Source organism: Acinonyx jubatus, chromosome D3 (assembly GCF_027475565.1).
Source record: "Acinonyx jubatus isolate Ajub_Pintada_27869175 chromosome D3, VMU_Ajub_asm_v1.0, whole genome shotgun sequence".
NCBI lineage: Eukaryota > Metazoa > Chordata > Mammalia > Carnivora > Felidae > Acinonyx > Acinonyx jubatus.
In genome coordinates, this window is record NC_069392.1 from 89,758,592 (window position 1) to 89,820,357 (window position 61,766).

The window sequence follows — 61,766 nt, forward strand, 5'->3', positions numbered from 1 at the left end:
GAATGAAAGACCTACAAGCCACGATGCATCACCATCAAACGTCCCCGTAAGGGGGTTCATATCGCTAAGTGGTAATAGCATTTCATTTTTTCTATCAAAGAATGAAATAATGGCATAATTAGTTTCCATTTAAGAGAGAGTGATTTCCTACGACATGTCTGAAAGCATATTAACTAAATGTGACACTTAGTAACCACGTAAAAACATAAATATTATTAAAAAATCAGTTGGTTTTTAAAAGAACAATATGCAAGAATTCCAAATAGACCATAACTGTGCTTTTTGTCTGTTTTTGTTACTATAACACGAAGCTAATTGCCCATCTATATTTTAGTGCGTTTGATGAGCCAAAACCAAACAGGATATGGTATTTCATTTAAAAACGTGTTTGTCAACAAAACATGCTTTTATCAGATAATCATTTTGAAATGAATTAAATGGGGAACGTCACTTTCTCCATGGGGACAGCTGAAGTGTGTCTTCAGATGTTGTACGAACGATGATCATTTGTGTCAAAATGAATGTTCGAGTGCAATCGCTAATGACATACTGATCAAAAACCACTTTTTAAAGTTAAAATTGCTTCTTCATTATGCATCATACAACAGGGATGGTATGATTAAAAAGGAAAAAAAAAAAAAAACCTCTCCCAGGATTGAGATTAGACATCACTGTGCAAGAGGTTTGCAAGGCCGACCAAGGTCGGGAAATTGCGCCCATCCCCTGACCACCTTCTTCCCTCTAGATGGTGGTGAACTTTCTGGTCTTGGCCTTCCTGGTGGGGTAGGGGTGAGGCCATGCATTTCTCCATGCATTTGGACGGCATAGGTCCGTGACTGTGTCAAAGTACTCTGTCCTGCTTAGGGGGTCCCTGTGGCCAGAGAGGGAGGGCCAGGATCTTCTTGGGACTTTTGCACCTGTGCCCGTTGGCATTCCTGGGTTGCTGGCTTCTCCAGGATGTGGTTCAAGGTATATGAACTCACCACCACATCTGGCAGTAATAGGCTCCTTGGTTTGTCCCCAGCCACAATGTGCCCTCCCTTCTCCAGTTCCTTGCCGTGGGATGGGATATGGCTCGGCGAAGAGAGCTCTCCATTTAAACTGAGATGCTCTCTTTGGGTCCCAGGTCACTTCCTTTCCAGCCTGGTATTCACACCAACCTGAGAAAACAGTGGTGACAACGAGCTACGGGACTGGGGAGGAGGATGTGGAGACAGGAGGGGGCAGTGAAAGCCGCGGTTTGGAGAAGCATGTGTGTCTGAGGGCAGAAAACACAGGGTTCCCAGATACGGACCTGACTGGGCTCAAGGTGGCGTGAGTGTTTGGAGCGAGGGGAGCTCAGGGGACCGTCGGTGTTGACTCTGCGTGCATGCACGCTGGCCTGTCTGGACTCGTGCACGGGCGCGGGAGGCTCTTGTTCACACTCACGCAGATATGTTTCATTTCACTTTGTGTCAGCGTCATAAGCTGCCCGAGCGAAGTCAATTAGCCATCCCGGTCGTCTGTTCTGGGTGAGCGATGTTTCCTGTTTGTGCACCACCTAACACCAGTACTTGCCTTCATCCTGGGAGCAGAAAACGAGTCTGTCTCTACGGAGTCCTGAGCACAGTGGCCGCCGTGTGGCACGTGGGAGGGCGATACCCCAGACACAGGTGCAGCCATCTCTTGACACATCAGGATCCAGGGGAGTCTGACGTGGCCGAGAGTTCTCTGCAGGTTTAGTTGTTCCATTCACTTGAACCTTGGACGTCCTGCTCCCCTGCCCGCCTTTCATTTTACTCTCCCACAAACTGAGCGTCATGAGAAAAGCCCAGAAGACGCCTGGGGGAGAAGAAGCCCCCAAACCGGGGCTGTGGGAGGATAAAGCTGGCACTTGGCAAAGAGCGTGGGTCACAGGCTGCCGGGAGACACGCGTGTGGACCCTCGGCCCCAGTGTGAGCCCCCAGGAGCCCCCGGGGAGCAGAAGGTGCCCCTCGGAGCCCAGGGCTCCTGCCCTCACAGTGGGGCTCCCTGGGGATCTGCCAGCCCCTCCAGGTACCCGCGAGCAGGGAACCGCAGGCCCCGGGCCCTGGCCTCCCGGTGTCGTGGGGCAGATGGCGGAAGGATAGACAGCTTCTGCCTTCGTCCACCTCTGCATATTCTGGAAAGGGGCTGTCAGCTCCTCAGGCTCCTCTCCAGACAAAGCAACCCTCCCTGGATGTTTTCGAGCCGCCCTCCTCACTAAACCTCAGCGAAACAGGGAAATGATGAGCTGTGATTCTTTGTCAGCTTGAGGCTTTGTCCGGATTTTCAACTCCTCTAGCCTTTGAATGTCATTATAAATTTTGTTCACCATCAGGATTTCCAATTACGAAAAGGTTAATGCTAAAAGCAGGGTCGGGTGGGGACAGGGCGGGGACCACCCTCTGTAGAAATGCTGTGTGTTCAAAGGAACGTTTCCCACTAGTTTTGCCAAAATTCCCTCCGATGCCGTGGCCTCTCCTCATTACTTGGAATGGTTCTGGAAGCGGAATGGGGTTTCCACGGCTTTCTTCCCACCCCTATCCCCTGGGGAAGGGGCGGGGACATCTCCTCAAGCTTCCAGTGAGCTTGGAACTGCGCGTTTGTATCACTAAGCTCTCAACTGAAATGTAAAATCTTTTTGTTAGCTTTGAAAACATATGCTACTTACATTTTTGAAAAATATCCAAGTAATCCAAGGTGAAAGAAAAACCATCATCCTGCCAAGGCCTAAATTAGAGTGTGTCTCCTACAGGCAGGACCATCCAGAAACGAGCCCCCGCCCCCACCAGGGTCTCTGTGGCTATTTGCATGTGCAAGTTCATGGCCTCACAGAGCCATGTCTGGGGAGTCCGCAGGTTTGAAACAGCTGATCCTTGAGAGGCCGTTGAAAGGGTGAAAACGCATTTATTTGCTTGCTCAGGGGAAGTTAATTCTAAAGAGCACTTTTGCTTGTCTTTACGACTTGAAGGCGCGGAAGTCACGGGGGCTCCCCTCCGTGGAAACGCTGTGAGTGACTCATCATCTTTGGTTGTCTTCCCAGGCTACAGAGAACCACGGCGGCTGCGAGGAGTCACATGGAGAAGTCTCGCCCAAGGCCCCAGGTGTGAGAGCCCCGGCCCCCTGGGCTCCTGTGTGTATATGCATGTGGGTGCATGTGAGTGTGTGTGCATGTGTGTGCATGTGTGTGCGTGTATGAATTTCTCTCTTCTTACAGGGATACTAGTCACTGGATCAGGGCCCACCCTACTCCAGCATGACTTTCTCTTACCTTGATTACATCTGCAGGGACCCTATTTCCAAGTCATACACACAAGCACCGGGGTTAAGACATGAACACTGTTTGCTGGGGGCGTAATACGCCCCACAATACTGTCCCCTGAGCTCCTTATCTATAAAGATGGTGAGCTGGGCTTTTATAGCAGCCAATAGGACAGCTCCATAAGATCACCTGACCCTCCTAAAGCAAAGAGGAAATCCAGAGAAGGTCAGGACTGCCCACAGCCCTGTGCCCCTCTCTGAGCAGCAGGCCTCTCCGGGCCCCTGACACAAGTGCCCAGAGTCCTGTAAGTTATCACAATGTGCTCACAGCCACCACCCACACCACCAAAAGACAGGACAGGCCGTTCATTACATAAACAAGACAGACAAGACTAAGCAAATTTGCCAAGGGTCCGAGGGCGTGGTGAGGGCCTAAGAACACCAGAGAAACAATTTAATATATGGAAATATGACTGGGTGTCTTCTGGGAAACACAGAGCCCTCTCTAAGCTCTCCCCTCCAAGACGAGCCTTGCCCTTCCGCACCTGGCAGGGCTCCCCAGCAGCCAGCGGGGGACTTGACCTGTAAGACCAGTGACCACTGGCAAGGCTGCAAACGTGGTCAGGAGGAAGCGCGTTTCTTCAGGAGGCCGAGAGAGGCCGGCGGGCACCTGAGAGAGAGCTCGGCAACTCACCCCCAGACCCAATCCCTGCTGTGGGCGCTGAGCTGGGGACGAGGCCGGGTCCTGGCCTGAAGGCCCGCACTGGCCTCTCCAGTGCCTGGAACGGTGTCTGGATATGAAGGCGGGGCGCACAGACAGATGACCTGAGGGAGAGCTCGCAGTGGGGCTCATGCACATCAGCTCTCGGCAGTTCCGTTCTCGTAGTTCTCTCGTAAGATACAGCTGCCAGCACACGCAGCCTCGGGCCCGGTCTCCCAGGACAACAGGTGCCACAGCCCCACCGCCCCACCCGGACCAGCCTCCCTGCCAGAGGCATGTCTTTGGATGGAATGTGCAGCGGACATGTGTTGACTGGGGCCACCCAACGTCACCTGCCTGCTGCCGACAACTGCCCCTGATGCCACGCGGGGAATTCATCCTCCCGGCCCTGTTCTGGTAGAACTGGGCCCCAGGCTCCGGCGCAGACCCAACCTGGGCATTTCATTCCCGACCAGGGACGGGTCCACCTGCGGGGCAGACGCAAAACTCAGACAAGCCAGGGATGGTCAGGAGACTCATTCTGATGAGTCATTACTACTGTAAGAGTTATTCGGTGAGCAGGTAAATAATAACAATGACAGTGATGGTGACAATGACAACAGCAGCTGAAGTACTGAGCGCTCCTGTATCCCAGACACTGTCCCAAGAAACTCATGTACCCTAGTTCATTTAGTTCTAAAGCCAGCCCCATGATGCAGGCCCACGTCCTTCCGGGTACAGGGGTGGGGATGGTGACGGAGTGGATAGCGTTGCTCAGAAACAAGCATTCTATTCCCATGCCCTGGAGTTTTGTGGTTGGAACAGGGGATCCCACAGTTTGTCTTCTTGGGCAACTCATCTATGAGTTGTATGTGACCAAATGTTCTTTTCACCATAAATAGTTCAAAGAAGCAATTTGTGGGAATGTGACTCTTACATAATGGAGATATTTTCCTCTCTCAATTTTTACAATTAGTATCCAAATTACTAAAAGTTAAAGAAAATTTTGCGCTCATGAAATTTGAAAGCAGGGGATCTTTGCTACCTGATATCTAAAATATTCACAGTTACTATATCCACCTACCCATCAGTACCCATTTAACCATGTCAATATCATAGTCCCACAGTGCCCTAAATTTCCTAGTTTAGGATAATTTAAAAAGGGCTGTCAGTATAGTAGCATACTTTTTATAACTGGGTGAGGATAAGAAGTCAGCAGAGAAAGGTGGAAGAAACAAAGGAATCTGTCATTTAAGGTTCATACCTCAGGAAGGCTGTTCACACCTCATGATGACTATTCACACCTCAGGATGACTGTTCATACTTCAGGAAGACTGTTCACACCTCAGGATGGCTGTTCACATCTCAGGAAGACTGTTCACACCTCAGGAGGGCTGTTCATACCTCAGGATGGCTATTCACATCTCAGGGTGACTCTTCATACCTCAGGAAGACTGTTCATACCTCGGAAGGACTGTTCATACCTCAAGATGGCTGTTCGTACCTCAGAATGGCTGTTCACATCTCAGGACGACTGTTCATACCTCAGGAAAACTGTTTATACCTCAGGAGGGCTGTTCATACCTCAGGAGGGAGGGCTGTTCACATCTCAGGATGGCTGTTAATACCTCAGGATGGCTGTTAACATCTCAAGATGACTGTTCATACCTCAGGGTGACTACTCATACCTCAGGAAGGCTGTTCACACCTCAGGATGGCTGTTCAGACCTCACGATGGCTGTTTATACCTCGGGATGACAATTCATGCCTCAGGAAGACTGTTCACACCTCAGGAAGACTGTTCACAATTTAGGATGGCTGTTCATACCTCAGGAAAACTGTTTACACCTCAGGAGGGCTGTTCATACCTCAGGAGGGAGGGCTGTTCACATCTCAGGATGGCTGTTAATACCTCAGGATGGCTGTTAACATCTCAAGATGACTGTTCATACCTCAGGGTGACTATTCATACCTCAGGAAGGCTGTTCACATCTCAGGATGGCTGTTCAGACCTCAGGATGACTATTCATGCCTCAGGAAGGCTGTTCACACCTCAGGATGACTTTGAGCAAGACTGTTTTGGAAACTAGAAATACTTTTCCATTCTAACAATAGCAGAAATTGCTGTCTGAACTTGTAAAAAAAGGGGGAAAAAACCTAAATTGCCAGAGTCCCAGATCTAATTATTTTGATAATTATCAGAAAAATGACATGGAAATATCTTGAATGTAGTGATTCTGAGCTCTTTGTGGGTAAGAATTGTGTGTGTTTAACAGCTTCCTTGACTTATAATGCACATTCCATTGAATTCTCCCACTTAAAGTATACAATTCAGTGGTTTTTAATATATTCACAGGATTGTGCAAACATCCTCTGTATCTAATTTTAGGACATTTTTGTCCCTTCTAAAAGAAACCCTCTTCCTGTCTGCACCAGGCCCATTGCATCACCCCAACCCAGCCCCCACTCACCCATTCTCTCTCTCTCTCTCTCTCTCTCTCTCTCTCTGGACTCACTTGTTCAGGACCTTTCATGTAAGTGTAATCCTCCAACATATGGTCACTCAGCGCAATGTTTTCGAGGTTCATACACAGTGTTGCATGTGTCATACTTCAAGCCTTTGTATTGCCAAATAATAGCCCATTGTACAGATATAACACAGTTTGCTTATCCATTCATCCATTGACAGACATTTGGGTTGTTTCCACTTTTGGGCTATTATGACTAATGCTCCCGTGAACATTTGTGTACAAGTCCTTTTGGGACACACGTCTGTCTTCGTTTCCCTTGGATATATACCTAGGAGTAAAGAATCGTAATTAGTGAGGAAAACTTCATCTAGACAGTCATGCAAACTTGTATGTTAGCAATAAGCAGTCTTTGTTTCTTCAGACAATTCTTATTTCTTTATAGGAGAAATAGGAAAAATAAATAGGCATTCGGGCATTGAACAGAGATCTCAGAGAACATATGTTCTTTAGTTGAAACACCACAAATGGATTCCTCTCTGCTCTCAAACAAATGCATATATTTACAGAGGTGCTATTAAGTAATTCTTAATTTATCTGACATTGTCAAGAAGCATTCTAAGAATACATTTTTCAGATAAACTGAAATATTCACCTTTTAAAAATTTTATGTTTTTTTTCAAAAAATAATAGATGCTTATATTCTAGAGGCACATAGCCTCTAATGATTTTTAGTGACTTATGATTATGATCACCATAGCTGTTTATCATATTATATCCATACATTTATATCCCCAGAACTACTGTAGACTTGTTTTAGGATGTGCCCTGTTGAGGGATGTCTCCTCTCTCTACATCAGACCATATTTGGATTACTTTCATTTGTTCACTTTTTCAAGACTTCCTGGGCCTAGGGCTTGTCAAGGGGTCTCACACATCTTGTATTCCCAGTAAAACTCCTTCATTACTGAAACTGTTACCAGCCTTCTGCACAGAGGTAGGAATCCTCCATTGTCCAAAAGGTCCTGGGCTCTGTAGTTCACTGGCCCAGCCCTCTTGGGTGACGAACAAATGCAGCTGGGTTGGCCATGCAACCAAGTGCCTTTTTAACTTCTTCCCAAAGCAGAAAAGGTTTTGTTTCCTTTATTTATTTGCCTGACTTGGAAGACAGATGGGTCAGCCGTCAACAGGCCTACGGAGGTGAGCCTTAAGACACTTTGGGTTGTAAAGAGAACCCAAATGGAGCTAGCAAAATGGGAAGGGGGCCAACTGCACCTCTGGTGCGGCTATGGTGGGCACTGGGCGCGTTGAAGACCACCCTCATGGGGTGTCTGGGAGTCTAGCGGCTGGCTCCAGCCCAACCAACAACTATCAGTTCCCAGGCTGACTTGCCCCTGGTGCTTCCTTGCCCTCACCTGAGGATGACGGAGCTGTTTCCTCCCACGCTGGCTGTGCTCTGGTTGGCTGAACACACCTGAGAAGCAGGAAGTCAGTGGAACTGGATGGATCTCCAAAGTAAAAGCGGGGAGCAGGCGGGAAGGAGGGACAAAGGGGATGGGTAAAGGGTGGTTGTACTGGATCACATGGTATGCCCCAAATCCACTCCACCCAGAACCTCAGCGTGTGCAGATAGGATCTTTGCAGACTCAGTGGTTATGATGAAGTCATACTGGAGGACAGTGGGCCCTACTCTAGTGTCTAGTGTCCTTATGAGAAGGAGGACATCTGGACACAGAGGTAATGCCATGTGAAGAAGGAGGTAGGGACTGGAGTGAAGCATGTGCAAGCCAAGGAAAGCCAAGGGACACCAGGAACCACTGGAGGCTGTGGGCGGGGAAGGGTCCTCCCAGAGCCTTCAGAGGGAGGGAGGTCCAGCAGACACCTTGATTTTGGACTTGCAGCTCCAGACCAGGGGAGAGTAAATTCCCATTGTTTTCAGCCACCCAGTTGATCACACTTGTTACAGTGGCTGCTAGGAAACTCATACGATGGGGAAACAGCAATTCCCAGCTCCTTACACATGGGGTCCCAGAAGTAGAACTAATCTCAGCGCTCATCTTTCCCCTCAGCCTGTCCTCCAGAGACAGGCACAGATAGGTAGGAATACCCTCCAGAGGAGCAAATGTCCTTAATCTCTGTCAGAAAAGGAAATTTCATTCCATTATGGGACCAAACATTTCAGGCACCATTTTGGATTTTCTCTTGGACCCCTCACACTAGGTACATGATATTATTTGCCCGTGGCTGCAAAGCTGTTTTAATATTTTATTCCCATGCAATGCCTCATGCCCCTCCTTTGCTGTCAGGGCCCCAGTGCTGTCTTCACCTGCCTCAGCCAGCCCCCTGTCCTCCTCCTCTGAGCTTTCTTCAATTTCTGATAGACCATGAGCTGAGAAATCACGTAGCCAGGCTTGCCTGAATTATCTGTATGAGTGAGTAGGTTGTAAGTGAGAGCCCAAGGGCTCTATTATCAGCAAAAAGCACAAGATTTAGTGCATTAACTTTGTAATATTTAATTTGACTGCCCAGAAACCTCTACAACATTGCTTCCTGATTCTGGATCCTGGCCCTGCTGAACACAGTTGCCCAATGAGCTATCCCTGGTTACGAGAACCGTCCCCCTGCCTTGGGCTGTCACAGCAGACTCCAGCCTCCACTCCTGTGGGCCCACCATGCTTGAAACCCCAGGAATTGCCTTCCTCGGGTTCCACCCGCCACCCAGAACACCTGCCACTGTGCAGGTGTAGTCTGGGGTCTGGGGACCCCACCTCCAAATCTCTCACTGTGTTTGCCTGAAATTCTGTCTCTTCCTTTGAGTCAGTGGTTTCCAATGGTCATAAATTTCTGGAACCAGTTCTGACGTGAACCCCGAGGGTGCTGCATAAGTAGTGCCGAATAAGCAGGGACGCGAGTCCTGAGGGTCTAGTTCGGGACACGCCGACGCCACCCGAGAATGTCTCCAGCACACGTGAGGTTGGAAAGCCTCAGTTTTTCTGCCTGCCCCCCCCCCCCCCCGAGGTGGTTCGTGTCACTGTCCAGGCCAATTCTCTCTTTTTGACCCTGGGTCTCACCTTTCATCATTTCCTCCCTTGGAGTGGGTGGGAGTCCCACATGCCACCTGCTGTGGTAAATCAGCAAGGAGCCCACCCTTCCAGCCCCTAAAGGGAGCACGCACAGCCCAGCGCAGCAGAGAATAACTCCGGCGCTTGCTTCCTTATCACGATAAAACTCGTAGAACATAAAAGCCACCATTGAGCCATTTCTCAGGGTCCAGTTCAGGGATGGTAAACACATTCACAGCATTGTGCAGCCGTCCCCACCATCCGTCTCCAGAACCTTTTCACCTTGTAAAACCGAAACTCTGTCCCCACCGACCACTGACTCTCTGTCCCCCTCCCAGCCCCGCTTTGTGTCTCTCTGAACCTGACGGCTCTGGGTACCTCCTGTCAGTGGAATCACACAAAATGTGCCCTCTTGTGTCTGGCTTATCTCACTGAGCATAATGTCCCCCAGGCCCATCCATGCTGTAGCAGGTATGAAAATGTCTCTCGTTTTGAAGGTTGAATAACAGTCCATTGTTCAGTTGATTCCTTTTTTAAAATAGTTTTTTAAGCTTATTTATTTATTTTGAAAGAGAGAGTGCACATGCAGGGGAGGGGCAGAGAAGGAAAGAGAATCCCAGGCAGGCTCTGCACTGTCAGCACAGAGTGTGATGCGGGGCTCGACCCGCCGTGAGATCATGACCTGAGCCAAAACCAGGAGTTGGATGCTCAACCGACTGAGCCCCCCGGGCGCCGCTCCGTTGTTCAGTTGACTCGTACACTGGAAGGTCTGCAACCCTCTGGGCACTACTGTGCCCGGTCCCCCCTTTGCTCCTCTCCACCACCAGGGAGCTGCCAGGCTCCCCGCACAACATGAGGAGGACTCTCCCTGTTTTCACTTCTCACCGCTCTTCGCGATGGTCATGACTGGTCCTAGTGTCTCCATTTGACAAAAGAGGAGACACAGTGGAAATGTCCAGTGACGTCCCCAAAATCAACCGGGTGCTCAGTGTGTTTCTGAGTGCCCTGCCAGACGGTGAGACGCTGTGAGCAGACCCAGCTCATCCTTTCCCCGGCTTTGCGCTCCTGGCACCTGCACAAAGCCCGCCCCAGGGGAGGGGTTTGACACATGTGTGCGTGGGGCGTGGGGACCTCAGAAGAAGTCTGGATCCTGTTGAGCTGGGTCACCTGCCAGGGACCATTAGTCCCCACTGAGTCCTGGTTTCCTTACCTCTGATATTGGTAAAACGGTAGTATTTACTCCATAGGATTGATTTGACAATTAAAACCAGATAATCTATATATAATGCTGAACACGGTGTTTAGAAATAGCAAGGGCTCCATGAGTAGGAGCCAATATTAATATTATTAGAATTGTAATTTAAGAGAGGAAAATGTAAAATGTAGTTCATCCTTATATTTCAGTTTTATGCTGCCATTAAAAAATCGTGTTTACATTTTGTTTACAAAATTGTTTGATGCATGAGGAAATTGTTATGCTATGTTAAGCCTTCTTAAGTTTTCAAAACTGTATCTACTGTGTGATTTCAACTGTGCTTAAAAAACAGTAACAAAGACCCAGGAGGAAAGGACAAAACGTTAATAGGTGTATCTGGGTAATAAGACTGTAACTACTTTTCTGCTTGCTCATACTTCACAATACTTCCCATTAAGCAGCTAACTTGCTCCATATTTATAGATACAAAGCAGCCAAAACATAAGGAAATGCAAGCACGCACTAATCAAGCTTTAAGCTTTGTTTCCACGTGGTGGCTGGGCACCACCATCAGGGAAGACCACTGGAGTCTTTGTGTCCAGCGTCCGGGCACAGCCAGCCGCGTCGCTAGCAGCAGCCAAGACGGGGACCGTTTACGTCACAGCCTTGGTTTTGGCGGTCCACAGGACGGGCCGTCTTGTACTGAATCCTGAAGGGGCTCATGAGCGTCCTCTGTCGACAAACAGGGTCATTGTCACTTTCAGGTCCCAAGTAGAGATCAGCCGGCTCCGGGATGGAGCCCTCGTGGATGTGGATGATCGGGCCCCGGATAAGCCAGAAGGCATCTGAGCACTCCGTCGCCTCTTCATCCCGGTCCTAGCCCGTTTCACGGACCCCTTCACTGCCACCCGGGCTCTCTCAGAGAAGCAGCAAGAGCGAGTGAGAGCCTGGAGGCTGGAAGACGCTGCCGGGAAGTTCTCGGCCAGCTGGCGTGATGGGCACTCGGAGGCCTGGGGCTCTCAGGAGGAGCAGGAGTCCGAGCCCGGGGTCACTTGTGACCGGCCAGGGAGAGGAGGACGTTCTCGAAGACGTTCTTGCTCGGAGTCGGATCCCATAACGAGCCTTTGGGAGTACCCGCGACCACAGGCTGTCCCCGGAGAGGCCCTACGTGACCTCACGTGTCCACCTGTCCGGCACCACCGTGCTCTTCCGGCTGTGTGTCTGCGTGCTGTCCCTGACGCTGTTCACCGCCTCCCGTGTCTTTCCCATCTGTCACCTCCCATTTCCTTTCCCATCCTTGACCCACAGTTACACTCCTGTCTTAGGCAATGTGATGCGGGCAAGTGTTGTATTTGGTGACTGCTACTCACAGGTCAGCTTTATGGCTTTCCTGAGAGGGTCCCCTGAGATGCATCGGGGACCCCTCGGTGCTCCCTGCTCGGGGCCTGTATGGATGCACCTCTCTCGCCCACCCTCCAAGCCTCCTGGCTGCTCCCACGGGTCCGGTCATATCCCGATGGCGATGAGGCGTGGGTCTGCGGAGGCCTCCTTGTAGGGGGACCCAAGCAGCCTGCCGGGAAGGACAACGGACGAGACCATGGGGACCGAACGCCATATTATCTAGTGAGTCCCCCTGGCATCTTTCCCTGTGTCCCTGTGCCCCATGACCCCATCGCCCTGTCTCCCCGTGTCTCATGCCCCCCTCCCTCCCCGGGAGGCCTTAGGACAGGGCAGACTTACCTGGAAATGGTGTTTTCTTCTCTGTCCGATTGGTACCTACTAAACAGTGAGTGGTTGGTCGACTAAGCAGAGTGGTCCCCACTGCTCCTTTGGAGCTCTGTGTTGCCTCCAATCCGCCTTCCTCCTACGACACGGGAGCTCTCGGAGGGCTGACCTCCATCCTCCCAGAGCTCCGTGAGACGGGCAAGAAGCCGCTTCCTGAGAGTTCACACCCGCCGAGTGTGCCGTCCTGCGCCCTCCCCTCTGTGCCTGCCCTGCTGTCCCTCCAGGGACCACGAGCACACGTCACAGAGGGCGAGGAGGAGGAGAACGTGCATCTGCACGCCAACTGATAGCAGGCCACCCCGTATCAGTTCTCGACTCCGTAAGTGCCAAGCACCGCATTTGGCTGAATCACTCACATCCAGGGAGCGCATTAGCTCTGTGTCGACCAGACAGCGATTTACAGAGTCTGTCTCTCTCCTTCTGATGTTGTGCTTTTAAACATAATTTACACATGAGTGACGTGTGCCGAATTGGCAGGCCTTTCTTCTTCTGTCGAGCCAGTGGGGTTTTGCCAGGACTCTTCAGACATTCTGAGGAAGTGAGTACCGGCCCGGCTGCCCTGTACGTGCCTGTCTGGTCCCACAATTGCGGGCCATCCCAGCCCTCGACTCCCCGCGGCTCCTCTAGGCACGTCACCCACAAAACACCCACTGTGGTCACCGGACAAATGGCATGGCCGCCTTCACACTGCCGTGGGTCCCCCCACGTGGCGACCTTCACACCGCCGTGGGTCCCCCCCCATGGACCTTACCGGCCTGATGCTCCCAGGACTGCCGTGACCATAGGCCTCTGGTAGGGGACAGAGACCCAGCTCTGGGTTTTCAGGGTTAGACCAGGCTGGGGTTCTAGAACACCACAACCAGCTGTAAATGTGGATGCTCAACATTGGACTGTCTTCTCTATTAAAAATAAAACTTGGAGACAGTAAGATTTCAACGCCCATGTGATTTCACTCATTTTCCAAGAGGTTTGTGTTGAGAGAGGAGAGAGGTGGAACGGAGAGCCCCGGGCCCCCCCACCCCGGTGAGGGTGCCACGCTTGCTCCAAGGAGAGACGTGCAGCAGCCTCAGCTCTGCCACATCCCTGCAGGCGCCTTGCAGCTGGTGCCTCAGCTGCATGAACCCTGTGCGCAAGCCGGGCTTCAGGCTGGTGCAGCCGCAGGACCAGCCGCGCGCCCCACAGTTCTGTGACTCTTGCTGGCAGATCGCCGTCTTGTGGTTTAGTCTTTGTACCTTTGCACGTGTGCCTTGCACACATGGTCCTTTCCCAACCACCATCTGACACACAGCTGGGACAGGGCAGAGCGTGCGCGCCCTTTGCGAGCCTGCAGGACACGTGAGCCTTGCCTTCCCCACAACTGTGCTGGCAGGTCAGGCGCAGTGGCTTCCCAAGCACGTCAGGTGTCTAAACACAGGGAGCCTTGCTTTTCTTTTTCTTTCTTCTTTTTCTTTCTTTCTTTCTCTTCCTTTCTTTCTCTAAGTTTATTTATTTTTGAGAAGGAGAGAACGAGTGGGAAGGGGCAGCGGGAGGTGGGGACAGAGGATCTGAAGCAGGCTCAAAGCCGTCGGCACAGAGCCTGACTTGGGGCTTGAACCCACGAACCGTGAGATCACGACCTGAGCCAAAGTCGGACGCTTAACCGACTGAGCCACCCAGGTGCCTTTGCAGTTTTATTATTTTTTTTAATCTGGTCCTTTGGGTTATTGGTTTTGTTTGTTCTTATGGTGGCAAACAAGGCTCATATGATCCCCAATATGTTTCCAACCCTGAAAAGACTGTGCCGATCCCCACAGGTATGTGTCTTTAATCACACGTTGCTCTCTGGCCACGCGGCGTGCTCCTGTTTCGAGCGCTGTGCTCTGACACTTCAGGCCGACGACCGTCCTTGCTGCCCTCAAGCCCGGCATTGAACGACACACTATGTCAAGAAAAGACGTAGGTTAGCAAGCATGTCTTACTTCCGTGCTTTCCACAGCTGGCCTCACGGGGCAGGGGCTGCTCACGCCGTGTGCCTCGGGAATGGGAAACCGGTAGCTGCGAGATATTTTTCCAAAAAGTGGATGCCCTCTCCTGGGAGCCTGCGAAAGTGCACGATGCACGCGCCAAGCCAAGCCTCCGGGGCCCTGAGTTCTGTTTCTTTTCTTCCCGGTGCGCGCAGGTAATCCCAGGGCCACCTATCAGTTCAAAGGGCGGACTGACCCAGACCCCGCACCCACACACAATAACACACAGGCAGGCCCCTCCTTTGGGCACCAAATAAGCTATAAAAGGAACCAATGTCAATGGCTCTTTGCCATAAGTTATGGTTACAGGTATGCACATTTTACCGCCGAGGACTGGGTCAAAGTTGCCTACAAACCAAGTTCCTCGCAGCAGCGATCTCCTCGCCCTAAAGAAAAGTGGAAATACGGACAAGTCCAGGAAAAGATCGTTTTAAAAACTTGACTGAGGTCAAGGCCATTAAAACTTAGCTTTTTGTGGGGGCTTAGTGCACTTGGGGGCTCCTACGGCAGCAGACACTTGGTTCTCGTATCATCTGCTCACCTCTTCCCTCCCCCAGGTCCCAGCCAGGGAGGGACCATAAACAGGTGGGAATGATTCACTTCTCATTTGAATACACAGACCCTTTCCATGATCTGAGTCATTTTTCCGAGAATAAGCCCTTGAAATGAAATTGCATAATCCATTGTCTTTCTAAACACCTCTCCCTTAAAGGCGGTGGGATGACTTCGGTGGGAGGGTTTTTAGCAAGTGAGCGGGAAGGGCGAACAGCGGGAAGGGCCGGGGGTGTTCGTGTTTCCGGGCGTGCGGGGGTGGGGGTGGGGCGCAGGTAACCAACCGATGACTCAGCAGAGAAGGGGCACTGGGATCATATCCCTGGGGAAGCAGACGTGACACACGGGCACTGGCCAGCCGGCAGCACCGTGTTTAATACGTCATTTTTAATTAGCTTTCATCTAACCTGGTGCTCACCGGTTGCTATTTGTACAGCTCTCCAGGGCCTTCCACAAGACGCCCTCTTTTGTCGGCCGCCGGCACCACGTCTGCTCAGAGATATCCTCGGAAAACTCGAGGGGTGTCTCGCCCGCGCGGGTGTGTGCACACGGCCGGCAGCATCGGTGGCGTTACACCAGCAGCCCAGCAGGGGGACGAGGGGCGGCGGTGTCCGATCACAGCCTTTGTCATTTACCCCGAGCGGAAGCCTGTCCTTTCTTCGGGCACAGTGGACCCGCATCCGAGGGACTGAAGTCCGTGGACAATCTAGTTCCTGAGTTTTTGACAGGAAGATACCAGAAGCAAACTCCCCAAGAAGGGTATTCGGGGAAACGTCCGGTCCCCAGGAAGAGAATTCCGAATGGCCATGTTGGCGGGTCCCGGACAAAGCAGGAAGGGCCTAGTGGAACCAGGTCGGCTCCACCGCGCCCGGAGCGGTCGGTGGTGTTCTCCGATGAGAGCTGCTGGGTGCGGACAGAGCGCTGGCATCCTGGCATTTGAAGAGCGGGACTATTATGCGGCCCAGAAGGGCAGCCTAGCGCCGTCCTCGTTGCGTCGGCCCGTTTCACCTCCCTGAATTCCGAGCGGTCTGGTATTGACGCCGAAGGAAGCGTCTGCGGTCTTCACGATGGGAAATGGAAAGCGCCCGTCCGCCGCGTTGCCTTCCCCACACCCCAGAGCGGGACTGCAACCCTCTCAGCTCGGCCGCTGGCACCCACGGCGCCACCAGGCCCGTCCTCTGCAAGCCTGCTGTGCTCTCCTGGGCGCCCCTCAACTAAGGGATGGGGGGTGGGTGTGGAAGGAGAGTGGGGGCGGGGGGGGGCGCCGAGCAGCAGGCCGGACGTCCGGGAGAACGGAAATCTCAGAGCCGGCCTTTTCTGCCGGCACCCACGGGAGGTCGCGTGCAGGGAGAGGCGGGTGGGACGGTGTCACGGTCGGGGTCTGGAGGAGCCACGTGGCCGGGGGGGGGGGCTTGGACGGCGGCAGCGGAGGAGGGAGGCGGCAGTCTGCGGAGAACAGGCAGTGCCTCGGGAGCTTCCGTCTGGCCCTGGGGTCCCGTCTCTGCCCGCTTCCCTCCTCCCGCTCCAGCTCCGGGCGGCGTGAGCAGAGGCCGGTGAATCCTCCGTGGCGCCGACGCCCCCCCCCCGCCCGGGACGGCACCTCGCTCTCCCTGCCCCGGGTGCGTGTGTCCGTCTGCACACACACGCCCAACACTCGCCTCTCGGCTCCTCGGCGCCAGCCGCGCACCACGTCTCTCTCGTCTCTCCTGGAAGTCCCACCACGGGACTGGGACTGGTGAGAAGAGGCCTACCCTTCCCGCCCCCCGCCCCCCCCGCCCCCCCCCGCCGGAAGCCCCGCCCTCCTCAGGAAGCCCCGCCCTCCAGGCCCTCCCTGCAAAGGGGGTCCTCCCGCTCCCACTCGCTCCCACTCGGGCGCTGGTTCTTCTGGAAGCTGCTCAGGGGTACGTGACCCGCGTTTCCGCTCACACCTTTCACAAAGGCCTGGCGGAGGAAGCGAACGCTCTTGTGTTTTCGACGAAAGAGATGAACTGAATTCCAAACACCTGTCACCAAGGACAGCCCTCAGGAGAGCGAAGGCAAGAAAGAAACGCGGCGAATCTAGGGATTCCATTGCCATTTCATTGATGGTCGTCTTGTTGCCGGAGGGCTTCTGGCAAAGTACTGACGCCTACTTTAAAGAAATCCGGATTCAACACCAACGGAGAGGTGGCAGAAGACAGAGGAGGCCACACAGGAGGCGGGGAGAACAGGTTTGGCTGTAAAAAGCCAAACTTCAGTGTCGCATGTTTGTCTCTCTCGTATAGGTCCGAATTCGTCCTAGGATGATGCAACAACGCGGACTCGTTTTCAGCGCAAAGAAACGTCCGCTTTCAACGTGCAATCTTTGAGAGGGTGTGAAGAGGCCTCTCAAACGTCTCACAGACACCGGCTGACAAACGGGGGTCTCGCGGCAGAAGCTGGGGTGACCCACGCACCACGCCGATGACGTGAGCTTTCGGAGTCCCAGCGCGGGACACAGACACGCGCAAGTTGCTCGCTCACCTCAAGCGACACCTGCAGACGCCGCCTGGAATACACCTGTTCGTTAGCAGCTTGGTGGAAACAGGTTCGAGAAAATAAAAAATAAATCGAGAGCGGGGAGACAGTGAGCCCCGAATCCCGTTTCCTCAGAACACAGCACAAGCCCCTTGGGCGGTGCTGCCATCCCAGCCGAGCGGGCTCACGTGGACGTCGGCGGCCCGCAGGGGTGTTTCCCTCGGCAAACGAATTCCCGCGCAGGGAGCCAGAGGCAGCGTGGCCGCGCGTGGGGCGAAATGCACACGGGCTATCTTACCTCTCCCTTCCGAGCCGACTCATTGGCTGCCACCCTGGGACCACACCCGGGTGGGTGCCCCGGCCCATGGGTTTACTCCATGGGAGATGGTGCTTGGTGACAAGCGTCAACCGGGCCAGCGTGACCTCCGGCAGGAAAGGGCGGGCAGACAGAAAGCACAGGTGTGGCCAAAGGGGTTCCCGGCTCCCACGTCGGCTCTCAGCTGTCGTGTCGCTGACCCGGGCCCACTAGGTCCGCTGCCCCGGGGGTCTGAGGCCCACTTGTCATGCCGGCCCACGGCTTTCTGAACTTTCCTTCACAGCGCACCGCGCGCATCCCGGGCGGTGACCGTGTCGCCGTCCGCACTGGCACACGTCTTCCTCCTCCTCTGGTTGCCAACCTCCAGAGCTGGGGATTTCTCTGCTCTTTCTTCACTCCCATCCACACCGCTCACAGGCACCCGGAGGTCCTCCAAAGAGGTTTCGTGAACAAAGGGCCAGGACACGCTGGACACTCCCCACGTCAAGAAACACGGTGTCTTCCAGTCTGACCTAGGAGGAGCTCTGAATGACGGGTTTCTGTTCTTCAAATTTAAATGCTGGTCAGCAAGTGCCTCCAAACAGACGTCGTGTTGTTGGTTTCTAAGCTGACCTCGGGCTTAGTGTATCTGACACGTAGGCGGGCCAAGTGCAACCCTACGGGCAGCTGCACCCAATCAGCTGTCAGGGCACCAGGCACGGAGTTTTTAGTTAATGATGTTGACGATCATTTTCTCACTCGTGCTAAGAGTTTGACTTCCCTTAAAAAAAATTTTTTTTAATGTTTATTTGTGAAGGAGAGAGGGACAGAGCACAAGTAGGAGAGGGACAGAGAGAGAGGGAGGCACAGAATCCAAAGCAGGCTCCAGGCTCCGAGCTGTCAGCACAGAGCCCGACGTGGGGCTTGAACTCAGGAGCTGGCAGATCATGACCTGAGCCGAAGTTGGACGCTCAACTGACTGAGCCACCCAGGTGCCCCTAAGAGTCTGACTTCTTAGGAAGTGTACTTTTACTCACTCAGCTAATATCTAGATGTGATTCAGCACACAGCATATTTCATAAGGGTTATTTTTTCTAATTTGGTAACTGTTTTATACAGACTACAGCACGAGCAGTGTTGGGAACTGCCAGTTATGCAACCGGCCCACCGGCAGGAAAGATGCTGCTTCTAACAACAAACATCCTGTCCCGACGCAGCCCAGGACTAACTTTTCCATGGACCCAGACATTTTACACCCAGAAAAAGGGAACATTCACAGTTGCAGAACTGTGAGTACTTGCAGTTAAATAAAGGTAACACTGCCCAACTCTGGGGTGGTTTTCATTGTTTCTGGAATGTCGTTTCTGGGGGAAATTTTTAAACTCCTGGCCACAAACCATCCCCCAAACAACAACTGCTTTTACAGAGTACACTTTTAAAGAGTGATGTTTGAGGCTTCACTCTCATGACAAGAATTCATTCCTGTGGTGCAAAGAGTCACGGTGTCCCGCCGCTCACGCTGATAAAATGTGTGTTTAAAATATGAAAGCAGGAGAGCCAGGACCAGTGACTGAGTGAGTAAGAGTGAGGGACTGAGAAGCAAGTTTTAGCAGGAGGGAAAAGGAAGCGACTCAAATGTCCACTTTTTCTTCCAAGGAATCACACACAGTGACTCCCGAGAAAGGAATGTGTGGGACTCAGGGGCCTGTGGAGAAATCTGCACAGCCTGTTACTATTCAGTCACCCAACGTAGCAAGGATGGAAACAAGTTGCCAAACTTTGCATCCAGCGGCTTTCTGTCCTGAAGTGACATATTCTGTGGTTGGAATGCTTTTGGTCAGTGTGCTACGACTGCGACGGGACTGGGTGGAAGAAGTAATGGCGGCTGCTTCTCCCAGAGCAAAAGCCAAAGTGATGATAACGCCCTGAGTGGGACGGAGGGACCCGTATCACTCACAAGCCCTTACAGAACCCGCCAAAGGCGAAGGAAGGGGCAAGACGGCTGTCCGCAGGGAAGGGCAAGTTCACCAGGGGCCAGGCACTCTCAGAATGCTCCGTTTCCTCATAAGTTGCCTGGCGATGGACTTAGGCGGAATGTCAGTGAGTTTCCCATCCAGAGACTAGTTGTTTGTGTGAATTCCAGACTTGGGGTGAGAGTGGCTTGGTGGCTGGCGGTAGCCGTGGGGGAGAAGCCGCACCCCAGAAACAACCCATCCCCTTCCAGTCTGCGTGGCGCACACCTAATCCAAGCTGCCTTCAGTCTAAATCTATGAGGAATCATCTGTCTTCATTAGAAGTTCCTGTCGTGTCCGGGGTCTTTTAAACTTGGCAGAGAAGGAGTTTGTTCAAGGCTAATACTTTGATGAACAGCATCTGCCCAAGTACAAACATAGTCTCCAGAGGCAAAAGAGTTTCTGGTTTGGATGTATATAATTTACGGTGAAGAGGAATGTAACCTCTTTCTCCAATCAGGTTTTCTTGTCTAAGAAAACCAAAAAGCATGCTGACTAGGAGATAAGCTGGTGATCTTTCAAGGGGGAATCAGAAGAGGTGGCCCTGGGCCCATTTGAAGAAAGACACAAGGACTGAGTTCAGGAAGACAGTATTATCTTACACAACAGCTTCTTCTGCAGGATATGAAAGTGCTTTATAAATATTAATTATCTCATCCACTCTAATCATATTGTGTGAGCCAAAAACATTCTAGACGGCCGGTTGCTCAGCCCACTGGGCTAAATATCTCAAGCTGTCTTTCACAGACTGTGATTTCCAACTCAAAGTATGCTCACCTCCTTGTTGTTTAGGGATGTGGTTGCGTTTATGAAGGATCCAGTCCCCTTTGGTTCTGCTTCTTTTACTCAACACCTTTGAATCGCTAAACGTTTCTGCCTGTGCCCCATTCCTTCCCCTTTTATACATGTTATTTTAGCAAAATTAGAAAACATAGATCCATGAAAATAAGGGTAAGCCACTTATAAGCTCATGATCATTAAAAATTACCATGGATATTTGGTGTGTCTTTATCCCGAAGATTTTCTAAATACATGGGATCATGCATTTTTATTTCCTTTAATGTTGTTTCATATTCACTAATACCATTATTTTAGATGTATGTAATTGTTTTCATGTAATACGTATCATCACTTTTAACAGCTGAGGATTATTTCACCATATGGAAGTGCCATCATTAAATTAATCCAACCCCTCCACCTAAAAACACAGAGGCTGTTTGCACATTTTTTGCTGTTAGAAATCTGTCTCCAGCCCAGGAAATCAGCATGTTCTGTGTCCTCCCGAACTTCTTAGTGGCCAAATAAGCATATGAAACTGCACACCCATATAAGTGTTTTGTTTTGTTTACAAAAATGGTACTGTACCCCGAACCTCACTTCTTTCACTTAAAAAAAATTATCATGAAAGTTCTTCTGGAGAATTCTTTAAATAGCTGCATGATATTTTACAGTATGAATATAGCACTATTTGTTCATTTTCCTTGATAGCCATTCAGGCTATTTTTTGACGTCTGCCATACAAATAATCCTGCACTAGACATCCTTGAGCATAACTGCCAGTGTATTCGGTGTTTACTTCCATGGCAGAATGGCAAAGAAGTGGGACCACTGATCAAAAGACACATTTGTAATGAGATTTGTTATGCACACCTCCTAAAGACATTCACACCAGCGTGTGGAAAAGTCCAAGCTGCCTGGCAGTTTCCTTTGTACGGATGCTCCAGCCAGAAACATCTTGGATGTAAACATCCAGACAAGGAAACTGATGCTCAGAAAGGTACAGGGCAAGTTCAGAGTCATACAGCTAAATTATTCTGAGTCAGGAGTAGCACCTACATCTTCCGATTCTCTGACAAGGGCTTTCTGCATAGCGATAAGCCTTTCTGGGGGGGATGGGGGTGTTGGTAAAGAGGAGAAAGAAAAGGTATATCAGCTAAGCTATTGCTGTGTAACAAACTCCTCCAAAACTTAGTAGTTTAAAATAGGAGCCACCTATTTAGTTATGATTTTATGAGTCAGCAGTTTGGGCTGGGCTGGTGCCCTCACATCTATGCAGTCAGCTGTGAGTCAGCTGGGATGCCTCGGTTCTTCTGTGCTCCCTCATCCTGCAGGACACTTCCCAGGCTTGTTCTTGTGACGGTGGCCAAAAAAAGCACATTCTCACTTTGCCACATTCGATGGTTGGAGAGAGTCACGGGGCCAGCCCAGATTTGAAGGGTGATGAAACCGACTCTGCCTCTCAGTGGGAAGAGCTGCCAGGCCACACCGCAAAGGGCCTGCGCAAAGGAACATGTAGACAGTAGGAGCCACACTTGCAACAATCTGCCAGGTTCTCAGGCTGATTAAGTTCCCCCCCCCCCCCCTTTCCAAGCAATTACTTTGTTATCATCTTGACACGGCCATTTGGAAAATCACAGCTCTTTAAGGGCATAAAGGTAGTAACATTTGTAGTGAAATCTCAGAGAGTTCTCCCAAGATGCCTGTGGCACATTTCAGGCACTGACATCCTAGGTCTGACCTCTTTCCGTTTTTAAAAATAGATTTGTCAGACAAAACAATTAAGCACTATGGCCGTTTTACTCTGTTTCTGTAATATGTTTGTTAATACAGAACACCGCTAAAGTATCTTCTCTTCCTCTGCTGGAGGGCACTGCCGCTGTATGGGGCTTTTGTCTTTTATGTCTTTTTTTGTGTGTATGCCTTTAAAAATATATATCTACATATATCTGTAATTTTCCATGTCACGCAGTAAACAAGTGAAGAGAAGACCTTCACAGGTCATAAAAATAGCAAGCAATAAATAGAGTTACACACAGTGTGCTTCCTTTTGATATGCTAGCAGGAGTGTGTCCTTGGAGATGGGGGGTTGTGGGCCAACGCCAAGGGGCCACACTTGCTGGGTTAATGGGGCCCCTGCGAACATGGGCTGTGGATTCACAGACAGCCCCGCAGAAAGACTGGGGAGTGCCGGGGAGGGCACACCCTCTATATTTAGAACTTCTGGCTTCAGCCAGATATAAAATGGATTTCGGATGTGGGTTGAGGACAGGAAGGGAGGAAACACACGCTAGTATTTCACTTGTTCTTTCTCGAATCAGCAGCCTAGCATGGCAAGTGCTCCTGGGAGACATTCCCATTGGTCTGTAATCGTGAACTGGTGTGGAACAAGGAGAAATGAAAGGGAAAGTCCATTGGCTGTTTGCGCTGGGCACTTCGTCACGTGTCTGAGCGTCCTCTGGCCCTCGGCTGCATCCGGCAGCAACTGGGTTCTCCAGCTCTGTGCAAAGGCGCGTGAGCCCGGTCTTCGGAAGGATGGCACTGGGCGCTTTGCATCACCACCTGTGGCTTTCACAGAATTCCACAGCGAGGCTGAGAGTGTTTAAAACAAATGAAATAATCATGCAGGGAAGAACCATAGATTTCAATAAGAAGTGCTTTGGAGACACTCTATACCAGAGATCCCTCTTCCAAAGGAAACAGGATACACGGAAAAGTGGAAGGAAACCTTATTGTTTACTTGGAGGTATGAAAAGAAATAGGCCAGTGATTCGTTTCCATAGTGACTATTATTGAAATAAGACAAACGGGACACCAATACTGATTTATTCTCCTATTCAAGCCCTTTTAAAAGATCACTTTAATCTGCGCTGGTTCTTGAATATAAACAAGAGAACCAAGTTATCTTTCACAATAAGGATCTTTTGCTACTTGCAAACGAGACTTTAAGAAACTTAAAATAGTCCAAATTTGTGCCACAGCAGTTTGTGGCCGTAACGCGTTTTGGGTATACGAACTGTGTTCTGGGCATTCGCAACTTAGCCCCAGTTCCTGAAGCATCGTTTGTTCTTGCTTTCCTCCCAGACTACAGGATATTGATTTGTTGTTGGGGACTCTGCAGACACATGACAAGAGTTGAGGTTGTAAACATGGGCACGTAAGCCACACTCCCAGATGACCAGTTTTAATTTGACCTTTGAATCCAAGAGCCAGCTCAGGCACGGTGTGGAATGCATCTGTGTGCTGGGGAGCCCAATCATTCTGACCATCTTATTCGTCACGACGAATCGTTGCCTGCAGGTGTCTTCTGAAGCGATCAACACCAATTTTCAGGAGAGCTGAAATGTCCCAATCAGCCACATGGCGCCAGTTCGCTGGGCGTGTGTGGGTCCAGGTTCCTGGTTAAGGTGAGGTGAAGTAAACGAGGGCCGGGTCCATCCTGGCCACGGAGGCACGCCGTCCGGGAACCTGGGTCAGGAGGATCTTGTTCTGGTCACAGGTTTTCTGTCTGGACCACTTCCGCGGCTCATCTCCTCACCTCTGTCAACCTGGTGAAAGTGGGTCAGTTCTCAGCTGAGGGACGTGGTTGTAGAGCCATCTCGTGTGCTCCAGACTCCTGCGGCGGCATCGGTGGGAGGCTGTGCTGGGCAGGGGAGGGCCGTGTGTGCCGGGGTGAGTGTGCTTCTGTGCGTATGCCCGTGAGTGTACGCCTGAGTGTGCGCGAATGAGTGTGAGTGCTGCACGTGTGTGTGCACGTGAGCGTGCCCACGTGCTCTCCGTGGCCTGTGGCACCTCAGCTGCAGTTAACCCTTAGCTGTCAGGGTCTCGACCTCCTCAGCAAATGACCCAGGATCATTCTTCTTCTGCTCTGCCTTTCAGCAATTTTGCTTCTACTTGGTATCTTCACAGGTAGGTCAACAGGAGAAAGAGAAATGATAAAACAGGAGGGGGTGGAAGCTGAACCTTTGGGCTAAAATTAGGTGAGAAGATAATCAGCGGATCAGCAGACAAGCAAGGGGCTTAAGTGACCAGCTGCAGTTCCGCACTGGGTCAAGGATCCCATCTTTCCTGTTTCTCTAGCATGGATGTTTGTCAAACGTATTTTTCCTATACTTAAGCAATTATTATATTCTCCTAGCATAACAAACACTAATCCCAGAGCTCGTGGGAGATGAGAAGGCTATAATGGAATCGCACTTTGCAAAATGAAAACTCTGACCTATTGCACTGCAAAGCTAATCCTCTATTTTCAAGAATGGACACCACTCCATCACCTGAAGAGTAGCTCTGCCTCCTCTCTCCTTCACGTTATGGAACCAGAGGGAAGGCACTGCACTCTGTTCTCCTTGGAGCACTTCTAAACTGCACGGTCATGCTCCGAGGAGAGCCTCCTCCCCTTTCATACAATTAAGACTCTCGCAGACACAGTTCAAGTTATTAGAAATTTGTAAGCCAGGGCCGTCCAGCTCTTTCCTTGAATAGCTGATCCTGAAAAATGAGATCAATCATAATCCAACAGAGCGAGAGAAGCATATTTCTTTTTCTTGTTTGCTTTACTAGGAGTACATGCCAAGTTAGAAATCTACATAAATGAAATCTAAATTACTAGTAACTTAAAGCACTAGACAACTCCTAAAAGTTCTTATAATCAGACCAGGCAGATCTGCAATACCAGTGACCAAATAATAGCTATCTGGTGGTTTTCATGGTATTTCTAACTTTCCTAGTAAAAACAGTGCTGTTAAAAAGAATACGCTACTTTAAAAGACAGCCAAGGGGTGCCTGGGTGGCTCAGTCGGTTAGGCGTCCGACTTCAGCTCAGGTCAGGATCTCACGGTCCGTGGGTTCGAGCCCCGCGTCGGGCTCTGGGCTGACGGCTCAGAGCCTGGAGCCTGCTTCCGATTCTGTGTCTCCCTCTCTCTCTGCCCCTCCCCCGTTCATGCTCTGTCTCTGTCTCAAAAATAAATAAAAAACGTTAAAAAAAAATTAAAAAAATAAAAATAAAAATAAAAGACAGCCAAAAAAAAAAAAAAAGAGAGAGAGAGAGAGAGACAGAGAGAGCAAGAGAGAGAGACAGAGAGACAGAAAGAGAAAGAGAGAGACTGGGCAGGAAGGAAGGAGGGAGAGTGAAAGAGAATCTGAGTTTACAGACCACAGAAAGCATGCTGCCCCTATTCACAAAAGAATCTTTGTTTATGAAAGAGTTAGCGGCAGATTCCTTTCAGTTTTACTTTTATTTCAAAACATGTTATGAAATTTCAGGACACTGTAAAATATTACAACGTACACAAAAGTACAATTTTGTAGTAACACCCATATCCACCACTTGGTTAAAAAAATCAAACCCCCCCTTTCTCTCTCCTCAGCCACAAACCCCTCTCTCAACAAAGGAAACCATTCTTGTGAGTTTCGTATCACATGTCACACTATGTGTTTCTTAGTACCTTTACAATACATGTATGTATCCTAAACAATTAATCACATTTTTACATATCTTAAACATTTGTAGGATTGCTATTATACACTGATTTCATTTTATCAATAGCACTATATGTTTTCTTGCAGGCTTTATCTGTTGCGAATGTGTCGCTGTGCTTTATTCTGTTCTCTGTCAGACGGTGGTCCTTTGGGAAGGTACCGCTCCATCTAGCTACTACCCATTCTCCTGATGAGGCTTCTCTTCAAATGGAGCATTTAAAATACTGTTTTATTGAAGGGCGCCGGGGTGGCTCAGTCAGTTAAGCATCTGACTCTTGATTTCGGCTCAGGTCACGATCCCAGGGTTGTAGGATCGAGCCCCATGTTGGGCTCTGAGATAGCAGAGCCTGCTTGAGATTCTCTCTCTCTCTCTCTCTCTCTCTCTCTCTCTCTCTGCCCCTCCCCCACTCATGCTTGCTCTTAGATGAGTGATCTGTCTCTCCCTCAAAAGAAATAAAACTTGAAAGTATTTTACTGAAATCTCTGTTTTTAAACCCGGTTTTACTTGCAACTTCCCTATGCCTCAGAGGTACTTTTTCCGTAACTTGGGCTTAAATCAATTTAAAAACGAAACAAAAACTATATTTTTCTGGCTATAAAACTAATACATGCCTATTTTAAAGTAAACATACAAGAACATAGTTCTCCACTTTAGCAATAACCACTGTGAACATTTTGGTGTATTTCTTTCCAGCAACTTCCATGTTTTGGTTTTGGTTTTCTCAAAACTAATGCTATCAGAAGAGGCAATTTCCCTCGGCACTAAAAAACTATGAAAACAAAAATGTAAACGATAGGAAAGTATTCCTGACTGTACTGTAACGGTTGGGCATTTAGGTGATTCCAACATTTCACTTTCTTTTCATTTAACAAACATTCAGTGAACATTTGCTCGTGCTATTCGGGGCAGAAAGTGCAGCAGTAACCAAGACACGACTTCATTCCTTACAGAACGTTAAATACGAAACACAACTACACGAATCATCCCACGATTGCTACTGTGACCTGCACGTAAAGAACAAGAAGACAGAACGCTAGGGCACATGGGAGGCAGAAACCAGTCACGCAGGGTGGGGAAGACTCCACCAGGAGGAGAGGTGTGCAGGCTCGATTCAAAGATAAAGGAAGGCGGCTGAGAGTAGCGAGTGTGTACCACCTGTGGGTGGGTGCGTCTGTGCACCGGTGTTGCAGGGAGAGCGAGACGGGAGGCCAGGAGCAACTACGGACTGTCATGCCCTCATGGGAGCCCATGTGCCCACACCTCTCCTACTTTTCTGGTTACGTCGTGAAGACACCATCCCATCGTGAAATTACTGGACCACAATGATTTGAAGGAATCCTGTCTGTAGGATTCTGACACATTGGAAACAAAGCGTTGCTCAAGATTCTGCATTCTGGATGCCAACACCAAGGAGTTATCTCATTGCAACTGTAATCAAGGACGAGCGATGCCGCGGAAAAGGTGGTAGCCTGGAAACGGTGTCGGCCTCAGGGCTGTGCTATTATTATCCTTCACTCTGTATCAGCTAAAGTGAGTGACTGTGAGAGAAATGACTTGAAGAAACGCATTTGGTTACTTAAAACACACGGAAAAGAAACATATTATTAAAATAGCAAAGCTCTGTGGGTAGGGGTGGATTTTTGCAATTTGAGTAACGCGTGCATGCGTGCACATACGCACACACACACACCTCTCAGGGATACACTGAAGAATTATCAGGGGCACCTGGGTGGCTCGGTCCATTAAACACTGGACTCTTGATTTCGGCTCCGGTCATGATCTCACAGTTTGTGGGTTCAAGCCCCGTGCTGGGCTCTGTGTTGACGGTGTGGAGCCTGCTTGGGATTCTCTCTCTCCTTTCTCTGCCCCCACCTCATACTCTCTCTCTCTCAAAATAAATACACTTAAAAAGAAAAAGAATTATTAACGAGGACCTTGATGGGGTCAGGGAACTCCAAAAATTCACTGAACAGGAAAAATTTAATAAATGGGAAGACATTTCAGGAAAAGAAAGAGTATTACAAACAAATTAATGATCTCAAAATTACTTTTTAAATTTAAAAAACTTCAATAATATTTTAAAGGGACTTTTTTGGTTAAAATAATTCTAAAGTTTTGAAGAAATAATGTTCAGTAACACCCAAGAAAATTGGCAGGAAAAGAAATCCACTAAAGTAATTCAAAATATTAGGGTACCTGGGCGGCTCAGTCAGTTGAGCGCCCGACTCTTGATTTTGGCTCAGATCATGATCCCAGGGTCGTGGGATCGAGCCCCACATCCAGGTCCTAGCTGAGCACAGAGCCTGCTTGGGATTCTCTGTCTCTCTCTCCCTCTGCCCCCCTCCCCCTCAAAAACAAAGGAAAAGAAAAGCAATTCTGAAATACTTCTTCTGATGGGTAAGGATGGGGTTGGGAAAGGGAGAAACAGAAGCTACACAGAAGCCCCAAACCTTCAGTTAACCTATGTCTGCACTATTGTGATTAAAAATACAATAAGATACATCGGGCTTCGTGCTGACGGCTCGGCTCGGAGCCTGCTGACGGCTCGGCTCGGAGCCTGCAACCTGCTTGGGATTCTGTGTCTCCCTCCCTCTCTGCCCCTCCCCCGCTTACACTCTGCCTCTGTCTCTCAAAAATAAACCTTAAAACAAAAGAATAATCAGAAATAAACTGGGAAAGAAGCAATGAAAAATAAAGGACAGCGTATACAACAAGGAAACAAATATTTAGATAAATATGCATCCGTGGTTGCTGTTAACGGTAAAAACATATGCTAAAAGGTAAAGATATTTGACTCCCCAAAATTTTAAACTTCTATGTGCCGGAAAAACATGTAAGTAAAAGGTAAGAGTCAAACAGGATAACTACGTGCTAAAATGTCATCAACGTTAACATTACACGTTAAGAATTCCTTACAAATCAAGAATGAGAAAAAACCCAATTAAAAAACACGCAAATAACATGACACATAGAGGAAGGAAAAACACAGTCAATAAACAGGTACACACCTTTGGATTCTCCAATCAAGGAAATGCGTGTGGAAATAGTGACGAGGCTCTGGTGGCAGTGGAAAACACGCCCAGCGCAGGCGTCCGGTTCCAAGTCCACGTCTTCTGTGAAATCACCGGGCACTCCTTCACGACATGACACCTTTCACCTTAGTGAAAACAAAGCAAGCAAATCTTGGTGGTCTCAAATAAGAAGGGGGAAAAAAAGGTGCCCTATATTTAAAAATAACACCGAGCAGAACCCACAACCAAAGGTAACAGGGGACAGCTACCTGCACTGCTCAAGCCAGGTTGAAAGAAATCAGACCAAAATAAATACAACCCCGTCGCGACAACAGACTAAGTTGTGGGCCATGTTTTAAAGCGGTGGGCATCTGTTTCAGTAGGAGTTGATTCTGCCCTGGAGGGTGGACTGCAGCTGCCTCACCTGGATGCAGGGGCCCCGTGAGACCCCACGGCAGGAAGGGCCCCTGGGCCCACCATATTCCTGGCGGGCTGACTTTTTCTACTCGCACAGTAAACAGCTCTGTCTCCTTGTGAACGCAGCCACTTATAAGGGAGCCCCAGCTGAAAGGACCAGCTTTGGACAAATTTGTCTCTTATTCCAAAGTCTTTAAATATCTGTAGCTTTAAAAGCGGGAAAACTAAAGATGATCCATTCCTGCTTCTAAGGAAAAGAACGGAGTCTGCTCTCATTACAGTGAGACTCTACAATCAACACACACGGGCCTGTACACCCTACGCCTCTTTTTTCAGGTCAGGACTAGACCCAATTAGCTCGTGATCTGAGCCAAAGAGCAGCAGAGGAAGCACGTATTCGGGGCTAATATGATGACGCGTGGCGCACGGGGGCAAGTGTTTGCACATGGGTTATCTCAAGTAACACATACAATCCCAGAACAGGATTCTGTGGGGACACAGGCTTGGGAAGCTCAGGCTCTCATGTGAGACTCTGGCTAAGAGGGAAGGATGACATAGGAATCCCAGTTCCAGGGCCTCCCCAGGCCTGCTCCCTGCAGTCTTGCTGATCTGTTCTCCATGTCCGTGAACTGAAGTTTTACACATTCTCAAAGTGTCTTTTCGGCTCTAATATCCTGGAGCTGTCTGATTCAAGATGTGTACTCATCAGAAGCTCCAAAAAATCCCACGAGGGGGGGCAGTCATATTTCCAAACTTAAGAGTCAGGATGTTCAGTCTGATATAGCACCTCTGTGCTACTTCCAGAATCATCTATCCATCTGGAAGGTGGAGGCCAAGTATTTCATTGTTTACGGAGATAACTGAAATAGAATATTTTAAAATGGGATGCCAGAGATGGTCTGGGGTACGGGGTGCAGGAGTGAGTACAGCGTGGACAGTAATGAAAGTTGAGAGGAGACTTGGTCTTTAGAGTTCTTGCTCCCATCTTTCCTCTTTCTTCAATTCTCTCATTTGGTGCCATGCACACCTTCTTGTAAGAGAGCTCTTCCAGGATGGTGTCCTATGAAACCTGTACTTTCAGATTAATTTCCCATCATCCAAACTCAGTAACTCGGATTCCTTTTCTTTCATTCCTCCTAACTCTCATTTTCAATGGTGTCTGACTGCTCATAGAGAAGAAGTGACTGGAATAATTCATGCTAAGGTGAATGGTCCATTGCTGACTCAGCTTGTGATCCCAGCTTTGCATTCTGAAGGAGTAGCTACTGAATCCAAATAGAATCTAATGGTCAGAGTTAAGGACTTATTATCCAGTCAAGTCTGAATAGTATACTATGTCCAAATAGTAAGCATATTTTTCTGCCCTGGCTCCCTTTCTACTGAATGGAGATGGTATTAATAGGATACTTCAAAGCTATGATTTCCAAACTTCTGATGGTGCATATCTATCAGATACAAGAAAATGAGTACCTACCCAAATCATTTATTGAATTCACATACATATGTACAATCACTGCACCGATGTGCTGTTTACTGCAAACATATAACTTTAAAAGGATGCGATAAAACTAAATACATTTACACTATTTTATTTTTACTGTAGAAAATGTATATTCTTTTGCTCTCATTCTAACTTGTGATTGGAGTACAAGTAGTAAGGAGAAATATGCTTCACACACGTAAATTACACACGTAGATCACACACCAAATGCTGAAAGAAAACAGCCAGTGAGCACCTCCTCTCCGCATGCTTCACCGTGGGCACTCAGGTCACTTTTCATGGTTGTCTGTGCCTGTCAGACGTACACAGGAAAGGAGGGGCAGGAAGATGGGTGAGGGGATCCGTCTGTACAGTGTTAATAACGTCTGATTTTCTTCTTTGATCAAAAGAGATAAAAAAGTTGTAATGGTTTCTTTCTGTAACCCAGTTAATCATTATCGTGGGGGTGCAGTCACTGCTCCGTGTGCCTTCGTTAACACAAGAGCAGGCTCGGATCCAAGTTTTGTGGAACTTGGGACTGTTACAACTTCTGGGGAAAGGAAACTCTTTAAGAAAAAGAGCACACACACAAATCTTACTTTTGCAACTTCTTACAAACTCTGTGATCCTAGCAACACGGTCCTGGGTCCTCCCAGAGTGGCTCCCAGGGTGATGGGAGAGGATTCTGGGGGCGGGGGGCCCGGCACCCCCAGCAAGGAGGTAGGAAATGGGTCTTCAGCAGACTTGAGGAGTCCTCTCTTGCAAACGAGGAAGCTTGGGAAAGAGGGCTATTTTGCAAAAAGCTGCTTAGAGGACTGGAATTTAAATTTCTTTCCCTGCTTGGCTCCTCTTAATGGGCTTTCATTCTTAGCAAATCCTGCCTTCTGTGCTCAAATGTTCAGAGAGCAATCCCTGGAGCACAGGACAACTCGGAGGTCTGGCGCTGATAAGGACCTGAGCTCAAATGTTTAGATAACGTCAGAGCCCTTCGCCCTGGCTGCCGTCATTCTGCTCCCTCCTAAAAATATAAGCTGTGGTCTCAAGATAGTGGTGCTCCTGGCTCGAAAAGGAGGATGTACAGCTTTTTGGTAAAGAACATCCTGGACTTACTAAAATAAGTCACAGTGTCAGCTCCTGCCCATTAAGGGGGCCCACTTTCCCTGGTCTTTGTGGGTGAGAAATTTGAGATGAAACTGGTCTTGCAGAAATCTCAGCCTGTCTCCCTTTTAAGGCGTTGTTTTCAATGCAAGATGGCAAAGGAAAAATCCAAGAGAAGGCCGTGGCTAACAGGACATTTACGGCCCTGAGAACACTGAAATGCGGGGGGCGGGGCTGTACTTGAAGCAAGGGTTGCGAAGGGTTAAAGTGTGCACTTGAATGCGGTGGACGGTAGGGATGCCCAAAAGCGATTTCACTAAAAAATAAAGCCACAAATCCGTTTCTCCCCTCTCTCCTTACCCCCACGTGGGCATCTGGCAGGACGGCCTGCCTCCAGATCGTTCTCTTCTTACAGGCCTGTCCTCGACGTCTGTCCCGTTTCTCTCTGCGGCTCTCACACGCCCCTCTGCTCGCCTGAACCCGTCCGCCCGGACGCCACGCGGGGCCGCCCAGGAGAAACCAGCGGCAGAATTCTTTGAAACAAAGACGTAACCACGGACCTGCGGCTCCGAAGGCGGCCGAGGTACACGCCACGTTTACCCAGCATGCCTCGGGCGGCCCCAGGACAGGCTGGCTGCGGCCACGTGACTGGGCCGCTCGTGATCACGTCACGCGGCCGCGCACAAGCCCCGATCTGCGGCTGCGCGGGGAGGGGCCCCAGAGGCGGGAAGGCCCGGGGGCTGCCGGCCGGTTGCAGGCCGGGCTGGCCTGGTCGCGGGAAGAGCTTGCCGCCTGCGTGGTTTGGGGACCGATGCCCATCCGGCCCGCGCGGCCTCGTCCTGCAGCCCGGGCCTGCGCCTGCGCCTGCGTTCCTTCCTTCCTGACAGGTAGGAGCCGATTTGGGGGCGCAGGGAGCCAGGCGTGCTGGAAAGAACCTAAAAGAAACCGGAGGAACCTTCTAGAATGTGTGTCTGAATGAGCTCTGGGAACACTGACCATACAGTAAGAATTCATCCAGATAAATTTTACTGTTTTACCTTCAACCCTTAAACCTAGCTCGGAGGAAGGAGGTAGGGCTTTTTTTACGGGGACGTCTGACGCACTCAGTGAAGGGTCACGCTGTGGGGTCGGAGAGGGCGGGAGGGAACATCCAGCCCCGTGCCTTTGCACCGGCAGCAGGCCAGCGCCCCCCCCCCCCCCAACCCCCCCGCCCCAGGAGGGGAAGGACGAGGTCAGCAACCTCGCACGTTGCCGGGAACATTTACCAAGAACTCGCCTTAGGGGCAGGTGCCCTGCAGGAGGGGGCAGGCTGGACCCAAGCCACCCTGCCACCCTGAGTCTCGCCTGAACCCCCCTACCCGGACTCTGCCTGCATCCTGAGCCACTGCTCATGAGCCACCAGATGCTAAGTGGCTTACACTGCTGGAGTCTCAACTTGCTCATAGATTTGTGGGGAAGTCCATACCTACAGTGTAAACTCCTGACCCCAGGGCCCCACTCATAGAAGCATTTCGCAAAGGGGCCTGGAGCCTGTGACTGAGACACCACTGCCACCTGGTGGCCACACACCCAAATTACAACTCCAGGGTTTATAGTTCCGGTTCTATTGTTTTCAGCAGGATCTCCTGGAAAAGTTGAAGATGTGAGCCTTGGGTTAGGAAGCATTAAAACACGGAGGTGACAGGGGAAAGGAAGTAGTGAGTGTCAGGCCAGGATGGGGAAGTTGGGTCATTTCTAGGGCTTCCGGATTCTGGGCTTCACAGGCCTGCAGCCCTTTAAAATGTTTGAAGTTCCCGCAATATCAAGTGCACCCAAAACGAAAGAACTGCAATGCCTGCCAAAGACAAGATACCAGTCCTGTGTCTTCTCTGTCGTTTGGGGTTGTCTGTTTTACTCTTTCTCTCCATCCGCATGTCAAGTTGCCTTTTTTGTTTGTTTGATTTTTAATGTTTAGGTGTTTTTGAGAGTGTGTGTGTGCGTGACACAGCAGGGGAGGGGCGGGGGGGGGGGACAATCCCAAGCAGGTGCCACGTTGCCAGCTGTGGAGCCCAACATGGGGCTTGAACCCGTGAACTGTGAGCTCGTGACCTGAGCCAAAAGCAAGAATCTGATGCTTAACCAGCTGGGCCACCCACGCACCCTGTCAGGTTGCTTTCTCTGAGAGGGTTTCTTCCGCCTAAACTGACACGTGGACGACACTGACCTGATTCCACGCTTGCATCCTTGGAGGCACTCTGGCCGGTGCCCTGGACAGGTCTGGAGGGAGCCTGACTCGGAGCAGAAAGAACCCAGCAGAGAATAGAATACTTCCTCCCACCCCAGAAAGGAGAAATTCTCCAAGCCAGTGTCTTCTGTGTTGCAGAAAATCAGGTTAGACGATGGTCAATGAAGCTGAATAGCCAATGATGTCCATAAATAAACAGAGCCTCACGCTCCCGCCATTTTATACTTCGTTACTTCAGATGTCCCAAGGCCTGCGGTCTTACCCTTGGCGAAGCCAGTTTAGAGGAAGAGAGAGCCAAAGGGAAAGAAAGGGAACCGTGTCGTAGGTTTAGCTCAGCGCTCTCTGTTTTACCAAATCCTTAAATGCTGTGGGCTGAAAAACCGAGTCGGAGAGAATTTATACGTGACCTAAGTTAGAACATAAGTCAAGTCAGTATATATCAAGGACAGAACGTGGCCTCAGATCTCTCTGAACACAAAGAAGGCTTTTACCAAGAGTAGCTTCAGCATGTTGAGACTGCGGGCTGCTGTCAGGATGCCTGACTTCTTCTCTGCACCTCCGTCCCTTCTCAGATGTCCTTCTGATGAGCTTCCCATGAAACTGGAATGTTCTACTTCATCTCAAGAACTAAGAGTGAGGAAAGTTCACAGACAAGATTGTGTTAAATTCTTCTTGTCCCTTTTTCCCAGTGTCACACGTGAACGGGTCCAGTGCGGAAGGAGGAGAGCCCAGCCAGGCCGCAGGATTTAAGGATTTTCAGCCTGTGGATTAAGGAAGTAGAAGTCTTAATTTTTAGAGCCGCTCTGTCAGGCACTTTACAGCTTCCTCTTCTAAGTGCTAAGTGCCATAAATCTCTGGACGGCCGGTCTCCAAACTCACATGTAAACGGTCCTGCACACGAGCAGCAATGGCCACCGACACAAGTGAGTGACCCATAAATAAGGCTCACGTGTGGTCCTCGGCTGTCCCAGTCCACTGTCCATCCACAGGCGCGGCCCTGGGCGTCTGGGGCAGATGGCCGCACCTGCACACTTTCTGGGCACGGCGTCTGGCAGAAAGGGAGGCCCGATGCGACAGCATTGCTGCGGGCCTGCCTTCGTCCGGGTGCTTCTACGGTGCGGGCGGCCTTGACGACGGGTCATCCGAGAGTGGCCGTCTGAGGCTGGGGTCCCTGGGCAGCAGCCTCGGGGGGAATTAAGGGTTGGCTCTGTGCGGGCCCTTGCCCACTGATGGTGATTTAACCACGTGAAGTGGCCCTCCCGAGGCTGTCTCTGTTGGCTCTGGGAGCGTGCGAGAGCCACTGTCTTAGGACCTGCTGCATACTTGTCTAGGACTCCTGCATGAGGACAAGGTAAGCGGAGGAGGACCTCAAAAGAGAAGGTCGCATTGTAAGGGGCAGGGGCCTGCACGTTTTTTTCTGCAAAAGGCCGGATAGTAAATATCCAGTTTCAACTACTCAGCTCCTCCGCGGCACGGAAGCCGCCACACGCTGTGCCCGAGTGAGGGGGCCCAGCTGCAGTTTGGTAAAACTTCATTTACCAAAAGAGAGGGTAGGTGGGATTTGGCGCCCAGGCCTACTTTGCTGACCCCCAGGATAGGAGGAGGAGCAGAAAGGCAGCGCGTAAGATCCAGACCTAATCCCAGTTCTGCCGCGTGCCAGATCTGAGACCTTAGATGTTACTTTTCTCTGAGCCTGTTTCCTCATTAGTAAAAGGGAGTTCACAGTATCTGCCCGTTAGACCGCTGATGATGTACACAGAGCTCCCAGCGTACTACCTGGCACAGAGTGGGCGGGCGGTAAATATAGGGCTTTCCATCCAAGTGCCTGCAGTTCTGGGGGGAGTCCGGCTGTAGGTGCCTCAGTGCTCTGTTGCTTTCATAGTCTTTGATGGTCCTCTTTTGCCTCATTTGTTGGACCTGACTCAGAGCGAATGAAGTCTCTTTCACCCCATTTGTATTTTAAAAGTAGGTCTTTCCAAACTCACTGACATGTTATTTCAAACAGCCTGGCAGCATTCAGGGCTTTGTGGAGTCCCCTGGCAATTTGACTGCACCAGAACATTGCCTACCCTAAAATTTTTAAATTATGGTGGAATGCAAAACAGATGTACCAAATCTAGGGAGGACTAGAGCAACATTAATTTGTTCCTTGGGAATGCCCTTCATGAGCACGTTTTGGGGCAGACATTTGTGATAAGAGCCAGGCAATAAAAGATCCCAGCGTGTTCTAAACACTGCAATTTTTGCAATTTGTGTCAAAGAAAATTTGGAAGGCACAGATAACTGAAACAGAGCTGACTAAATTTATGGCTCAACCTTTCACTGAAATATCTGTGTTTGGAAGATGTCACTGATCAGAGAAATGAGAATGTGGATGGAAAAAAATTAGTATTCAGACGGGTGGAGCCCTGAACTATGACACTGATCGATAGTTAGAATATGGACTGGGGCCAAGTTTCTGCTTGGGTCTCTTCAAGGTGGCTGGCTTCACGGTGCATTGCAAATACCAATGTGAAAATAGAGTACTAAACTTAAAGTAGTGTTTTCAGAAAAACTGTTTAAAAAATTTTTTTTAAGTTTATTTATTCTTAAGTAAATAGGGGTAGAGACAGAGCATGAGCAGGGGAAGGGGAGAGAGAGAAGGAGACACAGAATCCAAAGCAGGCCCCAGGCTCTGAGCTGTTAGCACAGAGCCCCACGCGGGGCTCGAACTCACAGACCACGAGATCATGACCTGAGCCAAAGTCAGACGCTTAACCAACTGAGCCACCCAGGCGCCCCCAGAAAAGCTGACTTTTATATACAAGGTTGTGATTTTAAGTACGCTGAGCTTCAAAGTAGGAAAAAAAATATACAGATAGAGAAAAAGTGCAGTAGAGTAATAGTGTGAAGGCCACTAAGATATTGGCCTGGGGTGCCCAGGTGGCTCAGTTGGTTAAGCATCTGACTCTTGGTTTCAGCTCAGGTCATGATCTCATGGTTTGAGTTTGAGCCCGATGTGGGGCTCTGTGCTGACAGCAAGGGGCCTGCCTGGGATTCTCTCTCTCCCTCTGTCTCATCTGCCCCTCCCCTGTTCAAGGTCCCTCCCTCCCTTTCTCTGTCTCTCTGTCTCTGTCTCTGTCTCTCTCAAAATAAATGAATAAACTTAAAAAAATAAAAGATACTGGTCTGAGAACTAGGCTGAGGCCACATTGTCAGCTATAATACATTACATCCTTGTGGGTCATATGATCCAGAAAAGAACTATCTGTGGCACAAGGAGAAAATTACTTCTTTCGGCAGATCTGAAATTTCATATCCCCCAAGATGTACTTGTTATACTTTTCCTTGTAAGAAATGAATCTGATCGAAATCTCTCTTGACCCTATAGAGTTATAATCTTCTGGGTAAAACTGACCTACTTGTTATCTAATTCTATGCTACCACTTCTATAGAAAATGAACTGTGCCCGACAAGAAACGCGTTCTGTGTCAGTGCAGTTGTGCATCAAGACGTGCTTTAAAATCAGGACAAATGTTTGGCTTATGAAAAAGAGGAATGGCTCGCCAAGCCAGAATGTAAACATTTCCTGTAGCTTTGTTACTTACTAATAACTTAACGTTTTCTTGCTAGGTTTTTATTTTATAAACCAGAGAAGGAAACAGATTCCAATGGTACTAGGTAACAATGCTGTGGAAGTTGTAATTCCATGATGTCGATGATGCACTGGAAGGTCGTGTCTAACTTTTTTGGGTAAAAAATAATAAAGAATGCATTTACTATATTTTGTCCAAATGCAGTTGTTTGTGTGGTTGAGCTCATGCCATGTGTAAAGTTATGCAGTGTTTTCAAGATTTGTATTTTGAAATAATCTGCAATGAACAGCAAGTTTTAAAGATAGTGCAGAGAGGTCCTGTGCACCCGCACCCGGTTTCCCCCAACGGCTGTATCATATTTAACTATGCTACAATAGCAAAACCAGGAAACTGATGTTTGTAAGATGTGGCTGTGGGGATCTAACCCATTTTATCCCGTGTGTGTTTTCATGTAACTGCCACTGCAATCCAGACACAGAACGGTTCCCTTACCCAGAGCACTCTCTCTTGCCGTTCCTTTAGCGCCACACTTACGTCCCCACCCCCCACCGCTCCTTATCTCTGGCAACCAGTAATTTGTTCCCGTCTCGGTACTTTCGTTGTTTCAAAGGTAAATGGAACCATATTTGGAAATGGAATCTCATGTCACGTAAATTTTTTATATCTTTTATAAATCAATATAATGTTCTTGCATATAGTTGGGCCTTGTTGTTTCTTTGGAAGTGCTGGGCCCGTTGATCCAGCAGTTCTGAGAAGGAAAGCCTGCGGCACAGTACATTTCTAATGGGTCTTTTGTCTCAAAATCCTTGGACTGGGATGGGGGAGGCAGCATCTCTAAACACAGTACAATATCGTGAGGTAGCCCACTCCCCCTTTTTGTTCAAATACAAAGGAAAGGTTACCAACCTGAAGTTACATAAGGGAAAACATAGCCTCTGAAGATAGCAGTAAGAATCTGAGGGTAATGGCCCATTGTTTTCATAATTCTCTCAATTCTTGCGAAGAGGAAGGAACTCTTTCAATTATTAAGCTTCTTATTAAATTGAATGACCAGAAAACAAGTTAATGCTAATTGCGTCTTCTGGTTAGACCTGAAGTCTTGGCCATTGTTAACACCCCTCGATCATTCAGAATCCTATCCATATAAGCAAATTAATATAAATCCTATTCATGTACATTTCCTCCCTCCATCTCTCTTTTCTTTCTCCCTTTCCCATCATCCATCTTCCTTAATTTTTCTCTCCCTTCCCTCCTTCTCTCCTTTCCTTCTTCCCTCTCTCCCTCCATCCTTCTTTCCTCCTCGTTTTCTCTCCATTGTATTTTTGTCCAATTTGCCTTTTTTCCCCCCAGAATTGCCCTTAGTTCCACAGTTCCATTTCTTAGTCCCAAGGGTAGGGAGAGTCACCTAGCCCAGTGCTTCTCAAACATCAGCGTGCCCACAAATGACCTGTGTGTCTTGTGGAAATGTGGATCTTATCTCAGGAGCTCTGGGGCAAGCCTAGGAATCTGCATTCTTGACAGGCTCCTAGTGTGTGGACCACACAGAGAGCAAAGACTGATGATGAGACCCTCCCCCACGCCAGCACCCTTGTGATGTTCAAACACTATTCCTTTCCCTTTGGTGTGGAGAAGGCACCAAGGAGGTGGCTGGGCAAGGGTGGTGAGGTTTTGCGTTGTGGTGGGGTTTGGAGCTGACGGCCAAGAAAGAATTCTCGAAGACATCTTTGGTGCAAGCGTATTGTATTAAAGCACGGGGACGGGACCCGTGGGCAGAAAGCGTTGCACTGGGGTTGTGAGGAGTGACTGGTGATATACTGTGGGGTTGGGGGAGGGAAAGGCACAAGGGAGGCCTCCAGAAGGACGTTCATGTGCTAACGAGGACTCCTGAGATACCTGAGGCCCAGGGATTGGCAAGCTGAGGTGGTTTTTCCCTCTCACAAACCATTGTCCTTAAGACAGTAGGGAGTTCCTGTAGATTAGGCTATTGATAAGATTATCCTTTTCTTATAATTTGTTAAGGTATTTGTAAACTGACGGAGAGTCTTCTCAGTTTGACCATTTGTTTTCTGTCCTTCCCTTTGTCCTTGGACTGCCAGGAGCGCCTGAGGACTGTGACCCTTGTCCCACCTGGGGGTGAGGGACGTGCCAGCTTGTACTTTGCCCTCAGCCTGCCTTATGGTCCCTCATCAAGGTGCGGTGGGGGAGGGAGGAGCTGCAGACTTGGGGGGATGTGAGGGCAGAGAAGAAGTAGCCTTTGGAGGGTGTGCCAGTGTGAAGCAGAGGAGGGAGCATCTGGCTGGTTTGCTTCTCTCCGGGGTAGGAATCCAGCAGGTGACTGGCCGAGGGGATGAAATGAACAGCCAGGAGACGAGGCCTTCACGGAACTCTGGGTGGGGACCCCAGAGCGTTCCCTGGGCTCACATGCTGCCAGCAGGTTGGCGGTCTCCACGTGTGCACTTCCCATTGTTAACTCTTTTAACCATTCCCAGATCCCTCCGTGGGACCCACAGGCGTCCAGTCGAACCATCTTTGAGGAGTTAAAGAGATATCTTGTCCATTAGGATCAAGAGTTTCTCCATTTGAATGCAGACCGCCCTCCATGATTCGTGCTGAGGTCACTTAGAGAAAAAGAAGAAAGACTGAAAAATCCAGCTGACTGTTGCCAAGGGAGGTATCAGTGAGCCACCCAGTGTGACCACCACAACTTCGGCATGAGTTTCTATTGACTCAGCACTTGGTTTTCTTCGTGCTGCTTGGATCATGCTGTCAAAGGCCAGCCCCCCTGTGGCACATCCAAACTGGTGGCAGCAGGCACAGCCTGTGACATTTCAAGTCCACGTGACAGAACAATACTTAAACTCCGGAAATAGAAAGTTGTCTGGACGACACCCCTTTCCCGTCGATACAGTGATAGTGTCTTACGTTTCTTTACCGTAGGACTTCATATTCGCCTTTCTTCATATTAACAACACAACCGTGTTGTGGTTGATGCAGTTTTCAAATGATTATAAAATAAACGCATGCTATAATGATTATTTTGCTCTTTTTATTATCCCGATAGTAAATCTGGGCCATTCTTGACTGGTGCAGTAGGAACCGGGCAAGATGAAGAAGAAGGCACCAAGATTTGCTCCTTTTGGCTGCTCAGGATTGGTGCTCATGAGGCCAAGACCCCAGGCCGAAATTTGTTTCTTTCTTTCTTTTTTTTTTTTTTTAACTTTTTTAATGTTTTTTTTTTTTTTTTTTTGAAGGAGAGAGACACACAGAGCGTGAGCAGGGGAGGGGCAGAGACAGGGAGACACAGAATCCAAAGCAGGCTCCAGGTTCTGAGCTGTCAGCACAGAGCCTGACATGGGGCTTAAACTCACGAACCGCGAGATCATGACCTGAGCTGAAGTCGGACGCTCAATCGACTGAGCCACCCAGGCACCCCCCACCCCCCAGGCAGAACTTTCTTATGGGCTCTGTTCCCGTGTTTTCTGGGACAGTTAGAATTTCAGATACTCTGTTTTGTTATTTTCATCCATTCAAGTTTGTCAGGTGTGAGTGTCTGTTTGTTATAGGACGTCTTCTCTAAGGATGCGTGCCCCTGGCAGAGGAGCCCGTGGAGAGAGTGTAGACAGATCAAAGCAAGTCTGTCCTTAACAACTTCAGGGACGTCCCAATGGTGTATCCATGGTGCCATCTTCTCATGTGAGAGAGAAGTTTGCAGGAACGTGTGGGTGAATGGGATATTTCAATAGTAAAAAGTGAAGTAAAAAAATAACACTTGGATTCTGGGTGCTGGGTTTTTTGGTGTTGCTTCCAATATTTTTGAACTTAATTCTGGGTCACAGATTACTTGGAAATGTTTGATCCTTTTGGGTCTTGCTTTGAAGCATCGTTAGGCTGAATGGAAAGAGTGCCTGGTTCAGGGCTAAGGTGCCTCGCTTCCGGGATGGTAGCCCCAGAGTAGGCTCAGTGCCCCCTGCACTGTGGACATGAGCCAGTCCCCACTGCGGGTGAGCTCCGGGAATCTTCCATCCCATCCTTTCCAGTGGTTCTTTCTGGGCCTCACCTGCGTGTGCTCGTTCGTCAGTACCCCGCTGAGACCGTGAGGTGGGGCCTCCACACCCGTGTGTGTGTCTGTCCTCTCTGCCACTCTGACCTGGGAATTCTGTGCCTCAGTCTCCCCGACTTGGCATCAGGAGGACCGCTGGGCGCTGCTTGGGCTCTCCCTCCTGGCACCGTGGCCACTCTGTCTCTTCAGGCAGTGAGCCGAGGGCAGTGGTGGGACCCACCTTTGCGCACAGATCTCTGCCCTGTGATGCTTATCGTCCAGGGTCCGAAAACCCTTGTTCTGTGTGTCTCGTCCAGGTTCAACGGGGAGGCTGTACCTGGGGCCTGGGGCTCCGTCCCAGAGAGACGCTGCCCTGCCAGTTCCACCCTCGACCCGCTCAGGACCATCCAGGTCACATTCTTTCACTCTTCTCTTTTCACCTTGCTGTGGTTCCGCTCGATTCTGCGGTGTGCCGCGTGCCACCGAGCCCCACGGTGAGGACACGAGTTAGCCAGGCGTGGAGCTCGTGTCCACAGGTACCAGGATGGGCACAGAATGGGCCCTGTCTTCCCAGGGCTCCGAGTCCAGCCTTGGGGAGTGAGTGTCGGGGGAGGGCCAAAGAAGCAAAAGTAAGGACTCCAGTAGACACACGACCAAACGGTAATCGGATCGTCTTACAGAAGAGTCGTGTGCAAAGTGGTAGAGCCTGCGAGGAAAGGAGTGAAAAGTTCCGGGAGGACAGGCACGCCAGGGACCGTAGAGGGCCTGGGGGTTTAACAGCAGTCCCGACAAAAACCCGGGAGTGATCGAATCTGGCCGTACCCATCCCCCTGTGTCCCCTGGTCTGGCAGAGTTACAGAATGACCTGTGTCCTCAGCTGCACGCGGCAGCTCCGTGTGGCGCTCCGATGAAGCCGAGGAGTCAACCTTCCCCAGGTCTGTATCCAAATCCTGACATCTTGCCAGGTCCCAGGTCGCCACGTGGCGCCACGGGCATTGGCCCGCAGCTCCAGGCGCACATGGAGAGGAGGCTGGCTGGGGGCTCCTGGCCGCTGACTCTCCCACTTGGGGGAGGGAGACGCGGCTGAGCCTCTTTGCCCCCAAACCCGGCCTCATGAATGCTCCGAGTTCGGGCCCACGTGATGAGCAGCTGTCCTTCTCTGTGGATTGGTGGGGGCTGACTTGAACATGGAGGTGGGGAAGGAGCTCAGGCGGTCTCTCCTGCATGGGGCAGCAAGGGAAACTGAGGCTGAAGAATACAAGTTTGCTAGAGGTCCAGGGAGGAAGTGAACGAGCACCCACGTGGAGCCGTGACCTCATGAGAGAAATGAAAACGTGGCCCAGAAGCAAGGGTTGTCTCAGTGCTGGGGAGGCTCACCCCCCCCACTCTGCACCGAGGCTGGAAGTCAGGGTCAGGGTGCCGGCAGGTTGGCTGTTTTCGGGACTTGTGAAAGGCCGTCTGCTTCGTGCCTGTGTCCCAGCTTCTGATCGTCTCCCATGACCCTGGGCTTAGGCTCCCTGACCTCTGCCTTCTTCACGTCTGTGTCCACAGTTCCTCCTTTAGCAAAGGCACCGGTCATGTGGATTAGGGCCCACTCTAGTGATCCTATTGAGACCAGATCACCCCTGTAAAGACCCTGTGTCCAACTAAGGTCACATTCTGAGGTCCTGGGAGTTAGGCCTCCAACACATCTTTCCTGAGGGGCTCAGGAGACAAAATTCAGCCCATAATGGAAATATAAGAAAAGCGTGGGATCTACAAGAAAAGACTGGTGTTGTGGCTTCAGATACGAGGCTGAGAGGTTTAGAGATTGCGGAGAAGGCTCCAGAAATCACCAAAAGCCCTTAAGCAGAAGAATGGCAAGATTGCGTCTGTGTTTTAGAGAACAGCCCTGTCCTGAACAGGAGGCTGGAGCAGGGATGGCAGATGAGAGGCCATTTCACTGTGTAGACCCCGATCCGATGCCGAGGGCCCGGAGATGGGCAGTAGCAGTGGGAATAGAAAGCAGGGCGGCACGTATTTTGAGAGGGATTTTATTTGATGGTATTGTGTTGTGTTGTGTTGTGTTGTGTTGTATTGTATTGTATTGATTTGATTTGATTTTTTTATTCTATTCTATTCTATTCTATTCTATTCTATTCTATTCTATTCTATTCTGTCTTGTCTTGTCTTATGCTTATTTTTGAAGGAGAGAGAGAGCATGAGTGGGGAGGGGCAGAGAGAGAGGGACCCAGAATCCGAAGCAGGCTCCCGGCTCCGAGCCGTCCGCGCAGAGCCCGACGCGGGGCTCGAACCCATGATCCGCAAGATCGTGACCTGAGCCGAAGTCGGACGCTCAACCGACTGAGCCGCCCAGGCGCCCTGAGAGAGATTTTAAAAGCACGATAACTTTGTCTTTGCCGAAGGTGGCGAAGGTGGGCTGTCCAGAGGTGAGGCTTCGGGGGTTCCAGGAGTGGGGGGCTTGAAGCGCAATTGCAAAAACACACCCCAAGGCCTGGGGGTGACAGGCAGAGAAGAGAGATGGGATGGTGAGGGCAAGCAGAGCCAGGAGGGTGAGAGCTGGCTCCCCCTGGAAGGGCTGCAGGAGGTGAAATAGAGACCGTGCTCCCGGGTCCTGCTAGAGAAGGGGCAGTGTGAGGTGAGGACTTAGTTTAATGTCCCTGGAAGTGCTGTGTTTTGAGGACACTTTTTGGAAGTCACACAAGTTGTGCCCCAAAATAATCTGAAGCATATTGTGAGCGTTAATTTGACGTGGTAACCCGGTTGGGTTGTGGCCCAAATATCTGGTCGGATATTATTCTGAATGTTCTGTGATGGTGTTTCTCAGATAAGATTAACATTTAAGTCGTTTAACATTTGATAGACTTTGAGTAAAGCGGATTTCCCTGCATTGTGTGGTGGGCCTTACCTAATCAGTTGAAGGCCTAAATGGGAAAAGACTGAGCCTCTGAAAAGAAATTCTGCCAGCAGTTGGACTCAGCCTGCAGCATCAACTCTTGCTGGGTCTCCAGCCTGCCATCCTACCGCAGATTTTGTACTTCCCAAACCTCGCAGTCATGTGAGCTATTTCCTTAAAATCACTATCTGTATACACACACTACCTGTTGGTTCTGTTTTTCTAGAGAACCCTAATACACACATCATCTCGGTTGCTTTTAAACGTAGTTCTGTTTCCTCAGCCCAAAATGCAAACATGGGTTAGAAGTTGTTAAAAAGCAACATTTAAAAAAAAAAAACCAACAATACATTACAAGTATGTTTTGGGTCGTCACGTCTTCTTTGTCTTCCTGTAGTTCACAGATGCTCCCCCAGTGGAGGCCCAGGATCCCAGGGAGAGGGCGAGAGCCCTGAGCTGCTGAACAAATCCTCTGGTTGAGACGAAGGATCTGTTTTCCACGCACCCGACTTGCTCACTCACTGAGGGCAGAGCTGGCCGAGGGTCCGCACATCCAGCTGCTGTCTTTGACCTCTGCCTGTCCCGGGAAGTAGGCAGAATGCAGTGAGTGGCCGTGACGTTCAGCTCCTCTCGCTGAGTTTCTACAGAGAGGACCTCAGAATGAGGAGGAAAGTCGGGTACGTCATTTGGAGAAAGGACACGGTCACACCGGAGACGTAGTGAGCCTACCCAGTTAGACGGGTAAGTGGGACAGCAGAGCGCATGCACAGCGAGTAAAAGTACCTCCCGGGCTTGGCCAGTAGGAAGGGCTGGACAAGGTGCTGGAGACAGAGCGGAAGTGGACACCATCTTCTGAGGAATGTGTCCTCCCTCAAGCCGGGTGAGCCGTGTAGACCAGATGTGACCATCACGTGTGGACCAGACATAACCATCACTAGCTGACTCTCCCCTTCACACTTGGATCTAGGATAGCTGGCACCCGCTTGAAAAGTACAAGGAAGCTACTAGAAAGATTAGAAGTCTTCGCACTTCCATTTGGAACATTTTTCAGGTAGCTAAGGGTGGTGATGATTCGTTTATTTTGTCTTTAAATTCCTGGTAGTTTAGAAAAATTTGGGGAAACCTGGCAAACTAGTCACAATCAAGTAGCAGGTGGACAAGCACGTGGTGACAGTGCAGCTGTAAGACCTGAATTTTAAAAGTCGCCTCATACTCAGCTGTGCGCACAGCCCTGTCCAGAGCCCTGGACATCCATTTATGAGCACTGAGGTGCCAGGGTTACTCGTTTCTTCCCTTCTGCTCACGTGACTTTTCTTCAGCGAAGTGTATGGAATTGTAGTAAGGAAACATCGAGTGGATTACAGAAGCCGGAAGCATTAGAAAGGAGCTCCCTACAATGGGCACTGTTCTGCATAAACACACACACACGACCGCTTCTGCACCCCAGAAGGAGGCCCCTCGTGGCTGGCGTGCTCTGGAACCCTGCTTCTAGAAGTTTCCCCATCACGGATCTGTCCGCAGCAGCGTTTCTGTGCGCCCCGGCTGGGCAGCCCAGCGTTGGGTCGGACCCGGACGTGTGGCACAGACAGTGTTTACGGCTCGAGGCGAGGTCTCTGGTATGGCTGCGGCCACTTTGAGTCTGGGCCGTGACCGATCTGAGAGCAGAATTAAAATCGCGGATCCCCGCCTGTCCGGAGGCCTGTCCTGGGCCTCCAGCCTGCCTGGGTGAGGGTGACGCCCTGGCCCACACAGTGGCCTCCAAGTCAAGAGGCGTGGCGGCCCCTTCGTGGTGGTTTCTGGCCCAGATTTTCACCCGAATTGAGCCGGTGCTCCCGTGTCTTCATGAAGTGCACCTGTGTGGGGGGGTGTGGCCGGCAGGCTCTCCCAGGGTGTTGCTGTGGTTGGTAGTGAACAGTCCCGGGGGCCTGTCCCCGCGTCGGTCCGTGGGTTGCCTCGCCTGGCCTGGCGGAGGTGTGGGAGAGCCCCAGCAAAGCCAGGCCGTCTGCGCAGTGCTCTCGGGATTTGTTGGACTCAGCCCGTCAGATCTGGACATTGACGGGGGGTTTTAACTCCTAAGAGGTAACAGACGGTCCCGAAAAGGGTCCTGTGAACAAGGCTTCTATACTGAGGTCCTGGTGCCAGTGGAGGTGGAGGGGACCCGGTAGCGATGTGGGCTGAGGGTGTGATGGCTTGGGGGTCCCCTGCAGACAGAGTCCTCCATCGGGGGCACTTACAGGCACAACTCTGCATCAGGGACACGTGAGGGCACATCTCTCCATCATGGGCACCTGTGGGCCCGTCTCTCAGTTGGGAGCTGTGACTGGGGGTTCAGACGTGGGGTGACATCTATGTCCCTCTCTCCCAGGACCACACGTGTGGGATCATGCTCTGTGGTAGGTTTACTCAAAATTTAGGGTTGCATAGATGGGATTTCTCCTCCATCTGGAAATACCACGGACAGCAGAACACTAGAAACCTTTGTTAACCTAGTTTACTCGGAGATACCATTTTGTTGTAAATGTTCCCAGTTTTAAACAGGCAGTCCTCTTCTGTATTTGGGAGAAGGTTTAAGTTCGTATGCGAACCAACCCCTGAACAAGTGCACGGCCCTGCTTGCTAAAGTGTGCGGCCCACGTGGTCCCCCCCCCCCCCCCACGCCGTGGAGACCTCCGCCAACAGGTAGTCTGTTCCCCGGGACACCAGCGGTCTGCCTTCTAGGGGGCGCCTCGGGGCAGGTGGTCCCTCTCGTCACCCGGCCGCCTGCCTGAAGGTCCTTTTGTGGTTGGGTAGCTGTTGCTCACACGGCAGCCCTCAGAAATCGGGTCCGCTTTCTTCCAGATGTTTCAATGCAGCACAGCTCAGCAGCGGCCCGCCTGCGGCCCCTCTGAGGACATTCGGACTGATGCCGTCACTAATGTGGCTCCGATCTAGGGCTGGGCCAACTCAAAATAGCTTAACATGTGGACGCCTCATGATGAGCCTGTGAGGTTAGGAGGTGGGAGGGTTGGGCACAAGTAGTCGCGAGGGGAGAAGGTTCCAAGAGAATCGTAAATGATTATAATCTTTTGAATAAGTGAGGTGTTGTTCTCTAGGTTGGTGTGAACATTAAGTGACAACCTCAGAAATAATAAAAGAATTTCATTTCCCTTTTCTTAAGTGCTTTTTTTTTTAAATGTTTATTTATTTTTGAGACAGAGAGAGAGTATGAACGGGGAGGAGCAGAGAGAGAGAGGGAGACACAGAATCCGAAACAGGCTCCAGGCTCTGAGCGGTCAGCACAGAGCCCGACGCGGGGCTCGAACTCATGGACCGTGAGATCATGCATGACCTGAGCCAAAGTCGGGCGCTTAACCACCTGAGCCACCCAGGCGCCCCATTCATTTCCCTTTTCTAATTTGGAATTAGGATTGAAAATGTTTTTAGAGCATAAGACACGCTCAGCAAGAGGCCTGTACGCAGCTAGTCTACCTCGAGGGGCTCCTGCGTGATGATGTTCGAGCTCAGAACAGCCGGTCCACGTGGTCAGGAAGCACCTCCCTCAGCGAGCACGCATCCTGCTAGAGGCCCTTCCTGTAGGGCATGTCCCGGACCTCCCTCTTAAAACGCGAGTGTCTCCTCAGGCAGGCTGTCATACTGTCATCAGCATCGTTGCTACCTCACCATGACTCGGCAGATGGCTTTTCAGTCTGTCGGTTCTCTGGGAACGGCGTGGGACGCAGACTTGCACGTTGTGTTGGGTGTGAAACACCGAGGAATCGTGGTCTTAAGCGGAGGCGGAGCAGAGCCTTCCAGAAGCCAGAGGGAACTTTAGGACCTGGGTGAAATCGCCACCACTCTGTGCTACACAGGAAGGCTGTACCCGGAGCCACAGACGGTCGGGACGAAGGGACCAGCGATCTTCCCACCCTCCTGTCACGTTATAGGCAAGAAGAGGGGACACTTGAGAAAGGAGAGTGACAGCTCGTTGACCCCTGGCACGTCTCCTGTTTGCTTGCGTGTTTCGTTGATTTTTTTTTTCTGATTAAAAATTAGACGTTTCTCATTACAGAACATTTGGAGAATACAGAGAAGCATCAAGAACAAAATCAACGCCATGCGAAAGGGGGTTATCCAACGGAGACCGCAGTGTGGAAGGGACCTTTCAGAGCAGCAGAACGGGCAGTGGGAGGGTCCAGCTGGCCCCTCTGTCCTCCAGGCCCCTCAGCGGACCTCGCTCTCTGACCTCCCTTCTACCCCATGGGGGTTGTTCTGCGGCATCACCTCTGTTGCTTCTCCACAGCCAAGGACGGAAGGAAAGTTCTGTCCTCTCTCGGTCCTGCGAGTGCCGCTCGCTCCCGTGCTCGGGCAGGTCCGTCCAGCCCACAGACTCGGGAATCTTTCTGGTGCACTACTGACCGTACCCGTTGTGATGGCCACTTAAAAATCCCCACAAAAGTGTCCTTAGTTTCAGAAAACGTCCTGTAAGTTCTCAGTTCTAAGATAGTTTTGTAAGAGGAAGGCGCAATGGAAATGATGGAAATGTTGTAATCCTACTTGTTAAAGCTGTGGAATCAAAAGAATGTCTTCTGCGCAGCCCTTTAAATCCTCCAGAAGGCCCTATGCCAGATTTTCCTGAGCGGCCCGTTTTAATCGCGGACCGATCGAGATTTTTAATGAGAGTTTATCTGGAAATTGCCGGGGCAGCTTCCATAGATTTCCCAGCAGCGCTCCTGCCAGAGGTGATGTGGATTTACTCTAACTGTTGTGCTTTGTGGAAGAAGGTGTTTCACGTGAAAGGAGGTGAATTAGAATCTCTTGCTTCGTTTCTGGCCTGGTTTCTTGCTTCGTTTTCCTCAAAATGAAGCCGTCAGTCTCGGTAGGATGCGGCTCTACCTTGACTCCAGAAAAGCTCTGCTCTAAGTACTTCTGAAGTTCTGGTATGATCTTCTCTTTTATTTCTTTCTTCTTGCCCTTGAGGTAGATTTTAGGCATTCCTATGAAAAGAAATGTTTCCATCTTGAAGCATTGCATTTAGTGGTAATTGTCAAGTGTTACTCTAGAGAGAGCGCCTTGCTGTGAGAGAGAGCCACGCGGTGTGTGAAACACACCCCCAGGTCCCCTTGGGGCGTGCCTTGTGCGATGGTGGTGGAGGGGAGTGGAGGGGAGCGAGTATCTTTACTTCCGTGATCAAGGAAACGGAATCCTGTCTGTCTGTCAGAGGGGATTAGGGAATGATGGTCAAAGGTGTGGACCCGATGAGATTTTACTAGTGTCCCCAGCTATTTCTTTCTTTGCCCTTTGCCCTCTTTCGGGGTGGGGGTGGTGAGGGGCTGCTTCTCTACAGGGTCCCTCTTCTCCCTGCCGCTAGAAGTCTTCTGTGGAGCAGGGGACCCTGAGGTGCTGTCTGCACCCAGCAAGGGCTCTCCGCATAAGGGACCCAGAGTACTGGCCAGAAACCCTAGGCAGCCTCGGCGTCCAGGGTCTGGATGACCTAGCAGGACTCTGGCGGCCTACAGCTGGTGCTGGCAGGGCCCGGGAGGAGCTGCAGGCTGGCCAGGGTCAGGCTGGCAGCAACAAGAGACCTTCTAGAAACTGCTCTAGAAACCACTCGTGACAGGAAAGGCGCTCCAGGGCTCTGCCTTGGTCGGGGCCCCCCGATCGTGACCCAGCCTGGTGAGGTGAGTTGGGCTTGGCATAGCAGGAGCTGAGCCAACTGCTGACGCCTTGAAGGACCACACGGTGCTGACAGCTGCATTCAGTTTCTAGAAGCTTCGCGGCATGAGCCACGGGTCTTCTGCTCCACGCGGTATCTTCACATGTTCTCTTTTCTGGATGTGACTCTCAGCATCTCAGAAAACAGGCCAGGTGTTAATTCTCATACTGGCAATGGAGCAAGAGGCCGGCCCCGTCTAAACCCTGGCTGGTCACTTCGGCCTCGAAACGCCAGTAGCGCTTTTGGCTGTGGCACCCACTCACGTTTTTGTAGCTGTGTTATTGGTGATGATGACAGTGATGGTGAGATATACACAGAAGTTACGGCAACCGCTTTCAAGTGTATGGTTCGGGGCATCCCATTCACGTTAATGTGCAACCGTCCCCACCGCCCACCTCTAGGACTCTTGTTAACCCCAAACTGAAATTTTTGCTACCTTGTTTTTTGAATTTTTGAATTATCCTATTCTGTGTCTTGCCAAATAGACTGTCCATCTCTTGAGGATAGAACAGAGCGTGCACAGGTCCCATCGTGTGTCTCACACGTAATCAGAGCTCCAGTATGTGTTCGGTGACGCCAGCGTGCAGCTTTATGGTAGAGTCTGCTTGTTTCTCAGCAACCTTTTTTTCTCAGCCTCCTCACCCACGGACCCCTGTTTATTAAAATTAACCACAACTCTCAGATGGCAGGTGACTGGGTCAGGACTGGGCCCCTGGCCCAAGAAGGACCAAATATAGTCTTCACGGCCTGGATTTGGGACAGTCTCTTTTACTTGAGTATGTGCCAGGAAATGTAACATTGAACTGAAGAGCTGTGGTATCCCTAAAATTGCAGATAGAGGAGAATCTGGGATAAGATGCAAGAGAAAGAATGTACGTGTGAGAGAGAGTTCGTGTGTGTGTGTGTGAGAGAGAGAGAGAGAGAGAGAATGTGAGAGTCTGTTAGAAAATGTGTGTGAAATTAAATGTGTGAGAGACTGTATAAAAGAGTGTGTACACATGTAGGTATGTGAGAGGGTGTGAAAGTGTGTGGGAGCTGTGTAAAATGGAATTGTGAGAGTGTGGGAGAGAATGAAAGTTGTATAAGAGAATGTGTGTGTGCAATGGCATGTATCTGAGAGGATGTGTAAGTGGAAATATGTGAGAAAATGTGTGTATGAGAGACTGAGGGTGTGTGTGGGAGAGATCATGTGTATTGTGCGTGTGAGAGAGTGATTGTGAGAGTGCCTGTGGGAGAATGTGTGTGAGACAGAATTATGTGTTGAATGTGGGAGAGAGAGGATTATGTAAGAGTTTGTAAGAATGTGAAAAAATGTGAGATACTTTGTGTGCATGTGTGTGAGATAATGTGGATGTGAGAAAATGTGTGAGAGACTGTGTGTGGTAAGGTATGTGAAAAGGTGAGTGTGAGGTGAGTGTGTGTGCAAGAATGGAAAAGAATGTGAGAATGTGTGTGCAAAAATGTGAGAGTTTGTTAGAAAACGTGTGTGAAATTAAATGTGAGAATGTGTGTAAAAGAGAATGCAAAAAATGTAAGAATGTGAGACAGAGAATGTGTGTGTGATAGAATATATGAGAGACTATGTGTGTGACTGAAAATGCATGTGAGAGCATCTGCATGAAAGGGAATTGTGAGACTGTGTGAGAGACTATGAGAGTAGTAGAAGAGAATATATATGTGCGATAGCATATATGTGAGGATGGGTGAAAATATTTGTGAGAAAGTATGTATGAGAGACTGTGATGGTGTGTCTGTGACATGATGTGTATTGTGTATGTGAGAGAATATGCGTGAGACAATTGTGTGTTGAATGTGAGAGAATTGTGAGAATTATGTAAGGGTATGTATTTGAGAATATGAGAAAACGTGAGATACTATGTGTTTGAGAGTGTGTGTGGTAATGTGTGTGAAATAGGCTGTGAGTGGGGTTGTGTGTGCAAAAGTGAATGAGAATGTAGGAGAGTTGTGAGAGAATATGTGTAAGAGGGTGTGTGTGAAGGAATTTGAGAGTGTGTACCAGAAGGTGTGTGGTAAACTGTGTGAAAATGCTTGTAGGAGTTGTGAATGTGAGAATTAAGTGTAAGTATGTTGAAATATGTGAGAGAACATGTGAAAGAGTACGTGAGTATAAGTGTGAGGATGTGAGAATATTGTGTGAGGGTGCATGTGTGTGATTATAGAAGAGAATGTGAAAATGTGAGAAAATATGTGTGAGAGTGTATTTGAAAGAAAGTTGTTAGAGTGCATGTGAAAGCACAAGAATGTGAGAGAGAGTATGTGTGGACAGGTGTGTATGTGAGAGAGTGGTCATAATTGTGCGTGAGAGCAAATGTGTGTGAGAGCGTGAAAATATGTGTGAGTCTGTAAGGAGATGTGCGTAAAAGGTGTGAGAGAACGTGTATGAGAGTGTGTGTGAACAAATGTGTGAGAGAATCGTGTAAGGGATTGTGTGTGAGAATGAGTGTGAGAGTGTATGTGGGAGAGTGTGTGAGTCAGTGGTTGTGAGGTTGTGAGTGAGAGAGAACACGTGTGAGTGAATGTCAGAATGCATGTGTGAGAATGTGTGTATACGAGAGTGAGTTTGTGTGTGAGAAAAGTGTGTCAGTTAGCCCTTTGCTTCTGATATTTATCCCACTATTTCTTAACATCGTCCCTTTTCGCAGTTAGTTTTTCTTTCTTCTTCCCATAATTTTGACTGTTTGTTCTTCCATTTTGCCGGAGAAGATCTTTGGGAGACTTGAAGTCACCAGGACCCCGGCGTGTTCAAATGTGTCTTTGTTGTGTCGTGCCTAACAACAGTTCCCTCAGAGATCCAACACTAGATGCGAATGGTTTCTCTTCAGAATTTTGAGGACATCGGTCCATTCTTGTCTTGGGGAAATTCAACGCCATCTTGATTTCCGAACTTTTAAAAAGTGACTCGTGTTTTTTTCCTTTCTCTTTCCTCCGGGAAATCCTGGATCCTGCCTTTATCACCACCGTTCTTAAATTGCATGGTGATGTCCTTGATGTAAGTCATTCGTTGGGTTCTTTCAATCTGGACCTCGTGGCCTTCAATTTGGGGGACTTTTCTGGTGTTATTTCTTTCATTATTTCCTCCTCCATTTTTTTGATTCTTAAAATGCTGCCCTTTAGGGAAAGAGAAGATAGTGGCATTTCCCAAAAGCATCACATCACACACCCCCACGTCCCGTCTTTCACCACCCCACGGGCGCACGCACACACGAGCACACGCACACATGTGCACACATACACGGGCATGTTTGCGTGCCTACCCCGTTGCTGTTTTTCCCTTGTACGGAGCTCCGTTACCTGACTCCTAGTTAAACTGACTTAAAATTGTGCTGCATCTGGACACGGACTGTGGAGGAATGTCGCAGGCGGGCACCCGGGCCCTGATGCCCTTCACGGCGTGAGGTGCCCGAGCGAGAACGAGGAGGGCGGGGGAGGAGGGTCTGCCACCACTCCCACCGTTCCTCGGGTGTGAGCTGGGGAGTCCGGCTGGACCTGGGGGTTCGGGCTGTTGTGGGAAGGACAAGGGTTAAGGCCGGGACGAGCTCGTTTAATCCCCAGTCCAGACCCTCACCCCCTCCTGTCTGTTAGATGGGATCACGGAAAACACAACGTTAGCGGCTCGCTCAAGGTCACCCCGGGAAGTGATGGAGCCGGCGTCCGAGCCCAGGTGCGGTGGGCAGGGAGTCGGGTCACCTCTGATGGGGCTACAGGTGCAGGTGTCGCGGTCAGAGGCAGGGGACCAAGAAGTGTCCGCTTCCCCCAGGGGTGAAGGTGAAGGAGGCAGAGCGAGGGCGGAATGGAGTGGTGCGGATTGACACCCCCTAGCACCCACCGGAGACCTAAGTGGAGGGCGGGTCACGGCTCGTCAGCCTGTCCCTTGAGCGGCCGCGTGTCCTGGGAAAGCCACCTGCCCTGGATCTGTTGCCTCATCTACAGCAGGAGTGGGGGGGGGCAGAACATCTCCACGGCTCTTGGCGACTCTGAAGTTCTGTAATTGGGGTGCTCGCTGTCTGCGGGACCTCGTTGTGACCTGTTCACTGAAGTTATTTTCTGTGAAAAAGAGCAGACTTCTGTTGTAGGAGAGACAACACCGTCACGGGCCAAGCCGTGTGAGTTCCAGGGATGTTTCCACTTCGCTTTCACGGACACACCAGTGTGATGTCAGATTTCAACGTTCGTCACGCCGCTGGCCCCCCCCCCCCCCCGCACTCGGTCCATCACCACGTCCTGTGAGCCCTACCGCCCTCCGCCCCAAATACCCGCAAAGTGCCTGTGTCTGTCTGCCCTGAGCCCAGCCCTTCGCGGGCCCCGCACCCCTAACTCCTCCAGGCCGCACAGGGTCGGGCAGCCGCGGGGAGCGCCTCTGAGCAGGGTGGCTTCCGGAGGCTCCCGGCTCTCCTTGCTCCCTTGTCCCCGCTCAGTCTCGCTTCTGCTGGGTCTCCCCCCACAGAAGGAAAGCGGCTGGGTGGCAGGGTCCTGCCTGCTTGCTCGCTGATGTAGCCCAGCGTCTGGAGCCCTGCGGGCGCCAGGAGGCACTCGGTAAACGTGTGCAGGGGTGAATGAGCGAACGGACCACAGCTGGCCAGGGGAGGGCACAGGTTCCCAGCGAGAGCGGGAGCCTCGCTCTCTCCCGACCCCCGCCTCTCTGACGGCTCTGAGCTGAGTAAGTGTGGACCCGCCCTCAAGCCTTAGGTACCAGGAAGTAGGTGGAATTGATTTTCAGAGTTAAGAATTCGTGAAAGATACCTAATTGTTATTATCTTACATTTCTTTCCAGTTGGTTCTAAATTGTGTATGATCTGCCCATCAGTCGATGCTGCTAACAGCCAAAGGAAGTGGCAGGTGTATTTTCTCCTTCATTTCTGTCTGCAGTTCCTAGGGGCCGATGAGCATCCCTGTAACAAAGGCTCCTCTGTCCTGTGTCCTGTGATGATGCAGCATCACCAGGGGCCACCCGTGCAGAGGTCCCCCCGTTGTCCTGGCGTCCGTGTATCAAACACACACGGGCCCACGGCCCTTCTGCCACTCACGGACCCCCCACCAGCACAGGGACAGGGTCCAGTGGGAGGCATATCATGTAGGGCGCAGGCAAAATAGAACAGGCCACCGCAGGGTCTGGTGACGGGCACTGGGTGCACACGGGGTGGCTGAGTCTGAGGTTTTAGGGGGACGTGAGCCTCTACCTGAATCTGCGGACACGGGGCAGAGTATCCCCACGGCACACGCGTTAACAGCACTGCCACACGCTGGCAGACCCGGAAGCCAGAGGAGCAGGCGTTTACTCTGAGCCCCTGGATGGATGCCGCGCCCAGAACCCGGGGGTCTTACAAAAGAAGGAAGAAACAGGCAAGTGCCAGGACCCCGCTGGGGAAGATGCTGCAGGTCAGTGAAGTGATCGTGGCGCACTGCCAGTTTCTGGCCCTCTCCGCGCCTGCGTAACCTTGCTTAGAGGATAAGAGCAAATATACAGATGCATCTGGGACTGGGCAGGTGCCGAGGCGCGTGGGTGCCAGGACATGTGACCTTGCAGCAGCAGCAGAGAGCCAGGCATTCCTCAGAAGTACGTCTGGAAGGTCAGCGCGTCCTATAAATTGGAGAGAGGCAAGTGGGTGAGGCTGGGGACCTTGGGTCACGGCCGGAGCCTAGTTCCTCCAGTGTGTTCCGGGCAGAGCAGATACGGCCAGGGAACCCTGGCTGGACTGCTCTGCCCTTGGCTTGCCTTTGGGGGGTGGATTTGGAGAGTTCCGGAGAACCGCCCCTCTCTGTGTCCCCTGTGTCCCCCTGCCCTTGTCGGGGGATGCCCCGGATGGAGCCCCTCCCACCACCCCCGCCAGCACCTCGGTGTCTGCCCCGGAGAGCTCTGGACACTCAGGCCTGGGTTAGCGTCATGCAGACAACCCTTCTTTACTCTTGCTGCGTGAGTTGGTGGAAACAAGAAGGTGACATGAAGAGTGCATTTGGACACCAACAGGGTGGGAGGCACAAGCGGCAGGCGGTCACGTCCCGTGCGGCCTGCGCACGGGCTTCCTCACAGGGCACGTTAGGGGCGAGGTCCCCACCTTCATCGCACCAATAGTTGGGAATCCCTCCCCTGGTTACAAACATACCTTGGTTTTACTTGAAAAATAACAAATGATTTAACCAAGTGTCTCTCGCCTAGGATGTTATGAAGTGATTTGGGAAGAAATGAAAATATATGGCTGTGTCTTCTAAAAGGGTCACCTGCTGACCCACAGAGGGTGAGAGATTTTCACCTGTGCTTCTGAACTTTTCCTTTCTCTCCTGCTCTGTTTTGCGCTGCACGTGTCCACCCATTTCCTCTGCGGCACCGGGCCTCCCGCTGATTATTAACGGAGACTGCAGGGAAACCGTTCGGGAAGGACACCTCTGAGGGATCGTTACATCTGCACAGAGTCTGACTTAAGGAGGGTGAGTGATTCATCCATGTGGGCACTGTGCACAAATAGGTTTTTTCTGGGTGTGACACTGGACCGTTGTCTTCAGACTTCAAGAGGAAACTGCTTGTGATATGTAGACGAAAATGGAGAACAGGCTTCTAACCAGGACAGCCTGAGAGCTCGTGACGAATTTGACCCTGTGCACAATAGAGCTCATTCACACTTGAGGGCAATTGAAATGTCAAATAATTCTTAAAGCATAATGCGTGGCTTGTTGATCCCTGCAGAAGTCTTCATGCTCTTTGTACGGTGGAGAAGATGGGCGAGGAGCAGGGTGGAGCGAGAAGAGACACTTGTCCAGAGGCTCCTGTCCCCAACCCCCCCCCCCCGCCCCCCGTGTGTGCCCTGCTGCCCTGGGAGCATGCCGGAGACACACGAGTGTTTCCGGACCAGCAGTGAATAGAGGAAGCGGGGCCCAGCATCTTCGCGGGTTAGAGATGTTGTACCAAGTTTACCCGTGGGAGGCAATGAAGTTCGAATGAATTGCTAATTAGTATCTACAGCAGTGTTTTTGGTGATCAGTACATAAAATACTCTTACAGACCGCTAAGGAAAAAGGCAGCCCAATAACTCTGCTCCAAAAGAAAAGTAGATTAAGATCTGAACAAGTATTCGCAAAAGAAAGAGTTCAAAAGGCAGGTGAACGAATGGAAAATACCCTGATTCACAAACTGCTAAAGAAACGTGCAAAAACGGTGTTGTGTTCTGCACTTTGGTGGGCTCTACAGACAGCAGGCTTCCCCTACACCGTAACGCCCAGCTACCGAAGGTCTGGGAAGCGGCCCGCGTGTGCTCCTGGCGGGAACACGAGTGGGCGGCACTGTTCAGACGGGCTTGGCTCCAGCCCCGTCACATCTGTGCACGTAGTCGACCCTGAGGGGGACGTGGGGGTGAGTACGCGGCGTCACCCCACCAATGTGCTCCACGAGATGAAGGCAGAAATAACCCAAGTATTGGGTGACAGGGACACGGCAGAGACTGCTAGCTGTTCTGGCTCCCCCCTTCCTCCCACAGTGAGAGGACTTGGCCACGTTCATTTTTTCTTACTGGATCCGTGTGCACCAAGTTGAAATAATCAGTATCCTGGGTTCATGAAAAATCGCCACGGTTAGCCTGTGCGTGCGTGTTTTTTTAAGTTTGCGTCTTTGTAGCAACGAGGTAAGCGCCCGTGAGCACAAGGCACAGCGCGAAGGCCAGATCCTCGCCAATAACTGTGTTAGCCCACGTGCCCGCTCGTCCTGGCTGAGGGGACCCTGGCTCTTCTCTCCCTTGTGTGCATCATGTCATGTTACATGTGTGCATATATTCCAGAAGGTAGATTTCTAGTTGATTTTTAACTTTGCAAAATAGTGGCCTGTGGTATGTCGTCTTTGAAACTTACTTTACATGCTGTTGTATGTTCCTGTAATTTCTCCACTTTGACTGTTTGTGTCTTCTGCTTATATTATAATATACTAATCACGTTCCTCTCGATGGCTATGTGAAATGTCTCCTGGTTTTTTCTCCCAGGAGCAGAGCCACTGTTCAAGAATGAATATGACATTCCCATGTACATCTGCAGGTGTGCGTTTGCAGTTTCTCTCTGTTGTGTTTGTTCTCTGGGGCTGCCATACGGGGACCTGTTCCCTCAGTCTGGGGGCCAGGAGTCTGAAGTCAAGGCAGGACTGAGCTCTAGGGGAAGGATCCTTCCTTGTCTCTGTCAGCTTCTGGTGGTTCCTGGCGATCGATGATCCCATTTATATGACATGTTTGAGATGACATTAAAAAAAATTTTTTTTAATGTCTATTTTTGAGAGACAGAGCACGCAAGCAGGGGAGGGGAGAGAAAGAGAGAGAGACACAGAATCTGAAGCAGGCCTCAAGCTCCGAGCTGTCAGCACAGAGCCCGAGACGACACGGGGCTCAAACCCACAAACCGTGAGATCGTGACCTGAGCCAAAGTCGGACGGACACTTCTCTCCAGTGCAGCCGTGAACAGAAACACCACCTTATTCACACAGATCTTTATTTCTGATGTGCCTACGTGATCCTACTTGGTTCTTTCCTGTCCTCCACCCGACGCCAGCGTACTGCGAGGCTGGAGCGCGGGGTGGGAACACTGCCAAGGAGGAATCCCAGAGCAAGGTGTGCGTCGTTCCCGTGGTTCAGACCCAGACTCTCCTTGGCTGCTGCCGCCCCCCCCCCCCCCCCGCACGCTCCCCGTGTCCGTGGAGCACAGTCGGGGAACCTGCAGCCCCTGTATGTGTCCGGGACTCCCCAGCCTGTCAGAGCCGAGAGGAGGCCCCTGTGGAGGGTGGGGCGGGGGGGCGTGTCTCAGGCTCACCTGGTCCCAGCCGGGTGGTGACTCAGGGACACGTGGGCTTCTAGGATGGTGTGGAACCAGGACGTGTGCCTGCAGGCCACAGCTTGCTGAGATGGGTGGGAACACACGTATTGTCTGCTTTCTATGGTGCAGACCTTGTGAGCGTCTCCCACAGGTGATCGGTTAGTTACCCTGATTGCATGAATCCAGACACCCGCCCTCGATTTCCCACTGAACAAACAGGGTCTCAGCTTGGCCACGCAGGCTGCCCGCTAGCACACAGACCTAGGAAGTGGCCGAGCCCCTGGGCACATACGCAGTGCGTCCTGAGCGCTGAGCCAGCGTTGGCCAGTCTCTTCCTGGTGCTGTTTCTGAAGCACAGAGCGGCCCCGGCGGCCCCTGAGTCATCACGCCCCTGCTGCCTTCTTCAGCTGCCTTGTCTCCTGTCTGCAGTCGGTGCCTGGGCCCGCCCGCCCTGCCCCCTCTCGTCTTCCATGTGATTGCCGGGGCAGGGAAATAATGCAGCTTTCCTAGCGTGAGAAACCCGAGCGTTAGGCCAGCGGCTGCTGGACGCTCGGGGCCCCCTTTTGTTGTTGTTGGGGGATTTTACTTCTATTTCTGGGCTCGAAAGCCCATGTCAGACGACCGTGCTCAGCAGAAGAACCGTGCTGTGTCTGTGTCAAGGCACAGTTTATGCCAAGCTCTACTTGGTCAAGAGCCACCCCGAAGTATAAGGGTGGCCACGGCCCCCTGACCTCTCTTTCCGTCAGCCGGGCAGGTGGGCCTGGGATACATCCCATAATGCTCCTCAGGAGGCCCCCAGAGGGTCCGTGGTGGCCGCAACTAGAGAATACGTTGCACTGGCCTTCCTTCCCTCGTTCTGTTCCCTGGAGTCACTCCCAAATACAGCACCTGCACATAAGCCTTTGTCACAGCCCTGCTTTGGGTCGAAGCAGGTGAAGGCCCCTCTGCTGCCAGCATTCGCATCATATAGAAAGTGAGGGAGTGAGAAGGAGTTCCTTCGTGCTTCATGGATCGAGAGCAGTTCTGTCACTATCCGTTTCAGGTCCTAATTGAAATTTCAACCACTGTGAAATATCCCGTGCCTCACCTAATTTTCTGACTTTCTCCTTTTGCTCCGGGGAAATCGTCAGTCACCGACTGGGTGCGGGCATCTGGAGAGCTGAGAGCACGCGCCTCTGGAGGAGGGGGGAAAGGCCCAGGAAGTCAGCGCCGCGGCCAGCGTGGTGCCACAGGGCCCGGTGCTAGAAAGCGGGCGTGGCTGCGCGGCAGAGGCTGGCCTCTACTGAAGGCCGCTGCGCTGCTGCAGGTACTCTGCACACGCCGTTTACAATTCGTGACGACCTCGGAGGGAGGCACGAACACCCCCCTTGTTCCACAGACAAGACACAAGGTCAGGGGGATTCTTCAGCCCATCGGCTCCCCCAGTGCCCAGGGCTGGTGGGTCCGGCTCCTGAGATCAGCCTTGGGCTGTCAGATCAGGCTTGGGCCGTTGGTGTTCGTCGTCCTGGAATGATGGCAGTCGTCTCATTTTAGACTGAAATTGTCTTTGGAGGTTTTATCTGTACTTCCGTTGCTACACGTGTGGCTCCATGCACGTGGTGTTCATCACGCACTCGTCACGACGAGCTCAGATGGGCCTGGGATTTTCTGCTACAACTGTGCTGTTGGTTTCAGGTCTCAGCTGGGGTAAGATACAAGCTGCGTTTCCTTCCTCTTGTGGCTAAATGTCACACAAGCCCTGCCACTTCTGCAGTTTTTTATGTAGCAATTTCCTGTGTCTTAAAGGTGAGCTCCAAAAATCATTGAATCATAAAAGTGTCAGATTTAGAGAGAACATTAGCCATTGCTTACTTTAGGTTAAGAAACTGAGCCTCCGAGAAGTTAAGAGACCTAACATCGTGCATGATCGTTTGCCGTCAGAACTTGCCTCCTGCCTTCTCTCCATTCTCTTTCTGTGGTGTCCTTATTCAGAATATCTCTTGGAGAGATCTGGAATGCAACAGAAAGTTACATGGCGTTTGCTGTACATCATTTCAAGCTAAAACTCACCTTTCTTTGGTAGGGGCGCCTGGGTGGCTTGGTCGATTGATTGAGCGTCTGACTCTTGATTTCAGCTCAGGTCATGATCTCCAGGTTCGTGGGTTTGGGCCCCACATCGGGCACAGAGCCTGCTTGGGATTCTGTCTCCCTGCCCTCCCCTGTTTGATCTCCCTCCCTCTTTCTCAAAATAAATAAACATTAAAAATTTTTTTTTCCAAAAAAAAAAAAAAAAAACCCAACTCACCTTCGGTATAGGCATCATGTCTAAAACGATTCTACTACGAAGACCTACCTCTGTGAGAGCAGCTGTTGTGTGAAGGTATTGTCATGGAGTGAATGTTTGTGTCACCCCGCCCTCCCCAATTTATGTGTGGAAACCCAGCCCCCAGGGTGATGGTGTTAGGAGCTGG

At 50.7% G+C, this 61,766-nt stretch overlaps 1 long non-coding RNA gene across 8 annotated transcripts; it reads left to right on the forward strand.

Annotated features, from left to right (window-relative positions):
- Window positions 1-31,373: 31,373 nt before the first annotated feature.
- Window positions 31,374-58,774, forward strand: LOC113602315 (uncharacterized). 8 transcript variants are annotated; one of them, XR_008291688.1, is made up of 7 exons: window positions 31,374-31,713; window positions 32,473-33,093; window positions 34,454-35,666; window positions 45,223-45,502; window positions 48,874-53,527; window positions 54,121-54,199; window positions 54,612-58,774. It is a non-coding gene; the product is annotated as an uncharacterized LOC113602315 (long non-coding RNA). The 8 variants fall into 8 exon arrangements; XR_008291691.1 differs by having other exon boundaries at window positions 48,874-56,961; window positions 57,218-58,774; XR_008291690.1 differs by having other exon boundaries at window positions 48,874-56,471; window positions 56,693-58,774.
- Window positions 58,775-61,766: the final 2,992 nt, after the last annotated feature.